Consider the following 72,089-nt stretch of genomic DNA (forward strand, 5'->3'; position numbering starts at 1 on the left):
TACATGTTCGACGCATGAGAAAGAAAAGAGAGACCACCAGAAGTCGTGCAAAGGGCTACAACCATTAAAGGTTCTACATTAAAGGTAAAAGAGAATAGCCATCGATTTCATAGTAGGTTGCTGAGGACTAGGACAAAAGGTGATACTGTTAGGGAATCGTGGGCCAAGTGACCAAGTCCACTTTGCTTATCGGAGCAAACTACTTATTGGGGATATCAACGAGACTATACATCAAGGAGAAGGTGAGACTCCACAATACGCTAAACACCTCTGAATTAATTGGAAATTGGAACAACGAACGTCTTAATTCTTGAGTTTGATAGCCGAGACAACAAAGAAAAAGTTACACAAATTTGAGTTAAGATTCTCATTATGGAAGCCGACAAAGGAGGTAGGCAGATCGAAGAAGAAGACTTCTCAAGTTGGAAGGTAGAAGATACCTATTTCTGAATATTACTTCAACGAGCTAGAATCGGATGAGCAATCAAGAACTAAGAAGTTGAACCCCGCTAAGTTGGTCTATTTCAATTTTGGGAGAATATTGATGATCAGTGGCACACCAAATAGTTTTTCTTCCGTACCTTTCGAACTTATTCAACGTACACTCCACACTTCGTAACTTCTGAAACACACTTCTAGAACAAATTCATGTCTTACCACCGAAGCCAGTTTAAAAGAAAGAAGATGGACGTTGCGAGTAACATGGTCAGCTTCAAGAAACCCTGAATATGCCGAAGGACTACCCACACCTCTTTTCAGATATCTGAATATGAATTTTGAGGGCAAAATTCCTAATTAGGTGGGTAGAATGTAAACCCCGTAAAATTAGTAAATAATTAGTCAATAAATTGAATTTTAATTAGGAAAATTAAAAATGAAAAACTAATATCAAAATAGGATAGAGTTCGTCAAAACGAGAATTTTGATACCAATTTCAAAGAATTTGGCCCAAGATTGGGCCAAACTGGACGAACCGGGCCCAAAACGGGCCCAAGGCCCAATTCAGCCCAATAGCTTTTAAGGGACACAGCTTCCCTTCCTTTCTCATTTTCATTTCACGTTATAGAATTTGGGGAAAAGGAAGAACAATTCATACTTCCAAACCCTTGGTCAAAAATTCAATCCACCATAACTTCTTGCTCCGAACTCTGATCGTCGCACCGTTTGTGGCCACGCGATCACCGCGTCGAGCTCTACATTTCTATCGGATCAATTTCATCGGTAAATTATATTTTCGTTCCATAATCTCTATTCCCTTTCTATTCTTGGATTTGAAATCCTATGGTGAGATTCTTCCCAATTTGGTGTTCTAGGTTCGATCTAGCTTGCGGGAGTTGTTGGGTTTGAGTTGCTACACGTATGGGTGAGGTAAGAATGCCCTAAACCTTAACTCAATTTTAATTTCATTAGGTAAAATCTGAATTTGGAGTATATATGTGTATTAGGTGTGAATTAAGTCCATATACATGCTTTGGAATTGAAAAGTGAACATTTGGAGGCTTAGTGGTGATTGAAGCTTGGTTTGTGGCTGGTTTCGTTGAGCGTTGGGGGCTGTATTCTAGCTTGTGAGGCTGCCTTGGATTGAATAAAGTGATCGGCCAAGGTATGGTTTAGGTTTCGCGCGTTTAACATTTAAGGTGTTGTGAAAACTTAGGCTAGAAGAACCATATGATAAGTTGAATTGATTATGTGCATTAAATGATTAGCCTTGTGAAGTTGTTGGATAAAGTTATGGTTGAACTTGTATTGGAATTGAATGAGTAATAAAGGGTTGATTTATGTGTTGGAAGGATAACAAATGTGAAGTATTGATATATAATAATGAAAGGTTGTTTATATAAGTGATATATATTGATGTGTGTTTGTGAGTTGTTGAAGTAAAGAGTATGTATTCTTGTGATTGAGCTAGTATTGGGAGGTATGAGCAAGAGTTGTTACTATTGAACATGTGTGTTTGAGATTATTAGTGAAGGATTGATATGTTAATAAAAGGCAGATTTTATGGGTAGGAAATGTTAGTTTGGCAAAAATAAGGTTTGGGGTATTTTTGGTAAAATGTGAATTTTGACAAACTTTAGCAGTCCATATCTTGCTCTACAAATTTTGAATAAAGATGAGATTTGTTTTAAATTAACGAGGGTTTAACAGGCTTGAAATCGATATAAAGTTTGTGGAAAACTAAATTTTGTAGAGGAAGTTATGGACGACGAAAAATTGGTGCAAAAAACTGAATTTTTGTAACTTGCAGCAGAACCAGGTTTTCTGGTGTATGCCCACGCACAGGTATGTGCGCACGCACCCAAAAAAGGCAAAATTCAACTTGTGTGTACGCACGCCTCTGTGCGCACGCACACCTAGCATTTTTCATAAAGTATGCGTACGCACACTTCTCTGCGCACGCACACGCTAGGATGAGCCTTCTGTTGGTGGCGCTAGCACAGCTGAGGCACAGGCACACTAAGGGATGTGTGCGCGCGCACGTATTCGTGCGTACGCAAACACTGCTTTCTTGTTGAGCTGTGCGCACGCACAGGTGTGTGCATACGCACACGCCCTATTTTCCAGCACTTATGTTTTTCTATTTTAAACATGATTATGGACCCTAAACCTCCTATTTTTGTCTTGTTAATCTTAGATCCTACTAATAAGTTTGGTAGATAGCAGAAGTTAGGAATTTAAGTTAACTTGGAAGTGAAGAAAGAGGTAAATATGATGAAAAGTGTGAAAAGGGAAGTGGTTAATGAATGAAGTTAATATGCCATGGTTTTGATGAATGGTTATATAATGATTATAAATATGAAATGGCTTATGAATGATATCTGAGATACGAGTTTCCCTGGGTAACAGAACCGTGGCTCACCACCACGTGTTCCAGGTTGAATCTCGATACTCTATTGACCCTACGTCGTAAGGGTGACCGGGCACGTATAAATTTCCGGGTATGGATAGCCCCCAGTGAGTGATTTGAATGTTATATGAATGTGAAATCTATGCATAGACTCATGGGGATGCGCGACGGGGGACAGTCTAAGGTTTTCGGACTTGTCGGGTTGGCTGGATAACCGACAGATGAGCCTCATCAGCCATAGGACAGGCATGCATCATGTGCATTTGTTTGTGTGATTGCTATGCGTTATTTGGGATTGCCTAATTGAACATATATGTCCTGTTACCTGCTATTCTTGCTTTTTGCACTATCTGCTTATTACTTGTGCGTGAATTTCTTTGGTTGCTTGTCTCTGGTGAATTTATGGAAGACGGAGGGACGGAGGAATGGTGAATTGGTTGAGTGTTAGGTGTTAGGTTTAAGGTAAGTGATTATAGTGTACTTAGAACACCTACCCTTATTTATGGCTTTTACTTAGAAATTAAGTTCTGTAATTGTGATAACGGAGTTCTAGGATTGCCTCTGGCATTCCCAGGACCTTATTTATTATATGTGTGGCATCTTTACCATGCTAAGAACCTCCGGTTCTCATCCCATACTGTGTTGTTGTTTTCAGATGCAGGTCGAGAGGCTCCTCGCTAGGCGTCTGGATTTTTTGAAGCGGAGTAGTCTGGGATATTTTGGGTTTTCTGTTTATTTATATATGTATATATGTACTTAGCTTGCTCTCCAAGAAAGTTGTCTATTTTGTTCCTCTTAGAGGTTATAGGAGAGTTAGGATTTTGTTTCTGTATTTTTGGGTATTTTGGGATATATTCTCCGGCCAACCTTGGCTTCGCAGGTTGAGTCAGGAGCTAATTTCACTGTATTCTTGGTACTCTTGTTACTCTTTCGTCTACTCTTATCTTGAACCTTTAGCTTTCTTAGCACGCCAATAATTCATTTCCTCGAGCGATGCCCTTTTTATTTTTCGAAATTTGTTTACCCATTTTCCAAGACTCCTAGTATATTTTATCATTTGTTATATAATATTATATATTTTATTTTAGAGGTCGTAGCGCCTTGCTGCCTCTGTGTTACATCCTAGATGTAAGGCTCTGTGTGGTAGGGTGTTACACGAAACAAATGGGTCAAGCCATTATGCTTTTTGTTTAACCTTATTTATTCAAGTTTCTATTTCATCAATTAATAATTCTGAATATATCTCAATTACATCTCCTATTGATTCATTCTACAAATAAAATTCTTATTTGATTTTCTTTTTCATTGCCAAGTTGATTCTTTTTATAAATTAAGAAAAAGTATGAAAAGATAATGATATTAGTGTACAATGTGTATAATAGAGATAAAAAAGAAATTTGATTCAAATGATAATTAAGTTAATTAATTTTTAATAATTTTTAATTTTAAATTAAGAAAAATAAGGATTTGCAACCGCGATAGTTACATATACTCCAAACCCTCCTTTCCGCATGTGACGTGACTTCTTCAGGTACCTTCTTCTCCTACAGTCTTTTCCCTTCTCACCAGTGAAAGCTCTGCCAGCAACATTAACCGTCGCCATCCAGAGGACCGATCAACGCCGTACTACGCCCTGCGAACATACAAGTCGCACACTTACGAGTCGCGCACTGTGTGTCATTTGGGCAGCTTCCCAACATGCGGCCGTGCGGCCCCCTCCCGCAGCCAGGGATTCGTTTTCATCAGCCAGAGAGTTCACTGTGATTCAACGTGCGGTCGTGCGGCCCCCTTCGCAGATCCATCTGCAGCCGCACCCATGATTTCCAAATAAGGAAAGCCAACGTAGAATCCAAATCATTATTGGTAGTATATCTACAAAGTGTCAAGTGTTAAAAATTATACCAAGAGTAAGCTTAAAACTTCATCTTCCATGGTCAATTAACTAACTCATCTTCAAATTTTTAACCCAAGTTCAAAAAAAAAAAAAAAGAAACTATTCACTATTCTTTTTTTTTCTTTTCTACTTCTTTTCCTTAGTTGTTTCATGCCTTGACTTCACTTCACTTCTTCTCAAGTTTCTACCATCCCAACAATAATTTTGACATTTTAATTCCAAAAAATATCAAATATGTTGGATGGTCAATTTACTGTGTATGCAGATGGTTATTTTAATTCTTAATTGGATGATTATTTTATTCGACTCGATTTAACTATATACAATTAACAAATGCTGGATAGTCATTTCACTAGATAGTCATATGATTATTTTAATAACTACATGGATGGTTGTTTGATGGCCGGTGAGAGAGCTTCTAACGCCGGAGAGGTGGGATGATTGATGAGAGTAGGATAGCTGACGGTTGGAGGGGAACGAAGTGGGTGTTTTAGTAATTTTTTTTGGTAAATTAGGGTTGAGACTTGAGATGGTTAATTTTTAGGATAAGTACGATTTTGGTCCCCAACGTAGAGGCTGGAAATTTATTTCGTCCCCGGCCTTTTTTTTGCTACAAAATGGTCCCTAAGGTTTCAGTTTGTTTTAAAATCGTCCTTCGGACGAAAATACCCTCCCCTCCCATCTTCTTCTTCAACACCCCTCTTCTTCCTCAACATTAACGGAAGCAGAAGCAGATGCACAAACGCATAAAAAAAAGGCAACAATGATCAGCAGAACAACAACAACAATTATCATCATGGTCATCATCATCATCATCATCATCATCAGAACCATCAACAAAATTGAAAATCAAAAGAACCATCAACCAAAAACAGAACATCAAGTAGAAGCTGAAGAACAGCAGAAGTAATTTTCAGCAATTCAATAACAGAAGCTCAATAACAACAACAATTCAGCAGCAATTTTCAGCAATTCAATACCCTAAAATCAACTAACAGAAAATTAAAATCCAGCTAAACTAATCCAGAATCAAATCAAGCATCTAACACTAACCAAAAACAGAAATTGAAAGCAAAATGATAACTGGATTATGAAAATAGAAAACAGAAAAGAGGGGACAGGGAAGGCAGTGGTGGAGCGCCGGTGGTCTGGGCATGACAGGAAGGGGCTGGAGGGAGGGTAACGGGCGGCGGTGAGCTCTGATTCCTTCTGTGACAGGGATTGAGGGAGGGGAAGCAGGGAGGCTCGCTGGTGGCGGTGAAGCAGGGGAGGCTCGCCGGCGGTGAGGCAGCGGGAAGAAGAAGAAGAAAAAGCAGCGGGCGGCGGGCGGCGGTGCGGCGGCATGGCGTCCCTCTTCTCTCCCCCCTCCACCCTCCCCCCTTTCTCGGCCCCCCTTTCTTTCTTTCTCTCCCCACCCACCCCGCTTCTCTGTATCCCCATTTCTTTCTTTTTTTTATTTTATATTTATTTTATTTTAAAATTTTTTTAATGAGGGGTAATTTGTAATAAAAAAATAAAGAAGGGCGGCGGTGCGGCGGCGGGAAGAAGAAGAAGAAGCAGCGGGCGGCAGGCAGCGGTGCGGCGGCATGGCATCGAAGAAGAAGAAGAAGCAGCGGGCGACGGGCGGCGGTGCGGCGGCGGGAAGAAGAAGCGGGCGGCGGGCGGCGGTGCGGCGGCGTGGCATCCCTCTTCTCTGCCCCCTCCACCCTCCCCCTTTTCTCGCCCCCTTTCTTTCTTTCTCTCCCCACCCACCCCGCTTCTCTGTATCCCCCTTTCTTTCTTTTTTTATTTTATATTTATTTTATTTTAAAATTTTTTTAATGAGGGGGTAATTTGGTAATAAAAAAAATAAAATTAGTAAAAAGGACAATTTTAAAACAAACTGAAATCTTGGGGACCATTTTGTAGCGAAAAAAAGGCCGAGGACGAAACAAATTTTCGACCTCTACGTTAGGGACCAAAATCGTACATATCCCTTAGTTTTTTGAAATAAATGTTTAGATTTCTTTTTTTTCTTGTATTGGACCAAATTTAAAGTCCATTATACACATTATCAAGATTTTTCATTGTCTCCCTAACAGAATTCATTAAATAAACTTCTAATGAATTCTATTATCTTTTTTCAAATAATCTTGTATATGGATAATTCATTCTTTAAATGAATACATATGCAGTCATTGTCAATATAGAAAAGAATCATCATTACATAAGATATGTATGTATGTGTGTATCACAAACTTTATATTAGTATCTCAATTGGAATAGCTGTATTTGAAAATAATCAATTAAATATCTTTAATTGAATAACTATTTTCTTATCATTGGGTATTTCCATTATTTATTGTATTGGTTGTCCACAATGGAGTTTTTGTATTCATTTCCACAATAAATGAATATATTACTACTTTTGCCATAAACAAAAAATTATTTAGGTGTGTTTAAGGTTCAAGATTAAGATTTAAGATGTAAGATTTAAGATAAATTATCGCTGAATTCATTATCCTGAGACTTATTGAATGATTTGAGAGTAATTTTTTTTGTGTTATTTTTTAAATAAGTGATTTCAAAAGCAAGTAATTTGCCTCTAAATTCATTATAAGTCATTTGACAGTGCCACTGCTTTTATCTATGACTATGGCTTTTGTTTTCTACTCTTTCGTGAGACTTCTCAGTATTTTCCTCACTAGCACAGGTTCAGGTTGGGTAATCTCCATAGCATCTAAGTCATTGATGATGACAGTGAATCTTTCGAACATTTCGTCAATAGATTCTCCTTCTTTCATAGAGAACATTTCGTACTCTTTGCACAGTATGTCTATTCTGGTTTGTTTTACTTGAGCAGTGCCTTTGTGTGTGACTTGGAGTTTGTCCCATATTTCCTTTGCCATTTTGCATCTTGATACTTTTTAGTATTCTTTGAAACTGATTACACAGTTGAGCATGTTGATAGTTTTGGCTTTGAGCTCTATCTTCCTCATCATTCCATTCGACCTCAGCCTTGGGAACAACTACACTATCAGCTCCTGTATTGGTTGGAACTTGGGGACCGTTCAATATGATCTTCCATATGTTGTAATCTACTGATTGAACAAAGATCTTCATTCTCTCCTTCTAATAGCTGTAATTCTTTCCATTGAAGAACGGAGGTCTGTTGTTGGATTGTCCTTCTGTCAAAGTATAGACCACCACATTGGAATCATTGTTGTTTGCCATCATAATCTTTCCTCCAAGCTGCAAAGCTTGATCTCTTTGAGACCAAGCTCAGATATCAATTGATGGTTATCAGTGATTAAGAGAGGGGGGTTGAATCTTAGCCTCCTTTTCTTCAGAATATTACTTTTGCCTTTTCAATGGAACTTAGGAGATATTTTTGTTTTTGTCTCGTATTGAGTTGAGAAACACTTTCTTTTTGTCTTCTAAATAACAGAAACAAAAAAAGAGTAGAGAAGAAGGAGTGATACCCAGATGTATCCTAGTTCAGCTACCTAGTGCAATGTAGCCTACATCTAGTCTCCATCACAATTATGATGGAATTTCACTAACTTTTTCACAAGATTACAAACACCAATTTTTTCCTAGGATCTACCCAATCCTATCTGGGACAAATCCAGATTCTAACTCAATCTGAATTTGACTAGGACTCAACTTAGCTTTCAACAGCCAAGTGCTAACCCAACTTGCAAGGAAATTCCCACAGGATCATGAAACAAAACATAAAGATGTACAAATCTGAAACATCTTATAGCTTTTTCTCCAAGTTTAACTCACTATCTTTTACCTCTCATTGACTTTTTCTTACAAATCTCACCATGTTTATCTTTTTCAATGAGACTCAGACAGACAAAATTGAGAAAAAGAAATACAACGTGAACACCATGAAGGAGAAGAACTCAACCAGTTTAGGTAGCTATGAGAACTGAATTCTGTGCTTTGTTCTTACTCTCTTACCTTCGACCCTTGGCCGTTCACCCTTATTATAGAAGAGTGAAGCTTCCAAGGTTGAAGCAAGCTTCAAGACCCATATTGTCTTCTTCTCCTTCATCAGAGCTTGCAGCGACTTTGTCAATGATGAGAGAGAGATCCGAATTTGTTGCATGCAACTTACCCCTTCTCTCTCATCCTTTTTCTTCAAATTTATTCAATCTTGACCATAGAGCTTTGTTTGGCCCCAAGTTTATATTTAGACCGTGGATCTTCTACTGTCTGGATTTGACTTTGATTTCTCCATGGTTGCTTGATTTGTGCTTGAGACTTTGTGATTTTCTTCTTGATTCTTTGGTGTAGCACAAATGAGGGAAGATATCTTTTGATGTGCTCTGACCAAAATGAGACTGGCTTCTTAGTTGTAGCCCAACTTCTTGCTTGGATTAGGAAACAAGCTTTTTGTCTTTCACCATTACCTAGCTTCAATGCTTTCCATTTCCTTCTTTCTTCTTTGTTGAGTGAGTGACGTGATCGAAGAGAAGGAGAGAGGAGAGAGAAGAGAGAATTTGGTTTTCGGTGGAAACTAAGTAGAATTAAAGTGAATTGAACTTGGATTTCAAGTTTCTTAGAATGTGGGTGTTGGTGACTTGATTAAAGTGTAATGAATTCTGAATGTGATCACCAAATGGACTTGTATTGGGCCAACACATTCTTGTTTCATTTTCTTAATTCATGTCGGCTTGTTTATTTGTTTCATGGGTCCTAGATGATTAATTATTTTTGGTTCAATTACTCTGCAGGTCCTTATAGTTTCACCAAAATTTCAATTAGGTCCCTATACTTTTTTTCTTTTCAATTGGGTCCCTTTACATTTTTTTTCAATTTAGTCCCTATTTACGTTAAACGTAAAAAAAATATTAGTAAATTGTAAAATTACTTGTATACCCTTAGGGACCCAATTGAAAAGAAAAAAAAATTATAGAGACCTAATTAAAAATTCGGTGAAACTATAAATATTCAATGAAAACTATTCATATAATCTTTTTTATTTTGTTACTGTTATTTTTTTTGCTTATTTATATACAAATTGTATAAAAAATCCCTTTTATCTGTTTGTAGCTTCTTTTTATATCATACGACAGTAGCAGCCAAAATTTTAATCTCAGTATTGAACATAACGGCATAACTTTATTAGCCATATTAGGAATTTATAGGATCACTTCTCAAATCTCAACACAGTTCAATAACTACAACATTTAATCAATGGATCGGTTTTCACCCACAATAGTTCAAATTTTTGTTAAACAAATAGATATAACATACTCAATCAACTAAAAAAGAAGAAATTATCTCTATATATTTGAATAATAAGTATAATCTACTACACTACAACAAATTTAAACAATAATGATTTAAAAAACCAAACATGATTTACTTATACAATTCGAACAATTTCAAAACAGAACACTTATACTGATTATCTAGGTAGAATATTTGATGTTGGCTCTTCTTTGATCTTTCTTCCAACTGAAAATGCAGGATGATTAGGAATAGAAAGTGTCATTGTCTCACATGCTAGCATAACAACTACTGTGTCTATCTTCTTGTACACACAATAAACTAGTATGTAACCTTAGATTTTCAAAGCCAACTAAGCTCTCAATTCACATCTATAATCTGATTATACTACAAACTCTACAAGAACATAAAATTCTCCTTCTTTTCCTCCTAAATCCATCTGAACTCTGAAGCATTCATCTTTCATATTCATATTCAAATAATAAAATCTGACCATTCAGAGATGAAGGAAGCATGGTCCATTGACTCCCCGAGGACATCGTCATGCTTAGAATGCTTCTCTTTCCCACCCACCAAACTCCCTGAGTTCCCAACTGCGGTAGTCCGTAGTGGCACGTCAATTAAAACAACGCTCTCGACACCAATCTTATCACCTTCACCAATTCTTACATTGCCGAGAATTGTGACACCGGCACCAATCAGCACACCATCACCAATCTTGGGGTTCCTGTCCCCACCAATCTTACCAGTACCATCGAGGGTCACATGGTGCAGAATGGAGACATTGTTGCCAATCACTGCAGTCTCTCCAACCACCAAATTTAAACACAAGCAGAAAACTGGAATATAAATATATATACCAAATTTGAACAATTGGTGATAAAAATGAAAAACTCTGAAAGTAAAGTAGAAATGAAGAACAAATTCACAATTTGAGAAACAAACAAAAGTTACAAACAATTAAGTAAAACTGAAACTGAATTACAAATTCACACAACTTAAAAATTCACAGCTTGAGAGACAGGATTTGAAAACAACTAGAAAAAACTGAAATTGAAGCACAAATTCACGCAATTTGAGAACATAATAATAATAGTAATCAATTTTAATGTCACTTGTTTTGGCAGATCGAGTACAGGCGGATTGAGGAGAGGCACAGTGCGGCAAGGCGCGGTAAGGGCTGCGACGAGCAAACAGTGCTCCGCAGAGCAGCACAGAGAGAAGGAGGCGACAGACGGACGACCACCAAGCGTCCGCCACGGACGACGATGGATATGGATGAAGACAACGGACCGACGGAGGAGAAACGAGAGCACACGATCTTCAGATAGCAACTGGCTAGGGTTTTTTTTTCTTTTGGGGCAAAATGTTAAGGGTGTTTTTGGTATTTTGAAAAAATAGATGTATGTTTAACTAGTTATTTTAATCCAATTATGAGAATATTTGTTTTTTAAACAGAATATTCTGTTATCGTAAATGTTATTCTTATGGCAGAGACTTAATTGAAAAAATTTAACGTACAGGAACCCAATTGAAAAGAAAAAAGGTACAGGAACTTAATTAAAAATTCGGTAAAACTATAAGGACTTGCGAAATAATTAAACCATTATTTTTCTGCACACCAAACCAAACTCAATAACAAATAATTTGATAAATACATAATAATGTTTGTTCTTCACTTGCATTAATTTTCCAAATTCAACAATAATAATTATTTTTTAAAATTTAATTAATGTTAGTGTATCAATATTCGTTAACATGCTTATTGATTAAATACTTTTATATAAATTAAATTTAATAAAAATCAATATATTGGTACAATAGTATAAATTAGATTTAAAATAAAAAATATTAATGAATAATTATTTTATTCTACTCTTTACAAATAAAAGTTAATATTTTTTATAGTAAATATTTACAAATTTAATAAATATACACGTCAATATATATTGGTACACTAGTATTAATTAATTTTAAAATAAATAATATTCGTTAGAACATAAAGATATTAATAAATACAATTAAAAATATTAATGAGTACTATAAAAAATATAAAAGAGTAGTTATTTTATTATGCTCATTAATATTTTTTATAGTATAATAAATATTTAAATATGGTATAAAATAAAAGAATAAAATAAATATAATAAAAAAACAGGAATAAAAAATAGTTAAGAGTATAATGTAAAAAAATTATATTTGAAAATAAAGATTTTTTTTTATTTTGTAATGAAAAAATTCCTGAAATGTTAACGTTGATAACTTTGAGAATTTAATTGTGATGGCAAGAGTGTAACTTTAAAACCAAAAAAACGTTTTTAATGTGTGGGTCTTATTGGTACCTTCAAAAAATAAAAAAAAATTACATTGAAAAAAATAAAACAATCTAGTATTTGGAAATGAAATAATTAAAAAAAAATAAATTCCTAACTTTTTAATTTAAGATACATGAGTTCTTGACTAATTAAAAATATAAAAACGTCTCTAACTTTTTAAAATACAAGATATTTAAGTTTTTCTGTCTAAAATATATAAAGATAAATTAATCTCTTAGAAAAATTTAAATGTCTCGTATTTTAGAAGGTTAGAAATATTTTAGTATTTTTAATTAGTCAAAGACTTATGTATCTTCGAGATAAAAATCAAGACCTATTTATCATTTACTCTAATTTTAAATGTTCCATGTCAAAAGAAAAAATTAAATGTTACGAATTTTGAACAAAATTATTAACATTATTTAGATTAATATATATATACTATTGTATAGAGTAAAATTTAATAGTGCAGTGATAGTAAAAAGAGTTACTATTCTTTATGTATTAAGGTTTACATTTCTCTACATATATTTATATTATTTATATTTTTTATTTAATTTAGAGTTTTTTTTACATTTTTTAAAGATTAATTTTAACATTTATAATCATATAAAAAATACTTTAATATTATTTATGATAATATTATTTTTTTCTAATTTTATTTAGTTGTTTTTCAATTATTTTTTAATTAATTTTTATCTCTATTATTATATAAAAATATTTTAATATATTTTAAATTCACATAACAAAATTGTTAGTGAAATTAACTTATATTATTTTATGTTATATTTTTTAATGATATAAAATATAAAAATATAACTTTATAAGACCTAAATTTTCGAAAATTAATTTAATAAAATAAATTTTATTATTATTATTATTATTATTATTATTATTATTATTATTATCACTCATCTTGTTATTACAATTATATAAATTTGTTTAGTTACATTAAGTAAAGTTTCTTAGCTATATATATATACATAACCATTCATTGTAATAATTGGCCATTTATAAATCATTTATCATCACCAGCGAATCATACACAAAAGGAAAAGAAGATTAGGAAACGTGGCTTAGTGCATATATATGTATGTGTATAAACATGACACATACTTGCTTTCATTAATTGAGTATGCCACCTAATAAAATTTATACCACAAACTCCCATTAATCATAACACTCATCTTTTTCATTCATTCATACTTGTTACAGGAAAGAAAAAGAAAGAAAGCACCGAGAGAGAAAGAAAACCGTGAGAGAGAATGAGAGAAACTATGGCACCGTGAAATTCATGGTTTTAATTTCTTGAGATTCGTAACTCTAATTAAAAATCTAATTCGGTAAAAGTGTTCATATCTTCCTCCTTTATGTGTTGGCGTTATTTTTGTCCGGTGGAAGTCGACAGTGACGTAGCTTTCCTACCCCTTGAGCTTGGCCAACTGGAGTTCTACGAGGCATGGAGGTTCCGGACGTTTTTCCTTTCAGCAGCTCGGTCAAAAAGTTTCTCTAAAGTTTTCGTTGATTTTGATTTCGTATGAAGGTAGGGGATTTATTTTTAAAGATAAACGTTTTTAATTTAGAATGCCTACAAAATAAATTGAATAATTGCAAATATATCTATATATATATATATATATATATTAATAATAGTAATGTTATTGAGTATGGATTATTGCTGTGAATGCGACTGTTTTCTAATTATTAAGAATTTCGCTGATTTGAGAATTGTTGAGAAAAAGGCTGGTGAATTGTTGAGGAATAGGGAATCCGTAAGGGTGGTTTAGACCGAATTTTAGAGAAAATGCCGCCGAAATTTTATAAAATCTGAGGTTTTATTTGAAAAGTTATTTTAAAAGATTTGGTTTTAGAAAATTAAATTATTTAAAATATATTTAGTTAAGAAAAGATTTACTCTATTTTAAGGTTTGATTTATTAAGAAAAATATAATGTTTTAAACCCAATCTTTTAAGGAGAGATTTTGTTTTAAGTAAAGATTTGAGCTCGGTTTATTAAGAAAAAGAATCTCTGCCACAGGAGAGCAGAGAACAAGGATTTAAAGAATATATTAATTAATGAAGTGTCTACCACAGGAGAGCAAATGTGACATTGTTTGGGCCTTAGTGCCAAATGTAAAGTGGGGACGCCCACACATACACTGAGAACTGTTTTCCAGATGTACGCTTATTGATTTGGAAAGTCACACTGATGCGGCCTAGCCGTACGACTTATAAGCACACTGATGCATCTGGAAAGCCATACCTGGGACTTGTGCCTGGGTAACCGACACATGAGCTCATGGCCTGCGTTAGGGATAGACATGCATCATGTTGTTTGCACATTTGTATTTGATTGCGCTTGCTTGTCTTATTACTTTGTGATTGTATTGTTTGTCTTGTTGTGACTTGCTTGTACTTTGAATTGAATCTCTTGCTTGCACTACTTGTTTGTGAGAGTATTTAAGTGATTACGAGTTGACATTTGACTGAGGATTAATATGTGGTTGAGAGACAGAAAGTGTGACTAATTTTATATTTAAGTTTTGTTTTGAGTTAAGAGATTTTAAAAGGAGGTAATTAATTATCTAAAGTAGAACCAAGAGTATTTTCAAAGGGTTTGATAAAAATATATTTTTATTGAGTAAAGTTAATTATTTGCATTTTATTCCATTACTTTTACGGCATTCCCATTCCCTATTGAGAACGTGTGGTTTGTTCTCACTCCAAATCTTCCACCCTTTCAGTGACAGGTTTGAAGATTCAATAAGAAGCTGCAGACGATTAGTAGATTTACTTGTGATTCCTGTTGTTTTTATAGAGTTCCCTCGTTCTTGTTGCTTTAGCTTTTATTTTATCCAGAGGGATATGTATTGTATTTGAGTTTTACATTGAATCTAATTGTATAGCATCTATTATTATTAATAATTAAGTGATTATTATTATTTGAAGATCTTTTGTTATGTGAATTTAATTACTAAAATCTTTTTCTGAAATTTTCTTAAAAACTGAAACACGACATCGACGTAAAGGTTCAATAGTAAATTTATAATAAAGGAAATCAGGTCCGTAATGCCTTACTTTTGGTACGATCATGACGTGCTAAAAGTTAGGGTGTTACAAACTTACTGTCACATAAATACTTAATAAAATAAATTAATTAACAAAATATTTAAAAATGTATAATTTTATATTTTATTAGATATAAAACTATAAAAAAATTATAAAAATTAAGATAATTCTTTTATTTGACAAGTATTTATTAATTTTTTTAATAAAAAAATTAATTATAATTATATCTATTATTAAATATATAGCATTATATTTGATTACACAAGATTTTAATTTTTGGCCCCTCCACTCTTAGATTCTTGGATCCGTTTCTGTAACATATACATAATGTATCTTCTATATTTTAATTGAATTAAGTTGATAGTGACAAAAAATTTGAATTAAGTTGATTATTAAATAATGATAAAAAATAATAAATTATGATGACTACATATTAATACATTATAAGAAAGTTTTAAAATAGCAACCGATTTTAGCGAACAACAAAATTGGTCACTATTAGTGACCGATTTTGTGACCAACTAAACTTTTCAAGGATTTAAAAAAAATCGGTTGCTAAATTGGTCGCTAAATTTCAATTAGCGATTGATTTAGTGACCATCCATTCTTACTTGCTAATTAGTCGCTAAAATAAAAATTAGTGACTGATTTAGCTACCGAGGACAAAGCCAATCTAGTTGGTTGCTAAAATCGGTCACTATTTTTTTAACTTAGCGACCGAACTAGCAACCAACAAAAAAAAAAAACTTTTAGGGTATGTTGGTGGCTAAATCGGTTGCTATTTTTAATTTAGCAACCGATTTTGCAAACAATATAAAAATAAGCTTAATGGTGGTTGGTCATTAAATCGGTCGCTAAGAAGTTGGTCACTAAATCGGTTGCCAAGTGTTTAAGATAGCGACCGATTGAGCGACCAACTGTAAAATGTTGGTTTTAAAGTATTCGGTCGCTAAATTGGTTGCTATTTTATATTTTAGTGACCAAATTAGCAACCAACTTTAAAATATGTTGATAAAATAGTTGGTCGCTAATTCGATTCCTAAGATAATAGTCACTAAATCGGTTGCTAAGGATTAATATAGCGACCAATTTTAGTGACCAACTATAAAATCTTAGCATTAGAGCAGTTGGTCACCGAATTTGCGACCAACTAAAAAATAAAAGTTACAAATTAATTAGTTGCTAAATTGGTCACTAATTTAAATAATAGAAAGTAACCCTAACCCTAAGCTCTCTCCTCACCCAGCGTCCCTCTCGCGCCTCCCTCACTCTTTGGCGGAGTGGAGAGAGAAGGCATTTTCCGTTGAGTACTGGTCGGCGCCGTTCTCGTCAGAGACATTCTCGTCGGTATCATCTCTCCTCCTCGAGTCTTTATCGCCGTCTACCCCTCGCCGCGTACTTCTTTTGCTCGTTCCGCCATTGTTGCAGATCGTCGCATCGTTGCTCATAGATCGTCCCGTCCAGATCTACCGTAGCTCGCACCGCGTCGTTGTTTTCTCAACGTCACTTTCTGTGGTAATTTCTTCTCCGGTAACAACAACAATAATCTTCCGGTAAAACTGATTTTCTCCTTCAATAAAAGTACTTTAACTTGAAGGTAGAAGCTACGCTGAGGTGAAACGTGAGTGTTTTCACGGCTTGGCTCTTTTTTTTCTCAGGGAAGACTCCTTACATCTCTCACTTCACTTCAATTGCATTGTCTTCTATCAGGTTTGTTCCTCTGAGTTATTAATGTGCTTTTTTTTTTTAACACTGGAGAAGTTGGGCCTCTGTCATGCATAAAAAATGATGTTCCATTCTCAGGGTTTTTCAGGGCATTCTAGTCTTCTTGCTGTCCTGAATGGTGGTAAATCATGTGAGGATAAGCAAAAAAAAAAAGCAAGAGGAAGCTTCTGCTTCTGAGAATCAATCACAATACCCGTTTCCGGAGCTTTCTTCTTCTGGTCGTCTTGAGGTGACCACTGAGTTCGTTCCTTTTGTTTTAATTTTTGTTTTGTTTTGTTTGATTTGCATTTAGAAGAATTCTGATGGAGTAGCATGTTGAACTTGTATGAGAATTCTTTAGGTGACGGTATTAACTAAACCTACTGTGGATGAACTCGGTCGAGTAATTGAGCAACTGCAGCCAGATTTTGTTTACCTACAAGGTAGACAGCTGGAAGAAAGCGGTGAAATTGGGTCTCTTATATGGGAAGAATTTGACCTGTCTAGTCCAGAAGCATTATGTGCATTGTTTTCTTCAAAATTACCTAATACTGTGAGTGTCATATGAATAGTAATTTTCTTTTATGATTGTTTGACATGGATGGTGTAATGTTTCGTTTCCAACCTATTTTGCGGTGATTTTGTAGGTTTATTTGGAAACTCCTAAGGGAGAAAACTTGGCAGAGGCACTCCACTCTAAGGTCACATTGATAGCAGGCAATCTATAGTAATTTTTTGGTGAGGAGTTTGGTGGCTTTGTTCAAAAATCGGTCGCTAACTGTTAGCAATCGAAGCTACGGTTTTAACGACCACCAAAATCGGTCGCTAACTGTTATTTTAACAAATTAGTGAACTAATCATTAGATTAATTCAACTTAGTTATTTCAATTATATAATCTAACTAATTCTTTTTTTTATATACAAAAAATTTATTTGATTATTTTTTTATTTTTTAATTATGTCTTATGCTTGTGTTTTCCTTTATAAGGATACTCGGAAAAATTATTCGAAAAATTGTGTCAAAATGCCTCATGTTGTTAAGTTTTTACTTATTCAAATGTTTATAAAATATATAATGATAAACTATATTTATACGATATATAATTTAAAAAATAATTAAAATATTACATCAATTAAATTATTATTTAATTTGTAAAATTAAATATAAAATTTAATGTTTTGATGATGTTATTTTTAACTTAAATTTGAATTTTTAGAACATAAAATCATCAACGCATAAGTTTTTCACTTGATTTCACAAATTAAATGATAATTTAATTGATATAATATTTTAATTATTTCTCAAATTATATATTATATAAATATAATTTGTCATTATATATTTTATAATTATCTATTATTTCAGATTCTAAAAAATTCTCTAACATCAAAAGTCTCAATAATAACTTTTTAGATACTAATCAGTCAAATAATGATTTTTAATGAATTTTTAAAAATTGTTTAATATTCCGTTTTACATTCATAAGTTTATAAAAGTAAATTTTCTAGAATTTGAACGAAAACATAAAAGTTATATTTATATTTTTATTTGTTTTTATTTTTTTATATTTTATTTGAATTTAAATTGGGATATTTTTTATTGATATTTATATTTTAAAGTTAATATAGAATAAATAAATATTAACTTAATATATTTACTTTATTAGTATTAAATCGAATCAACTAAATTCGATTTACATGTATATCTGCAAAAGTAGTAAATCGAATTAATTATATTCGATTTACTATTGATATATCATATATAGTAAATCGAGTCAAGTTATTGATATAGCATTACATTAAAAAAATGATTCAATTTATATATATTTACTTTAAGATATACATGTTAGCTAATTCACTTTAAAATATTTGTGTAATATTGATTCTCATTTCATTTATTCACTTAAAATATTTGTGTAATATTAATTCTCATTTCATTTATTTATGTAATTTATCCTTATTTGAATCAAAATGAATATAAATATTAGATAAAATTAAATAAAAATCCACACAAGAATCCAAAAAACCAAGAGAAGTGAATATACTTAAAAATTAAAATTAAAATATATATAACGAACATAATATATATAGTAGCACTGCCTCTTCCCCATAACACATGCAAATCCAAGAACAATAGAAGAACCAACCAAATCCCCAACAAATTGGGTAACACCACTAGAATCTAGGGATGACAACACAATGAATTTAGGTAAATTTTCGCACTATATACCCTATCATACTTTATTCTGTATTAACTTTTATATATACTAAGAGCAGATACATCAAGATCCTAACGAAAACTTGCCGCAGTCAAGCACGAACAGTGACTGCAAGTTTCATGGAGCGAGAGCAGTGATTACCGATTGGGCAGAAGAAGAAGAAGCGCCCTGCCTTCGAAAGTGTGATCTTGGTGTTGCCATCTCTGTGATTTCTTATTGGTTTGCTTGGATTGCAGCCATTGAAGTCGCTTTCGCTCACTTCGTCCAGTTGGTGGAAGCTTGGGGAATACTTGAATGCTTAATTAGTTATTTGCAAACAACAAATTTGGTCATTTTTGTTCCAAGAGTTAGAAAGAAATCGTAATATTTTGGTATATAGGTGGTTATGTCTAACTCTAAGTATGTATCATAAATTTATAATATGAGCTAATCATGTTATATAATATATATTAAAATATAAATATTATCGAACGAATTAGTCTAATTCCTTTAAATTCAATTGATTTAAGTTCGTAGATTATACGTGTGAATTTGTTTATTTTTTGTTTGTTTACGAGTTTTATTTTTAAGTTTTGATCGTTTATGACCATTCCTACCAACTAAACAGGTTGATTCGTTTATTTTTTTATTTTTTTAAATATAAAAACAAAAATCTAATTTTAGACAAAAAAAAAATTTTGACAAAAAATGCTATTTTTTTTTAGTCAAAAACCTTATAAAAAACAAAGTTGTTTTAGTGGTTCAGGTCGTATTTTTGGATTAGATTAAGGGAAATATTGAAAAAAAATACTAAATTATTTCTTAAAAATACAAAAGAATATAAATGAATTGTCTATTTAATCTGTTATTTTTTTGGGTTAATCAAATTTAATTGATTTAGCTCAAATTTTAAAGACAAAAATGCACTCATTTAAATAGATAAATAGACTAATCTTACAACTCTAAATTATTTTGAGAGTCCTAATAAATATATATATATACACCAAAAATTTATAAAATATATATTAAAATATAATACATCTTAAAAATATATGAATAATACACGTGTATGTGAAATATTTTTTGTTAAATATTACAGGCATTTATACATAATAATTTTGCCTTTTAAAAATAATAGTTCTTTAATTATCTGTTTGCAAGAGAAAAATAAAGTTAAGCAAACATTTAATTTACAGACGTTAAACTTAATCTAACAGTGAAAAATGAAAACTTGGAGATCAAAATAAGAATCATAATGCAAACTTATTTGGACGTCATTCAATTGTTAAAAAAATATTTTTTAATAAAAATGATATATTTTATTTTTTGGTATGTTTGACAAAATTTTAGTAATAAAGATAAAAATATCAGATTTTTTTTAAGTTATAATATATATATTTTTTAAAAGATTTTTTTACTTAAAAAATGTCTTTAACATAATAAATAAACAAAAAATACTTTATATTGTTATACCTAAATATAATTATTAGATAAAAATATTTTTTTATATTAGATATTTAATTATAAATTATTTTTATTCTTTTAAACAATCTTTTAAAAAAATCACTTGAAAAAAAAATCTTATCATAAAAATTTATCCAAACAAATCCTAAAATCAAATTAAAGAACTATAAAATGCAGAAGAAAAGAGACTCACTTAGAGTATCACCAACTTTGAAATCTTTCCCTGCAACCCATTTGGTGTAATCAACTTCAAGGGTCCATCCAGAGGCATCTCCAACAGTGTAATCTGTTGCAAAAACTGTTGGAGAAGCCAACAACAAAATCAAGAATGAAGAAGCAACTAATGCTATAGCTTTATTCATGTTTTTTTGAAGAAATTTTGTAATAATCAAGAAAATTCTTCAAAGGAATATATAGCAATGAGAAGCTTTGCAAGCTATGCTACTATTAAAGAATAATTATTAAAAAGAGATAAGTGTAAATCTATAATAGTGATTTGATTCTCATAATATCTTGACTAAATTCTTTAATTGGTTTGTTGATAAATAAAATATTTAATTGACTACATTTTCATTTATATATATATGATTGATTCTATCCTTAAATACAAAATAGTAGGAAATCAAATTGAATATTCAAAACAAAACGGGTCAAGCATTATGCTTTTTGTTTAATCTTATTTATTCAAGTTTCTATATACATCTCCTATTGATTCATTCTACAAATAAAATTCTTATTTGATTTTTTTTTCCATTGCCAAGTTGATTCTTTTTTATAAATTAAATTAAACTTCTAATGAGTTCTATTATCTTTTTTCAAATAATCTTGTATGTGGATAAGTCATTCTTTAAATGAATATACATATGCAGTCATTGTAAATATAGAAAAGAATCATCATTACATAAGATATGTATGTATGTATGTATCACAAACTTTATTATATTAGTATCTTAATTTCATTTATACTGTCATTACTTAGTAAAAATAGTTTTTCAATTAAAATAATATTCAAGTTGGTGTTAGAAAGAATACACATAACTATTTGAACCAATTTAGTCTTCAAATTATTCAATGTTTTAATTGGTTCACGAAAAATATACTAATTAAATCAATTTGATCTTCTAGTTAATTTTTTGGTGATATGTTATTGTTAAGTGCTACATGGCATATTAAGAATATGACACGTGACAAAATTTGTCTATATTACATGTCAACTGTCATTTGTAAAATATCAACTACTAAAAATTAACACCAAAACATGTTTTATTTAATAGGATGTAGAATTAGATTATTAAGCTGGGTGTTATCAGAGCAAGAACAGGAGCTCATTCTAAGATTCTTAGCTAATCTGACTACAAAGTCAGTTGGTCTAGATTACATTAAAATGTGTTACATCCTCTACTTCTTAATCTGTCTTTAGTTGGTAGCACATTTTTTTTTTGTGTGTGTCAAACTCTATAAGAAAATCCTTGTTTTAGGTTGAATTTGAAGGCTTCAAAGTTCTTTTCCATTATAATATTTTTGGTTTAAGGTAACTCTTACTTGAAACAATGTTTAACAAAAATTGTCTTAAATAGACAAAGATAATATTTTTGGCCAATTATATTTAAACAAGACAAAAATAACTAAATTTTTTGTAACTCACAAAAATAATTATCTTTGATATTTAAAAATACATTTATAAAACATGTAATATAAAAATATAAGACGATCTTTTTAAATAAAAAATACAACCGACAACTTGTTTAGGCCTTATAGATGTTCAAATTGTTGATATCTTGCTACTCCATGACCTAATTCACTCCGGATTGCAACCTCCACATTAATATAAGTACATGGTCTGATTCTACACTTGTTTTAAGAGGTATAGCTTTCAATTCAAACATGTCTCAGAAGTAAAAACAAATTGAAATCGAGAGGGAAAAAGAGAGGATAGGTTATATCGAACCACTGAATTCTTAGTCCAACATGTCAAAAATTAATCGGCTGCAAAACTGAGTTTTATTTAAAAGTCTATTAATCAATACATACACAAAGTGATATTCGAATTCTTAATCAGACGAGTCACCCAACAAAAATTGGTTTCACGCACGCTGAGTTTAGTTACATAATGTCAATGTTACAGGCCCAATACAAGTAGGAAACTTATTAAATTGCAAGGTCAAATTAGATTCTGAAACTAGTGGATAATCTGTAAGCTTCATAAGCCACATATCTGGGTTTAAGTTTAATGGAGACAATAGTGAAGAATCCTTTAGTAGAATATATTAGGGGGTGTGCGTGTGATTACATGTGTGTGAGTTGTATGTCCAAAAAATTTTTTTTCTTTTTTTTGGGACTACTTCTTTTTTCATTTTAGGGTCAGATTTTCTAAAACAAAGCCCAACGCCCCAACCCAAGAATGCTTCTAGTTTATAGATGTGGGCCTTTCTCATTTCTTGTAAGCCCAAATAGGCCTTTTTATCATTCCTTGTAGGCCCAAAAGAAATATTTTGATTCACCGTGTTCTCAATTCAGGGTTGAGAGCGGAGAACGACGAAGAGAAGTTGTGTTTCGGTGGCGATGCCGGCGGGGGAACAATCGGAGCGCATCGGTAACAGAATAACGAACCCTAAAATGACGTCAAAAACCACCGCCAACCATAATGAGAATGAGAAGAAGAAGAAGAAAAACGAGTTCGAATTCTGCAAAGTATGCAAGCTGAACCACAACCAAGGTCTCGGCCACAAGTACTTTCCCAACCACAACAAATCGCTCTCCAATTTCCTCTCCAGGTTTCGCAATAAGCTCACCGACGTTCGATTCTTCCTCCAAAACCCTAAATTTCTCTATCCTGAGTTCGCTTCTCAGAACCGATTCTGGTGCGTCTTCTGCAACGTTGATATCGTTGAGCTCCGTAGTTCCTTTGCCTGGTAACCGCCGATTTCTCAATTTCGAGCTTCAGATTTTTGTCTATTCTTGGTTTGCATTTTGAAATTCGTAGCTGTAGGATTGTTGCTCGAGTTTTTGTTTTTAAATAATTCAATTGTGCGTGTCGCGCGTGGATGTTGTGGTAGTGCTAATGGAATTCGTCACCTTGCGAGTGCTGAGCATGTGAAGAATTTGAAGCACTTCTTCTGGAAAAATGGTGGCTCAGTGGATCAGTTGGAGGCGTTTATGGTCTCTGATGATGATGTTGCCAAGGTGATTGATAAATTTGTATTTACACCAAATTGGTCCCGTTATGAATTGGCATGAACTACAAATTACTAACAGATTTAAAATGTAATGAATGTGTAGATTTTGGAATGTGATTTCTCATTGGTAGTTATTGTTTGTTTCTTTGCAACTGCAGTGGGAGAGGAAGTGTGCGGCTCTGCAAAATGAAGCTGTGTCGGGGAGTGGTGGATGCCGTGGAGCCGTGATTGGTCCTTCAAGTGATATCCATAATCAACCCAACAGTGGAAATATTACTAGTTTCGAAAATGTTTATTCTGATTCTGTGAAATCATATCCTTCTTCAAATGATGTTTTGCCTTTACAATACTATACAAATGAGAATCAGATATCGGGACTCTCTAGAGTTCACAATGCTGGTGTTTTAGGTTACAATACGTCTGTGGTACCTTTGGAAGCATCGTGTGATGAAAATTCTTTTGCCTTGCAGGATTTTGCAGGTATGGATGTCCTGTGCGTTAGAAATTTCTTTTTGTATCCCTTACAACTATTATCCACATGGGATTTTTTAGAACTGGATCTTATCTTCTGCCTGCTTATTTTATGTTTCAGTTGACAAGAAAAGCCATCTCTCCAGTAATAAAGGGGTAAGTTCTTGTCTTCTTCCTCTACTACTGTAACTTTTAAGGCCTTAACTGTTTCTCATCTGGATCTAGCTATTTGTGTCTCAGAAATTGCGAAGCCAATGGTTGGTAACTTGATTAGTTTGCAAGATCAATAATTTTTTAGTTTTGCAGAAAAAATTGTCTTGTCTTGACAATCCATGAGTATATTTATTTTGAATATTCTTGTCTTGATTCCTCCATTTGTTGGTCTCTTACTATTGTGTCTATAAATATAATTTCTTGTTTCAACACTTATAAAAGGATTTGGTTATGTATGATTGTACCAGGTGTTAGACAATGGTAGAATGTTAATCAGAGAGAGCAGTCATCATGGTATTCATCTACAATTGTATCAAAGCTATTTTTCTTCCATTCTTATAATATACAATAGCCAGTAAACTGCAGAGCACATGGCAAATTGAATATGTTAACTTGGTGACAATATGTATGGCATATATTTAAGATTATACTGTGCGCCAAAAAGTTATGAACTTACTATGGCATTATAACTTGCTTATGAATCGTTCGCATAGAGGAGGTTGTATGTGTAGTTAACTTGCTTGAGTGATGTATTTTCTGCTTATGGTCCTGCATTTTCAGGTCTGCAGATGCTCACCCAAATCTCTTCTGTGCCTGCCGAAAATGCTGGTGGAAATATTCATTCTGGAGCACCCCCACCATGGTTTGAAGCAACTGAGGGAATTCAGATACATTCTATACCTGTTTTAGGAGGTGTAGCTTCCCATTCAAACATGTCTGGGAAGTCCAAAAAGTTGAATCCAAAACGGGTGGGAGCTGCTTGGGCAGAAAGGAGAAAGATTGAGATGGAGAGGGAAAAGAGAGGAGAGGCTGTGCGAAATGAATGTGATCCCACATGGCTTCCTAATTTTGGCAGAGTCTGGCAATCTGGTAGCAGAAGAGAATCCCGAAAAGAATTTGAGAAGGAGAAACGGAAATTATTCAATGCTGAAACTCAATCTGAGATTCCACTCAAGATACAACCTTATGTTAGTAAAAGAATGGTGAGTCATTTTCCTAATTCTTGTATCGCTAACTCACCAGAATTAAGTTATTCCAACCATCAATTTGTAAATCTTTCAATGGGCTTCCTTTGCTTATTCTTTGCAGCGGATGGAAGGTGGTGGTGATCAAGTAAATGGGTGACATTTCAGGTTACAGGCTAGTTCAAGGAGTCATCTTCGTGGTATGCACATGTCATAATCTTTTACAGTGAGCAGAGGTTGAGTTCAATTAACAGATAAAACATGGGATTCAAATCAAATCCTGGATATAAGATATAGTGAAATCGTTGTTTCATATTGTCCTGCAACAATAATAGTTTAGTAAAATAGGTGTATATAATATATTAGTATATGCATTGAGCACGGAGTGAGGCAGTAATTCTGCACCCATGTTGATCTGTCCAATTTTGTGTAGCTTCTTGGTTTATTGTTGCCAACCAGCTAGATTTTGAATATAGGGGTGACTCAGTGATTGCTATTAACATTTAGATAGCGTTCAAAATGTTGCTCTTTTCCACGTTAAACGGACAACTTATCCATACTAGTGTACAGAATTGAGAATATTTAGATTATTCCTGTCAATTTAATAGACTTGTGTTCATTTTGCTTGTGGTGCTTAGTAGTGCAGTTTTGTGAGCTGACACAACTCTCAACCCAAGGTATTTGGAATCATTCTGCGAGTCAAATTTCTCTTAATTTTCCTATGATGATATGGTCAATTTATGCAAAAATGACTAAGGTTTGAACTAAAGGATAGTGTTTGGTTATTATGCTGTGATAGACTGATAGAGGAGATTGACATGTTGAGGATAGAAACATATTCGAACTTTGGAGAAAATAGACAGACAAAAAGGTTCTTATTTTGGGATAATTTCCTTACTTCCAAAATAAATTAATACAAGTATGCGAGAGATGCGCATTTCTATCCCACTGGCTCTGTTCTTGCTGATCAGAGGAACTAGCTGCATTGCAGAGACATGATTTTGCTATCTAACATGATTCATGGTGAAAATTGATACTTGATTGGTGATTGATAACACTGTTGCTTTATAGATTATTAGATTGTATCCATTCTAGGCAGAATCCTGCGGAATGGAAAGTGACCTCTGATCTTGAAGTTCCACAACTAGTTTCGAGGATTTATTGGGGAAAAAAATAGGTTATTACTATTTTTTCTTGCATTTGACTTGGAGTTAAGCTAATATTAACTAAATTTTTATTTATTTATTTTTACAAGTAAATCCACAACTTTTTTTTTTTTTTTTGTAAAATCACCTAATATGGTCAATAAATTATTGCCTTAGTGTCTCTACTCTCTTGGTTGTGATGGATGATTGATGAATTCTGTTTTTAATTTTTTTCACCCTCTTAATGATTATATTTGAGGAAATGTAATTAATAAACTAATACATAGGCAATTAACTTTCAACATAATGATGAGCACATCTTTCTCTTGAAGATATTGATTGAACTTAAGCTAACAAATTAAAGTTGGGCGAAGGAGTTGTAATTCGAGTCATTATCTAAATAAGTCTCCAATACAACTAAACACGACGTAACTACTACTATATAAATAATAAAAAAAAAATGGAATCAAAATTCTTTCTACCAACCACTAATTAATACTGTAGTGTTAGGTGCTAGAAAATATTCTTGTTTATGAAGTCACGATGCTGTTGCACTAGAACCGGCACCATGACACCAACCTGGTGCAAGACTTTTAAATTTAAAAGTATAATTTCTAATATTTTAAAGATGCAAATTTTTGAACAAACTTGAGTTGGTCGAGTAGTCTTGTCCGCTTAAATAAGTGTTAGGAATTTGAATCCCGCCTAGTGTATGCAGCAACCTATTGACCAGCCATAGATCTTTACTAGAGTCTCGATCCGTCCTTGGCCTAAAAAATTATATAAAAAAATTGATTGATTTTGCAGTGCCATGTGCTGAAAATGCACCAATTCTAGTGCCCCAACAACATGAATATTGCATCATGATTGGTATTTTGGTTGAAAAAAAGGTATGTTTCATAGTATATACCACAAAAGAACTTTTATTTAGCTCATATCCGTCAATTTTAAGATTTAAATTTATAATTTAAAATAAATAAAATAATTTTTAAAAAATTAATTAATATTAATTAAAAAAATTAATTTTCTAATTTTATTTATCACGAAAATTTTTCAATCCGGGACATACTCTTATTCAATTGTCCATTATTGCCGATTATATGTACCCTTTTAATATTTAATTTGTATCAATAATTAAAGTCTATCATGATTTTATTAGAGAGAAAGATGTATATCCCATGATCAAGATCAAATAAATATACATCTAAGATCAAATTTAATAAAAATCCACACAATAATCCAACAAACCAAGAAGAAGTGATGATTACATATACTTAAAAATGAAAACTCAAATACATAAAGAAAATAATCCAAGTAGCACTGCCTCTTCCCTAGAACATAAATCCCAAAACAAGGGCAGAAGCAAGCAAAGCCCCAATGAATTGGGTAACGCCACTAGAAACACCAACTGCAGCGTTATCCTTGGGTGCAGGTGAAGAAGGAGTAGCTGGTGTAGTTGAGGGAGGTGAAGGGGACCCACTTGGGGACTTGGGTGAGGACCCACTTGATGGAGGGGACCCACCAGAAGAACCAGAAACAGTTACTTGAAGTTTCATGCCACTAGAGCAGTGACCAGTTATTGGGCACAAGAAGTAGTAGCTGCCTGCCTTGGAAAGTGTGATCTTCGTTTTGCCATCTTTGTAGGTTTGGATTGCGTTGCTTGAACTGCAGCTACCGTAGTCGCTTTGGCTCACTTCGGCCACTTGGTGGGTGCTTGAGTCATAGTTGAAAGCTGAATTCATTTTTAAACAAACCAACAAATTTGCTCAGTTTCGTTAATTTGTTCAAGACTAGTTTGAAACAAATTAGAATATTTTGTATAGGTTGCCATGTCAAGTTGTAATTGTGTATATAATATGATGAATAAGTTATAGATGGTTATGCGAGAATAATGTTACCATCTATTAGATATTTCAGTCAAATATATTAAGGAAAAGTATAGGATACCAACATATTATCTGCCAACTTCTGTCAACTCTTATTTATAATTGTATTTTATGGAAGTGTGTTCGTAGATGTGTTTAATAATTAATATATTTTAAATACATATATAAAGAGACACATCTAGAAAATATATCTATAAAGACATTTCTATTAAACACAGTTATAAAAAAGACATTTTTATTAGACACATCCACGAACACACTTCCATGAAACATAATTATAAATAAAAGTTGGCAGAAGTTGGCAAATATGCTATTGGTAACGTAGCGGAACCGATATATTAAACTCTCTAATAATGCGTTCGTTTATAAGCACTGGATATTATATATTAAAGACACAAAATTGTGAAAAGTTAGACACAAAAATATTAATAAAAGATACAATTTATTTTTTTATTTTTTTATTATTTTTATTAATTTTTTATAATTATATTTTTTTAATTTTTTAAATAAAAAAATAAGAATAAATTAAATTTTTATAATTTATTTTAATTTATCACCTAATAATACAAAAATATTAATTTTTATGTCTCTGTTATTTATATCATATTCTTAAAATCAAATGTAATCTAATATGATAATTGATTTGATATATAAGGCAAAATTTAAATTTTATATTTATTTAAATAGACAAATAAATTAATTACTCAATAAATTTAAATTAATTATATAAAGAAACAATATGGCTTGTGATTAATAAAATAATACAAATGAATTATGCCTTTGTATTTATTCTTATTTTATTCACAGAATTAACTTGTTAAAAAATAGGGGAGTTACCAGTTATTTTATTTTGTTTTATGTTTTATTCTATAATTAAAAGAATGTAACTCAATTTAATAACATCAAACATTTTTTAATAGAAATACAACTAATACTACAACATATTTGTTTATGCGTGTTAGTACATAATAATTTGAGTGGTTAATAATTAATAAATGGTACGACAGGCTGTAGTATGTACCTACTAAAGAATATTGGATTAATTTATAAAACCACACTTTGTATAGAGATCATATAAGATATTCTTTCCTATTGCTTCTGTAGTAACCAATTTATAGAAAACATTATTTTTGTTTTTTGTTTTTTTTTTTGTTTTATATATATATATATATACAATATGCTAAAGTAGACAAAAGCCAACAACTACGAGGCACAATGAGATAATGATATGAGAGGAAGAGAAGGCATATATATAAAACTGGTAACTTTGAAATGAAAAAGTATGATAGTCAAACTGGTGACTAAAAAGATTCCAACAGTTATATTTTCAATTATGATGATGTTAAATACGCATGGAATAAAGTATATTTTTTGTTTTTTAAATTTATTAAAATTTTAAAAAATATTTATAAATTTTATTTTATTTTAATTTTATTTTTTAAAATTATTGATTTACATTAAATATATTTTTTATAGTTAAATTTTCAGTAAGTTTAGAACAAATTCAGTAATAATACATAATATTTATGTCTTACCTATATTAAAGGTTGTTCTTATGAAATTGTTACTAAATTCATCCTAAATTTTGAAAAATTAGTCGATAAGAGTATATTTGATGTAAATCGAAAATTTTTAAAATAAAATTAAAACAAAATAAAATTTAGAAATATTTTTAAAATTTTTAACAAATTTGAAAAATAAAAAACGTACTTTATCCGTATACATGTTATATGAGTAAGAAATTTGTTTCTAAATTATATTGATGCATAAAAGATAACCTTAATTTAAAAAAAAAAAAAGAAATAGCTCTATAGTATTGTAATAGTTAAGGGCACTTTAGTCATTTGACAAAAAAAGTGTACCCAAGCCCCCAACTACTTGTGATGTATATTTAGCTTCATCCTTTCAATTATTATTCATTTGGCCTCTATAAAAATATGATAAGAATCATACATTTCTTGTTTTTAAACTCTTTATTAAATGAGGAGTATTTTATTTTAATATTTTTTTTGTAAGATTATATAAAAAAAAAACATAATCTAAAACTTATCAACTTATTTGTTATCCCTAATAACAAATTATCTTTTTAGAAGTGTTGCATTTATTTTTTACTTTTTTTGAAACACATTATTTTCTGATTATATGATTAATTAATTATAAAAATACTCTTTACATACAAAAGGCATGCACATCAAAATCAAAATAATAATATTAATAGTGTATACCTATAATTGATTTCAGAGTAGCTCATTAAAATTTATCTAAGGAGGAAGGTTATATTTTATACAGATGGGTGGTACAAACTTTACATCAATTAAGGGTAAATTTTGCTTTTTAAAGTTATAGTTCTTTAATTATTATTTGTAAGATAAAATTAAAGTCAAGCAAAGCATTGGAATGTTTTTAATTTACACATATCAACTTAGAGTTGTAAAGTATTTTATACCGTCGTTCAATTATATATGTTTTTTTAGATGATTATTTACGCAGTTAATGTAAAAGATAATTATTATTCAAATGTGATATTTCATAACTAGATACACGTATAAAATTATTTTACACTTAGAGTACATTCAAATTAAATTTATCAAATTTAGGGTCTATTTGAAAAGTTTTAAAAGTAACTTTTTAAAACTTTTGACTTATAAAAAATAGTAGTATTAATGTCTGGTGTAATTTTTAAAACAAAATTGCGGCTTTTTAAGAAGTTATTTAGGAGTTTATATATAGAAGTTTAAAAAAAATGACTTCTCTCATAATACTATTATTTTTTATCACATTTTTATAAAATAAGTACTTTTAAAGCTAAAAACTCAAACACAAAATAATTTATTTATAAGTTATTTTTAATATAATTATTTATTGTTTAAATTATTTTTTTTAAATTTAATTAAACTATTTATTTAAACTGGACTTTAATCTAACAGAAAAAAAAAAACTTTTAGATCAAAATAACAATTAAGAAGCACACTACTAAAATCAAATGAAAGAACAATGAAATGTAGAAGAGAAGAGACTCACTTAGAGTATCACCAACTTTGAATGATTTTCCACTGGCCCAGGTTTTGTAATCAACACCAAAGTTAGTCCATCCAGAAGCATCTCCAACAGTGTAATCCGTTGCCAAAACAGTTTGAGAAGCCAACAACAAAATCAAGAATGAAGAACCAACCAATGCTATAGCTTTAGCCATGTATGTAAAAAAAAAAAATTGTTCTCTCACAAAAATAACCAAGAAAATTAAATTCTACAAAGGAATATGTATGTAGCAATTAGAAACTTTGCAAGCTATGCTAGTATTAAATATGAGAGACCTTTGAGGCAATGGTGATAGCAAAATGTGGTGTAGCATGGGATATATATAATATATAGATTGGAAGATTGGGATAATCATGTATTTCTAATGATGAATTATTATAATATATTGTTACCAACTACTACTACTACTCCGAATGGATAAAATATTTGAGTTGTTATTGACAAAGTCTCTTTTTCTTTTTATTTTATTTTTTATTTCAAATTATCACTCTAATAATAGTTGAGCCTGTCTTAGCTTTTACCTAATGCACTGAGATTCTTTTCCCCTAGATATGAGTTCTAAACTTGGAAGCTAGCTAGCTATACTCATACCATTACCGCGTATTTTCCACAATTTGACAAATGGCATTTTTCCCTTTTAAATTTTGGATGCGACCTTCTCCATTGTTGAATATAATTCACAATCATTGTGGAAGTAATTAATTGATTAAGATCTATAGAGTACATATACTTTGTTGAGTTGTTGTATTTAGGTATTAGACACATTTTAGATACGACACTTATTGACATTTATTCGATATGTGTATCTGTTGTGTCAAATCGTATTTTAATAAAAAATAAAAAGTTCTTTTCGAGACACGTTTAGACACATCTAAATATCATTACGTATCAACATGTCCAATCTTATTCCTAACATGTATTCTTAAAATAAATTTAGAAATAGTATATATTATTATTTATTAAACAAAAAATATTTTAAATACTTTATATAATTAAAACAAGACATTGAAAATAATTAAAAATTTAATTTGTTTTAATATCAATAAAATATCAAAATACTATTATGATTTATCTAAAAAATACTTTATATTTTATATATATATATATGCATGTCTTTATGTCTTATAAAATTTTAAAATTCGTGTGTCGGTATACCTTGTATCGTATTCTGTCCCGTATCCGTGTCAGACTGTCACTACATCATAGATTAGTACATCATAGATTAAGATATTAATTTTGAGGAAGAAGAAAAAAGGGTAATAAAGAATAGTGATAAATATAGATAAATTATATTTTTTGTTCATAATGTGTGATTTTTTTTAAATATCACTAATAATTAATTTCATTTAATTTTATCTCTGATATTTTCTATTTAATTTTATCCATAACTATTTTTATTTATGTCAAAAGTATTTTTAAAATATTTTTATTTTATTCCTAATATTTTATATAAAATTAACATTTAAGAATAATTTTGACATAAATAAAAAATTATGAACTCATCTATTATTTCTTTAGTGACATATGGATGAAACTAAAAATTTTGCTTTCTTTGTGAAAATATTTAGTTTCAACACAATGTCTTATTTGTTTTGACTAGGCCAGAGCAGGCCATTCGAACTTTTGGAGCTGCTATGTGCTAATGAATATCAATTAAAATTTTTGTTAATTTCTAATAATTAGTCCAGCTCTAAGTCTTTAACTAAATGGATTCACCATAATAAAGTTCATTATATCTATCACAAGCTATTTGTTTCTTTTCATACAAGAAAGTCAGAGACAGTTATGTAAGAACAAATCCTTTGTTGTTTTTATAAATTTGTCTCTTTGTGTTTCTTAAATCTAATTACTTTTGCCACCTTCTAATAATGTATGAGAGATGTTGTCAATCAATTTTAATTAAACAAATTACCGATCCAGAATTCAAATTCTATTTTTATATGTAACAATTTATTAATAAAATTTTTAAATAGAATTTAAACAAATTATCCATCACATCTTAATTTTTGTATATATTTATGCAATATTCAAAATTTTTTATTTATTGTATTTATTTTATTTGTATAATTACTTAATATATATTATGTCAGCTATAAACATATTCTTGAATAATTATTTAAAAAAGATAAATGTATATGATATATCATCAATTTTTCAACACAATTTTACTTATTCAAATTAAATATTTATAATAGTGATTTGATTTTCTTAATATCTCAATTAAATTCTTTAATTAGTTTGTTCATAAATAAAAAGGCAAGTTACCAAAATAAATTGTTTGAAAACTAATATTATTGAAATACAACTTTTAAATATTGTATACGCAAATATAATTTTTATATTACTATAGAAACCGCGATAGGGGTATGGTGGATTAAGGTTTGAATGTAAACCGCAGTAGAGGTACAGTGGTATACGTTAGATTGCGTAAAAGTAGAAACTGCTATACCCCTCTAGCGGTTTTTTCATGAATGGTTAATGTGCATAAACTGCAGTATCCCTATAGCGTTTTATACTTGCAAAGAAACGCCTATAAATACTAAGCAGGAGGAAGTGGTGTGATAGTAGATTGTCATTTTTACAAGTTTACAAATGGATAGTGAGGAGAGTTTTTTTGTTCTAGTCCATTGCTCCAGAAAAATTCAAAAAAGTAAAAGACATGGTGTCAAGTTCACTGATAGAGAACCGGTGAGTGTTTTTGTCCGACCAACAAATACGTTGTCAAAGTTAAAATCAAGTATATTGTAAAAGGCGGGGTTATGTGGGACAAAGTGGGTGAAGAAGTTGTTCTACAAGATTTTGATTGCGGTTGTGTCAACTAGTGTGAAGTATGAAACATTTGTGATAGGGTCGAATGAAGACATGTAGGTTTTGTTTCATTGTCGACGAAGTTTTTTAGAAGTGAGAATACATAAAGTGTATGCCAAGTTGGAAGATGGCGTCGACAGTTCTGAGACATCAGCGCCGAAGCCTCAGTCGACTACGTTGGGGGTACTTCTACCTCGATGCCTGTTGTTGCACCCGGTTGTCTGTTGGCTGATCGTCCATCTGTTGCAGTTGGGATAGCTAGGTCACCTCATATGATTCCAAGTATTTTAGGTGACGGTGAACCGGATCGGGTTGAAAATGTGATGTGAGAGAATGATTCAAATGAAAAGCCTGCTCACATCGTGGAGGACAGTGACGAGGATACTCCGAGGAACCCATCTACACATTAGGGGCCATCTAGTTTCGGGACACAGCAACATCCTCTACGTTTCTCAACGCTGAATTTGAAAGCCATCGGTCAGCAACCGGACATAGATCCTACCTTTCGAAGTCAAGGATTACACGAGGGATATCCTCATGTAGAATTTCAGATTGGCCAATCTTTTTAAACTAAGGAGGAAGCTGTGTTGAGTGTAAATGATTATAGCGTCCATCATGGAGTTGAGTACCGGGTGATAGAGTCAGATCATCTCAAGTATCATGGGAGATGCAAGGAGTTCGAAAAAAGATTGCACATGGTTGATTCGCATCACACTTCGGCAATGAAAGAGTACTTAAGAGGTTAAAAGGTATAACGGACCTCACACTCCTATCGTCCTTGCCATATCTGAAAATAACTCAGAAACCACCTATCTCCACACCTACCGTCCTTCTCATGAAGCCAGTCTATGTTCAGGGTTGGTTCAGGCACATGCTGAATGCCACCGAGCTGTGGAAACACCCTGTCCACTTGATCCCACTCAATCATGGCGAAGTATATCAGGCTAGTGACCGCCCGCCATAACCGACTGTGCTCCTCAGCTAGAATCTCCGGATGAACAACGGCAAGCACGTCCAATGCAGCATAAGGCTCCCACACAATCTGCAAATCACAACAAAATCTACCATTAGTACACTATATACTAAACATGACGGCAAACGAGTAATGTAACTTTGAAACAGACACAAATAACTTACATCTCGACCACCCAACCGGTCTAATGCAAGGCAAAACTGGATAATTCTTTGCTCCTTCTGGTCGGATGTCGGTAAATATGTGGCCCACTTGGACGATGACAATGTCATATGAATAAATAATCCGGGGTCTCAATAGATAATAACTGAAAATAAATAATGAAAGGCTAAGTGCATCTATCGATACTTGGATGCCAATGGAAAAGAAAAGTGGTCAAATCCATATAGCCTGAGAGTAGGGAACCGTCAAAATATCCAAGACTATAGTAGCTAGAGGAGGCCTGCCAAGTTTGTGGCATTTTTGTTGGCCACCCGACACATGCATCGATATAGCCATGCCAACGCAGCCGAACCCCAACTATAAGTGCCCATCTCGTCAAGCCTCGCCATAAACGACAACCACCGTATATGTACCCGATTTGCACTCTTGTCACCAAACAACTGAGTGGATAGCAGCATCATAATGTACACACGTGCATATATGCATATGGTATCCTCAGTCGCATCTGCCGGTAGCACCCTGAATCTCTCATGGAACCATGTGAACTGGACTGTGAACTGCTTTACCTTATCTGGCGGCGAAAGCTCACCAAATAACTCCTGAAACTACTCCTAAGCCGGTCTGCCATCATCCATCAACTTCTCAAAATCTGTGAGGCACCCAGATATAGCCTTTCCATCGATGGGCAACCCCAGTTGGTATGCCACATCATGCAGCGTGATGGTGCACTCTTCGAACGGCATATGAATCATGTGCGTCTTAGGACGCCACCTCTCAAAGAATGCGCTGACCAAGGGCTCATCCAACCAGAACTAACGCGTGTTCAGCCTAGCCAGGTGGTACAAACCAGTCCTCTCCAAATAGGGTATGATCTTATCATGCAAAGGCATATTTTGTTGCCTCCAAACACTGTAAATACACATACTTGACTGTCATGCGAGAAAAATAACCACACCAAATGAAATTTCAATACTTATAAGCTTAAACCATAAATTATAGTCGGACACAAAAGCTACAAGTGTCCTGTTTATCCAATCTTAACTAAAATTTCATATATAGTTCACTTAACATTATTTTTCAAGCTAATTTTATTAAAATAGTGAAACAAAACTTATGAACTTTTACATAAGATTTTGAAACATATCAAAATATATTTTAAAACAAGTGAAAAATCTCCAACTTTTAAATTTATAAATCCTATATTATAAAATCTAACGTTTAAATTTTACAGTTTAAGACTTAAATCTTAAATTTAAAATAATAACATACGAACCTCAGGTTCTATTTCTAAAATTTAGTCTTTAAACCCTAAACTAATCTACAAAACTTCTAATTTTAAAATTTAAAATTTTAAGTTTAAAATATTAAATTTTAGTTTTCAAATACGATATTTAAAAATTATCCCTACAAGCCTTAAACACTATATTCAAAATTAGAACCCTAAATCTCAATTACCAGAAGATAAACATTCTACTTAGACACTATATCCTTAATTTTAAATTTTAATTTTCAACTACAACTCATAAATTCTTTATTCTAACTACTGCACCCTAATATTACATATTATGTTATATAAAATTTAATAACTAAAAGTAAACAAATTTACTTCTTCATTGATGCCGCCGGCAACGTGCACAACGCTGTTGAGTCAGTACAAATGGTCCCGTGCTCTAGAAATTTCAAATGTCCAAATTCTCTCTAAATCTTATGCAACTTTTTCTTTCCATCCACAACTCTCTCTCTCTCTCTCAAACAAACAACTTCTCTCTCTAAAGTTTTTGCTACTCATGCGAACTGAATAATCTGCGATTGGGTGCGGCGTATTTATACTCAAGCATAAATCGTTATAGGGGTACCATGATTTATGCACATTAACCATTCATGAAGAAACCGCTAAAAGAGTATAGCAATTTCTGCTTTCACGCAATTTAACGTAAATCGCTGTACTCCTACCATAATTTACGTTCAAACTCTAATCCACTATATTCCTATCACAGTTTCTATAGTAATATAAAAGTTGCATTTCGATAATATTAATTTTCAAACAATTTATTTTAATAACTTGCCTAAATAAAATCTTTAATTGGCTATATATTGCAACTGATTCTACTCTTAAATGCAAAGTGAAAAAATAATTCAAAGAATAAATTACCATTTGTACCCATGAAAGATACAGACACTGACAAATGTATCTATATAAGAATAAAAGGACAATTATAACCACGGAAGATGGCTTTCGTGTGCCAAAAGTACCCTAACGGACTAATTATGTAACCAACGTCTTGGTACTCTTGGCACACGGAGACTATCTTCCATGGTTATAATTGTCGTTTTATTCTTATATGAGTACATTTGTCAGCGTCTTTATTTTGTATGGATACAAATAGTAATTTATTCATAATTCAAATATTCGAAACAAAACATGTCATGTCATTATTATCTTTTTCGTCTACTCCTATTTATTATTTTTTTTTTGTTGACTAATGATAAATAAAAAAAAAAATCAAAAAGAGAACAAAAAAAGGGCCCAAACTAGTTAGTTGGATTTATGTCCAAGTCAATAAGATGATTAAAGGTCACTCGCTCAAACGAATTTGGGTTGGACGAGTGATCAGTTTATTTGTCTATTTAAATATGTGTCGAAAATTTAAATCACATTTTATATATGCAGTAATTTATTAATTAGCAACAGATTTTTAAATAAAATTTAGGTGTATAACAAATTAATTCTTATCTTGCCAAAAATTCATAAAAAATATTCAAATTAACATCACAGTTAACTTTATCAAATCTACAGTAAAAAAACCAACAGAAACAAAGAGTTATCTATCTAGCGAAACAAGTGTGTGTATACATACACATACATACATAAGTAATTAATTTTTATTATATCTCAATTGCATTTTTTTAATTGATTCTTTTTATAAATAAAAATGTTATTTTATTATTTTTTTTATTTTTTTTTCCGTTGAAAAGATGCCTACTAGGAAAAATTATTCCAAAAATTGTTTCAAAATGCATCATGTTATTAAGTCTTTTACCTAACCTTTTATACTAATGATTTATTTTCATTATATAGTTAATACTTCACTTAGATTGTTTCTTTCTTTCTATATATGTAAAAAGAAATTTGAAAAAGTTACATGAATAAAATAAACCACAAGTTATATTACCCACATGCCCTTAACCAACTTTTTTTTAATATATAGTCCTTTTTTTTAATGTAAATAGTGGGAGATGCATGAATATTACATTTTAATATAAAATCAAGAGAGCTCCCCTGATTTAGTAGAAAAAATATGTATATACTAAAATCTATATGTGTCCTGCGATTTAAAAATGAGCATAATTGAAAATAAAAATATTGGAGTATTAATAATTTAACATATTTAAATTATAGTATCGAACTAAATGTTAGAAATAATTTTAAAATTTTTTAAAAATAATAAAAGATAAAATATACTTTATCTAAATATTTATTTTATTGTGAATTAAAAGTTACTGATAAGTAATAACTATCTTATGACCTATTAAAATGCTCTAAATCCAATATATATGCCTCTTTTTTTCCCCTCTTTGTTATATGCATGACAACAATATTTTAATTTAAAATTTCTAGTATACTATATCACATCACTTGGTCCATCACTGTTAGATTACTTCTAATGATTTAATAAATTAAAGTATGATATTAACTAAAGTCAAAGTTAGGAATTTGTTGATTATTAAATCAAATTAAAGAGGTGGAAACTCCTGTACTGGGTTGAGTACTGGGAGAGGATTATTGGAAGTCACCATCAAACAAACTTCACAGAGGTCAACAAATTTAGATTTTATTTGAATTCTAGCCATCATCATTTCTGGAATCATGCTTTCTTTTTTATCCTTTAAGTTCCAAATAATAAACGTTTCACAAAAAAATACAAACACACTACTCTTGTTTTCTTGAAAGGAAAAAACTCCACAAATATAACAAAAAAAGCAATGCTAGGAACCAAAAGGGTATTAGCCAAAAACCAGCCAAATATCTTTGGGTGAATCCAAAATATCTACGAGTTAATATATATAGATGTTTCTTTTGCTAAGTATAAGAATATTTCTTTTTCATACTTGATACGTTACATGTATCCTCGGTCGCCCAGAATACTCGGCACACTAATATCCGAGGCCGATGCCGCACTAAACAAACTCGGAACAAAAGCAGATAAGCTCGGCCTCACTCATTCGAATAAAAAGACACGTGCATCATAAAGCTCGGTCCCGTATCAACTGCCAGAAAATCTCGGCACGTGATCAGGACCGAAGCAGCATCACCTAAATTGAAAATGAGAAACGTGCTCAGCAGATTTATAGCACCATAACAGAATATCTTAACTAATCTATAAACTAGGACTCACCCACTAACGGGTAGAAACCAACTTCTATAAAACCTAGCTAATACACTCGGCTAGGCCTCAGGTTCCACTACCAGTTTCCATATTCATTTATTCACTCTCACTTAATCACCCTCTCTTTCTCTCTCTTCTGAGACTATTACTAACTTGAGCGTCGGAGTATCTTTTGCAGGTATTCCCGCCGCGGTGTTTGTCCATCGGCCGACGTGAAGCTCTTCCTCTCCGTTGACGACTCACTCGGAAGTACTTAAGCTCGGCCTACCCAGTGTTCGGACGAATCACTTGGCGCCCACCGTGGGGCCGGAGTACATCTAACCTCACTGTTTCCTTCGTTTGGTCTCTTACTTTATTTTGCAGGATTCCCGATCCTCGGACATGGCTGACAAGGAAAATCCACAACTCTCACAGGATGACCTCCTGGCTCAGATCACTGAGCTTCAGGCGGAGGTACGGAGGATAGCCGAGCTCTCAACACAAAATAATGGAGAGAATTCCAAGGGCTCGGCTCAAAGCGCGGCGGACCCTTTAAACATCGTCCCGCCAAAGGAAAAGCTCACACTCGACAACCCCTTTTCCGAGGAGATCACGAATTACCAGATGCCAAAAAACTTTACGCTGCCCTCCGCGCTGGAGCCGTACAAGGGGTTCGGCGACCCCCGAGCCCATGTGAAGAAGTTCCAATCGATGATGTTCTTCAACGGCCCGAACAATGAGCCCGTCCTCTGTCGAGCATTTCCCACTTACCTAGATGGTGCGGCGTTACTCTGGTTTTCTAAACTTTCTGCAGGTTCGATCTCCTCCTTTGAAGACCTCGCCAGATCATTTATTGATTACTTCGCTGCGTCAAGAATATATGTACATGGCTCGGACTTTCTCGGCACCATCAAACAAGGTCAGCACGAGAGTCTGAAAGACTACATGACCAGATTCGCGGACGCCACTATGGAGATCCAAGACTTGGACCCGGCCGTTCACCTGCACGCTCTCAAGGCCGGCCTCAGACCTGGCAAATTTCGGGAGACCATTGCCATAACAAAGCCAAAGACGCTAGAGGAATTCCGAGAAAGGGCGGCTGGGCAAATGGAGATCGAAGAACTCTGAGAAGCCCAGAAATCAGACAAACAGCCACATTGGAGAGATGAGGAAAGGACTTTCAGATCACCAGGCAACAGGGACACAAAGAAACCTCCTAAGCCCGCGTCAAAGTACAACACATACACCAGATTTAACACCAGAAGAGAGAACATCATCAGAGAGATCCTCAACGCCAGAATCATAAAACCACCAGCCCGAGCAGGGAACTACCAGGATCAACGATTCGTGGACAAGACAAAACATTGTGCCTTCCACCGAAAGTTCGGTCATACCACAGATGACTGCATCGTTGCGAAGGACCTCCTGGAAAGACTAGCATGCCGAGGTCTCCTGGACAAATACATTGAAACCCGGAAGGGCAGAGGAGGAAACTCGGACAGGGCAGAGCATAAGCAAGCAACGGCTGACGACAAAAAAGAGAGGACGACTCCTGATCCGCCAAGAGGAGTCATCAACCACATATCGGGAGGATTTGCAGGCGGAGGAGAAACAAGCTCGGCCAGGAAGCGGAGCTATAGAGCAATGCTGGCAATCGAAGGAACCATACAACCAAAGAAGGACAAAGAACCAGACGTCACAATATCCTTCAGCCAAACAGACTTCAAATCAGCAAGCCCTAACCTCGACGACCCCGTGGTAATTTCCATCCAGGTCGGAGAGCTGTTGGTAAGAAAAACATTGTTAGATCCAGGTAGTAGTGCTGACGTTTTATTTTACTCTACTTTTACTAAAATGAAATTATCAGAAAAACTGATACAACCCTCCTCTGGAGAGCTAATTGGGTTCTCCGGAGAGAGAGTCCCAATCATGGGACACATATGGCTAAAGACCACAATGGGAGAGATCCTTATGACAAAATCAATTGATATTCAATATTTAATAGTAAACTGTTACAGCCCTTATAATATTATACTTGGGAGACCCGCACTGAACATATTCAGGGCAGTGGTGTCCACATTACATCTGTGTGTCAAGTTTCCAGTGCAGGAAAACAAGATCGCCACGGTATATGCAGACCATCAGGAAGCTCGGCAATGCTATCACGCGGGCCTAAAACCAGTCCAAACAAAACAAGAAGCTCGGCCCCAGATCCAAGCCATCCAAACTTCTGCCAACACAGCGACACTGGCCGATCTTGACCCAAGAGAAGACCTCGGCGAAAGACCTCGGCCAATGGACAATCTTCAACAAGTAACACTGACATCAGATGACAAACAATGCACATATGTTGGAGAAGCATTAGAAGGGGCAGACCGAGCAAAACTCATTCACATACTGCGTCAGAACGCCGACCTCTTCGCATGGACGCCAGATGACATGCCAGGAATCAACCCAGAGGTCATCTGCCACAAGCTAGCAATCGACAAAACAGTCCGACCAGTTGCACAGAAGAAAAGAAATCTCGGAGAAGAGAAAAAGCAAGCAGCACTCGAAGAAACCCAGAAGCTCCTCAATGCAGGTTTCATCAAAGAGATTCGCTTCACCACATGGTTGTCCAACGTGGTAATGGTAAGGACAAGCTCAGGTAAATGGCGCATGTGCGTCGACTTTACAAACTTAAATAAAGCCTGCCCTAAAGATGCATACCCACTGCCTTGCATTGATAAATTAGTTGATAACGCCTCTGGTTTCAAAGCTTTGAGTTTTATGGATGCATACTCTGGCTATAACCAGATTCTAATGCACCCAGAAGACCAAAGCAAAACAGCTTTTATAACAGAACATGGGAATTTTTGTTACAAGGTAATGCCATTTGGCCTAAAGAATGCAGGTGCGACATATCAAAGGCTAATGGACAAGGTGTTCCAATAGCAGATAGGCCGCAATATGGAGGTCTATGTAGATGACATGGTCGCAAAAACACCTATGCAGAGGTCCCACTGTGACGACTTAGTAGAAATCTTCAGACAACTCCGAGCATATAACATGAGACTTAATCCAGACAAATGCGCGTTCGGAGTGCAAGGAGGGAAGTTCCTGGGATTCATGTTAACATCTCGAGGCATCGAGGCCAACCCGGAAAAGTGCAAGGCCGTGCTGAACATGACAAGCCCAAAAACGGTAAAGGAGGTTCAGCAACTTGCAGGACGAATAGCTGCCCTGTCACGTTTCCTACTTGCAGTGGCAAACCGATCTTATCACTTTTTCCAGACATTCTCTAAAGGAAGGAAGTTCAACTGGACAGACGAATGCGAAAATGCTTTTACCGAACTTAAACTACACTTAACATCACCACCAATCCTCCAAAGACCAGAGACAGGTAAGCCGCTGTATTTATACCTATCCGTATCCAACCATGCTGTAAGCTCGGTTTTAGTAACAGAAACAGGAAGAAAGCAAAACCCAGTATACTTCATCAGTAGGGTACTACAACCAACAGAAACAAGGTACCCGAAGATAGAACAACTGGCGCTGGCACTAATCACCACAGCAAGAAGACTACGGCACTACTTTCAAAGCCACACAATCGTGGTACGAACAAACCAACCGCTAAGACAGATATTAACCAAACCCGAGCTCGCCGGCAGATTAATAAAATGGTCGGTCGACCTCTCCGAGTTCGACATTCAGTACGAATCAAGGAAAACGCTGAAGTCACAGGTGCTAGCCGACTTTATATCAGAGATGACCAATGACACACATAATACAGAAGTCAGTTGGAGCATACATGTGGATGGAGCGTCCAACAAAGAAGGCAGTGGAGCTGGGATACTACTCAAGGAAGGAAACAAAGTGGTGGCTGAGCAATCACTGCAGTTCTGCTTCAACGCAAGCAATAATCAAGCGGAATACGAAGCCCTACTCGCTGGACTAAAGCTCGCCCTACAACTACAGATACCTCGGATAACAGCGTACTGCGACTCTTCATTAGTGGTACATCAAGTAAAGGGCGAATTCCAGGTAAAAGATCCTTTGTTAGAGAAATACTGGCTCATAACAAAGGGTCTAATTTCAAAATTTAAAGAATTTGATATTATCCATGTAAACCGAGAACAAAACACCAGGGCCGATGTGTTATCTAAGTTAGCCACAACTCGGCAAGCCGAAAACACATCGGCACTGTCCCAGCTAACACTTAACAAACCAAGTTTTGAGCAGGATACGATTCTAAGTATTACACAGGTCCCAGATTGGCGAACACCTTTTCTCGATTACATCAATACAGGCACCATTCCAAAAGGTGAGCCAAACTTGCCGCTCTTCAGAAGAAGAGCAAGCTTCTATACAACGCTCGGAAACACCTTATATAGGCGAGGACATTCACAACCACTGCTCAAGTGCATCAGCAAAGAGGAAGCCGAGGAGGTTATGGCTGAAACGCATGAAGGAGTCTGTGGCAACCATATCGGCGGCCGAGCATTAGCAGCAAAGATCTTGCGAACAGGATACTATTGGCCGACGATAAAACTGGACTGCATCACAAAAGTCAAAGCATGTGATAATTGTCAAAAGCATGCCACCCTCTCAGAGACCCCAGCCGAAGAGCTCCATACCATAGAGGTAAGCTGGCCTTTCGATAGGTGGGGATTGGATATCCTCGGACCCTTTCCGAAAGCGCCAGGCCAGGTAAAGTTCCTCTTAGTGTCAATTGATTATTTCTCCAAGTGGATAGAAGCACAACCACTAGCACACATAACATCAGAAAAAGTGCGATCTTTTCTATGGAAAAATATCATATGCAGATTCGGTATCCCAAGAGAAATAATCTCAGATAACGGAAGACAATTTACAGACCATAAGCTCGCCACCTTTCTGACAAACTTTAACATCAAACATCACTTCAGCTCAGTAGAGCACCCGCAGACTAACGGACAAGTTGAATCAGCTAACAGAATTATATTGCAGGGATTAAAGAAAAAGCTCGGCGAAGCTAAAGGAGAGTGGGCCGACCTCATCCCAGAAATCCTATGGGGTTACAACACCACCATCCAATCTGCCACAGGGGAAACTCCCTTCAAGTTGGTATATGGTGCAGAAGCTCTCATTCCAATAGAGGTCAGCGTCCCAACATTAAGGGCGGAGCTCTATAATCAAGCAAACAATCAACAAGCTCGGATGGCCGAATTGGACCTTGTAGAAGAAGACAGAGACATCTCTGCCATAAAGCAGCGAGCCAGAAAGCGCTACCTAGAGCAGAGACACCATAAAAGAGTAGTTCACAGATCTTTCAACAATGGAGACCTTGTACTTAGACGAACAGAAGATGCACGGAAACCTTCCTCACATGGCAAATTAGCAGCAAATTGGGAAGGACCTTTCCGAGTCCTTCAAAACCTCGGAAAGGGGGCTTACAAATTAGAAACCCTTAGAGGAGAGCAACTTCCGGGAACATGGAACGTCTCCTCTCTAAGGGAATATCAATCGTGACATGGCCTGTGTAATAAGCGAATGATGGTACTCTTTTTCCCTCCGACGGTTTTTTCCCAAAACACAAGGGTTTTACTCGGAAAGGGTTTTAATGAGGCCAGACGCAACAAATCATTGTACCCATACAACTTAATGTGCAACCAAAACAGTTCTCATTTTGACAGTTAGCATACATTCCAGTTAGTAAACACTTCAAATTATCCGAGCATAATCCTCGGAACCCTACCATCACGAGCCGAGCTTATTCCACGGAAAACCTCCACCACAAAAACAAGTTAACGATTTTTCCCAATGAACAAACTAATCCGAGCTTCATACTCGGAAGTCTACAAACGCATACCGAGCATAAATACTCGGACAAAGTGCAAACTAACATTTTTTACGATGGTTTCTACCATACATTCCAACAAATAAACATTTAAAATAAATCCGAGCTTCATACTCGGAAAACAACATGCACATGCCAAGCATACTGCTCAGAAGAAGTACAAACAAACAATATCATCAAATCGCTTAAACAAATCCTAACGTGCTTCTATTCAGAAATACAAGTTCTACACTAGAACATCTACTCTCATTTCCAAACAAGTTCACTTAAACAGAATGGCTTCGGCCATCTTCGATTTATATATACACGACTACTTCTAACACACAATCATAAGTTTATCCAAAATATCAAATTTTATAAGTCATCATCAAGCCGAGCTGTATCCTCGGAAAACAAAAAGTGTCACAACCAAGATTATATACTTGGCACCCAAAACATTTCCACCAAATATTCATAAAGTTCAAGACAGACAGCCACAAAGTTCAAAAGAGGCTACACATATGCAAAATAAACAAATACTAAAGGCCTAGTCTGCCTTATCGCCAATACTAGACTCCCCACTACCATCTGAAGCAGCAGCACCATCACCCACAAGCTGCCCGTTCACAACCACTTTAGTTGCATCAAGCATATCCGCATCTGATCCAGGAAACAGCACCCGCACTTGAGAAACAGCGCACTCGAAGCCTTGTGCATATGACTCATAAACCTCAGTCTGCAACTCCTTCACCCTTGACCCCAAGCAATCATTGTCAGCCTTAACAGCCTTCACCTCCTCTGCACAAGAAAGATGAAGACGTTTTTCATCAGCAAGCTCGGACTCTTTCAACTTCAGCGAGGAGGACAATTCCATAATAGTCTTATCCTTTTTTTTCCAAAGCCGAAGGCAGCTCGGCAACATCCACAGCAGACTTGTGCTCTCTCTCAAAAACTAGCTCTTGAGCACGACCAACAGCTACCATACGTGCACCAATGACCTAACACCAAAACAAAGAACATCAACAAAATATAACAAATGCACACTAAGACAAAATACAACCCTCACCTGCATCAAACGGCTCACTCCTACATGACCAACATCCTCGATCATCTTCATATCATCTGGGAAGCAACACAGCTCATCAGCCATGACAGAAAAAGGGTACAGTTTTCCCCACAACGAGCGACAATGAACATCTTCCGAATAGCCATGCAGTCTTTTTTGAGACTCATAGGCAGACTCCACTCGCTAAAGCTCCACAGAAGACTCCCCTTCCTTCAGGAAAGTCTCGGCAATCTTTTCTTTCGCGAAACCCCTCTTTCGTTTAGACTTAAGAGCAGCCTCGGACTGAATCACAAGGTCTCTATCAGCATTGGTAGCCGAGCTCCCCTTCTCAGCCTTCTTCCGCTGATTGAAGAATGACTTCAAACCAGCAGTAGTAATCGTAGGCACCTTTTCACCTGCACCAAAAAGCCAACAAGGTAAGAACAGACAAGGACAAAAACGACAAACTAATCAAAAAACAACTAATTTACCTAGATATCTCAGAACCGCCTCTCTATCAGAATCCCATTTTAACAATTCGGACATAGATAGCAAACCCTTCGGACCCAACTCTTCAAACAGAAACTCCATCACAAGTTGATCATCAACCGACCTATCATCCACGTCTAACGCTTGCACAGGCTCGGAACACCAAGATAAAGGGAACTTCTCAACAAGAAACTCATTTAGATAAAAAGGAAACTCCTCAGGTACACTCCTCACTTTAACATACATAGTTTTAAAGTCCTTAAAAGAAGACTTATAAAGGCCAAAAATAGCGCGACGGGGGTAACTACTTAGATTAATCCAGAGACCTCGGCTAACCCCTTTAGCTTGAAACAAGGAGAAAAACAACCGAAGAGAGGGCGGCTGCTCAAGAAATTCCATCAACACCTCAAAAGCCCTAACAAACCCCCAGGAGTTTGGGTGAAGTTGACTCGGAGCACAATTCAACCAATAAAGAACACCACATTCAAAGTCAGTAAAAGGGACCCTAACCCCCAATTCAGTAAAAAGGCAGCTGTACATATAAAAGTAAGCCCAATCATCACGAGAATGAAAAACCCGGTCATCAACACCACAGGGAAGTATCTCTATCATTATATCACTACCACTCCTAACCCAAACATTCGAACCCAGCATATCAACAGACTCTTTATCGCTAAACTGAGACACATACTCCTTAACCCTAGAATCAACCCAACCATATAAACCCCCCCCCCACCTTCATTAGACACTGTACCTTCCATAAGAACAGGGAGCAGAAAATCAAAACTAAGAGAAGTAGGGAGAAGCAGCAAGAAAATGAATCAACACTCACCTTTTTTACTCATCTTCTCCGAAAAACGCAGAAGCACCAAACACAAAGGAAAAATATTAGGGAAGGGGAGCACGTTTATTACATAGTGGAAAGGCAGTTACATATGAAACGTCTCCCTATGATCTACACCCTTAGAAAGCCCACGATCAACACTCAGCAAATCAAACGGTCAGGGGCTCCTCGAAACTTACAAATGCAATCAAATCAATCATTCATTACCGCACGAAGAACAACGCAGGCAATAAATGCTACAAACCATTTCAAAACACCAATGCGCCAAAACTAAGACAAGCTCGGGGGCTGTGAGGAGCACACATAAAAGCGACCGAGGATTTGGCCATCCGAAGTATACAAAGCTCGCCTTAGTCTTATCCAAACCAAGGCAAGCTTGGGGGCTATGATACGTTACCTGTATCCTCGGTCGCCCAGAATACTCGGCACACTAATATCCGAGGCCGACGCCGCACTAAACAAACTCGGAACAAAAGCAGATAAGCTCGGCCTCACTCATTCGAATAAAAAGACACGTGCATCATAAAGCTCGGTCCCGTAACAACTGCCCGAAAATCTCGGCACGTGATCAGGACCGAAGCAGCATCACCTAAATTGAAAATGAGAAACGTGCTCAGCAGATTTATAGCACCATAACAGAATATCTTAACTAATCTATAAACTAGGACTCACCCACTAACGGGTAGAAACCAACTTCTATAAAACCTAGCTAATACACTCGGCTAGGCCTCAGGTTCCACTACCAGTTTCCATATTCATTTATTCACTCTCACTTAATCACCCTCTCTTTCTCTCTCTTCTGAGACTATTACTAACTTGAGCGTCGGAGTATCTTTTGCAGGTATTCCCGCCGCGGTGTTTGTCCATCGGCCGACGTGAAGCTCTTCCTCTCCGTTGACGACTCACTCGGAAGTACTTAAGCTCGGCCTACCCAGTGTTCGGACGAATCAATACTAAATGGATGTTCTTTTATATATTTTTCGAATTTTTTTGTATTGCAAATATGAATGTCTCTATTTCTTTAAGAATTTCATATTTTTTTTAAATTTTATAAATTTTTAATTATTTTTTGCTAAAATATAATTGGATGTTTCTTTTGTTAAGTATTAGGATTTTTTTTTATATTAAATGAATGTTTTTTTTTATAATTCATGACATTCACATCAACAAACAGGATCATCAATGGAGAGTTAAGAAGTGTGAACCCCCTATCAAATCCTAAATATTTTGATCCGGTTCGCATATCATCACAATTGGGAAAGTCAGCGAAATACAAATTTGCCACCCCACATGTCCTGTCCAAAGCATGCAGTCCATAGCCTTATAAAGATAACACAACAACCGAAAGCATTGGTGTTTATCAAGGGGAAAGATTCTGTGAAATCCTTGAAGAAATTACCAGAGACAGCCTCTAAATGTCGTGCCGAACTAGAGATGCAACGGCACTGATGCTTTCTGCAGTAAGTTAGATTCCTTTTTATCTGATAAGGCAATCAAAACAATAGATGGAGAGTTTCAAGATGTTAAACTTTATATGCGCTTGTTGAGGGCGTCGCGGAGAGCATGGAAGTCGCCGGCGTTTCCAGCAGCATTGCTGAAAGAGAGAGGTCTGTGTGTGATTGTTAGAGGTGGGTAGATTAATACGAGAGAGAAGAGGAATGTTTTTATAGGTTTTAATTAGGTTTACTTAATCAATTTTAAATTTTTTAAATTTTGAATTTAAAAAATTTAAAATTAATAATTAATATAAATTAATGTGGTTTTGTTTAGTTTTTGGCTGGTAACCTTTTGGTTCCATATACTTTTCCTAACAAAAATGGTCACTATATAGTATATACACAAAAGTTATTTCACATATTTTTTTAATAAAATAATTAGCTATTAGAATAATTATTATTAAACCTATCATATATAGCATAATAATCAATTTTTTATAGAGAAAATTACACTTTTCTTTTTTGAAAGATACTAAAATAATATTCTCATTCTTTCTATTTATAAAATATATACTCATCTTATAATTTTTAAAAAATCTCATATTTAGTCAATTTTAAATTTTTTGTGTTGATTAACGTTAACTTTACACATTTTTTTTTTAAAAAAATATCTTTTACCAAATTTTTATTTTCTTTTGTGATTAAATTTTGTTTATCAAAATACTTTTTAACAAATTATTTTTTTATTGATTAAATTATATTTTTAATAAATCTTTTTTTAAAAAAAATTTAATGATCAAATTATTTTTTTTATAAGTTAACAAATTATTTTTTTAATGATCAAATTATTTTTTACAAAAACACAAATGACAGTCACCCTTGTTTCTGAAGGTTGTCTTAGTGCTTGTTTGGACGCTATTATTTTGATAAAATAAAATTTTTTTTAATGAAAAAATATCTTTTTTTATTTTTTAGCGTGTTTGGCAAATTTTTAGTAGTAAAAGTAACAGCACTAGAAAAATAAAAAAAAAATCTTTTTTGAGAAGCTGTAATTTACATCTTTTTTAAAAGATCTTTTTCTCTTAAAAAAAAGATGTTTTTCATCTAATAAATAAATAAAAAAGTACTTTTATATCGTTATACCCAAACATAATTGATAGATAAAAAGATCTTTTTGCATGAGATACCCAAACATAAAATTACTTTTATTTTTTTATAAGATCTTTTAAGAAAAGACAACTAAAAAAAATATTTTCTTAAAAGCTCACCCAAACAAGCTCTTAGGATTCAGGCTTCTCCTTCTTCAGATGGCTTTTTTTTTAGATTTTCTTAAAATTTTTTAAAAAATATTTTGGTATAAATACAATTTAATTAATAGAAAAATAATTTATTAAAGGATATTTTTAAAAACAAAATTTATTCACAAAAAAAAATTGTTAAAGGATATTTTTATAAAAAAATAATTTATTTTTTTTGAAAAATAGATAAAATTAATGTTAGTTAACACAAAAAATTTAAAATTGATTAAAAATGAGGTTTTTTAAAAATTATAAAGGAGAAGAATATATATTTGATAAATAGAGGAGGAAGTGAGTGTCATTTTAACATTTATCTAAAAAAAAAAGACTGAAATTTTCTCTTTTTTATAATAACATAATCAAACTTTCTATATATAAATATTATTAAATGTGTATTTTCATATTGTAACTGGTTTTTTGTGTTTATATAGTTTTGCTCATTTTTTTTACCAATTAAAAAAAAAAAAAAATTAGTTGAATGTTAATGGAAAACTCCAATAGTTTATGTTTTAACTTGAGGTTTTTTCTGAGGAAAATTTATCCAGTCATTCTTATTCTATTACCAATTTTTTTTTTTAGTCACCAAAAACAAATTCTTTTTTTTTTATTGTGTAATTATATATAATAATGACATAACAGTCTTCTTAGGATTTCATTTTGATTCAAATTCATTTTAAATAAAATTTGATTAAAACTTAAATAACTTTACGTTTGAATTATAAAATTAGCTTGAAATTATTCATGTAACTAAAATTTTCATTGTGAAGAAAATTTAATAAATTTCACTTTTTTAATATGGAAAGTTAATTACCCTTCTTAAAATAAATTTGTATGTCTCTCTCTTTTAGTAAATATTCCCACATTTTATTTTTTTAATTAAAATAATAATAATGTTCCCTCTCGTCGTTTTATTCCCACATGGCGAATCAGTTTTAATTGTTTTAAATACGCCCTCTCATATGAGCAAACAAAAGGAAAAAATAAAAATAAATCAAATAGTTATTCACATGAAAATATATATATAAATATATATTATATTAAATAATTTAATTAAATATATCAAATTATTTAATACTTTGTAACTATTTTTTTACATAAAAATATCTTTAAAAAAATTAATTTCAAATCAAACTCTAAATTTTTACTCTTCATCATCCTGTTTCATAACATATTCATATAAAAGTACGTGACCAACAACTTTTTATAGTTATTAACATATAATAAAAAAGATTATAATAATTAATCAACCATAAAGTCAATCAACTACAATTAAAGCTGGCAATGGTAAGGTAAGGTAGGATAGGGTCTGGACCTAACCCTATTTACGAGTTGAAAATTTTATTAAAACTCTATCCTACTCTATTCGTAAGTTGAGAATCCTGCGCCCTAAAATTTTAAACACTATCCTATCCTACTCTATCCGCAGAAATATCAAAATTTTCCAAAGTAAATATAAAATTCAATCATTTTGAATTTTATACATATTAATAACATAAAAAATAAAAAACTAATGCTTTAAATTTCTAAATTAACTAACTGGTTGAGTAGTTGTTCATTTATTGTAAGTCATTACATAAGGGAAGTTGTGGGTTCAACTCTCACTTCCTTCACTATATACCTAACTTTTGTAAAATATGTGTTATATATGAGGTGCGGATAGGATAGGGTAGGGTACACCCTAAACTCGTACCCTACCCTACCCGCAGGCATATTTAGACTGTACCCTACCCATAGGTATACTCGGACCGTACCCTACCCTATCCAAAACGGATTGGACCGGATTAGATACCTGCGAGTAGAGTATGAATTGCTAGCCCTAACTACAACCTATAAAATTACGTATTATATATAAAAAAATTATTATATTACTATAAATAAGTTTAATTATTATTCATCAATAGCATACATAGTTATTCTAGTAGCTGATTAATTAGTTAAAAATTAAATATATGAACTAATATATATAAAAATATCCAACAATTATATACATAATGATTAATTTAATAACGATTTATAGTGTGCACAATATTTTAGTAATACTTAATAGATTCAAAACAACATAAATGGATGGAATAAATTATTTAAATTTTATTTATGTTATTCATCAATAAATAAATAGCAAAGTCATTCTATATTAAATATATAATAAACTATTATTGATGGAATACATTTTTATAATATAAAAATAAAAACATCATCATTTGACACTAACTCTACTTCTTCCCTTTCAACTTTTCACTTTAAAAAATAGGTTTTTTTTTCTCTTCTTTTTATTTTTCTTTCATTCAAATATATCTTGAGAAATAAAAAACCCTTTTGACTTTATTTTTTTTCCCTTCCCGATCCTTCTTTCTTCTGCATTTCCTTCTTCTCATACGTACAAAACCTTAACTAGTGAATATTTAGGAAACTACTTTTTTATTCTCATAATTTTATAGTCTTCCAATACTTTTTGATAAATAACTCCACTCAAACCTATAATTAATAATGGGGGTGTATAGAAAGTATTAATTTCATTATTTTAAGTGAATGTCTCTGGAGAAACCAGTAATCAGAAAGAATTGTCAAGACGTTCTTTACTTTAGCTTATATAATAATATTTTACAACTTTTCTTTTTTTTGTCTTATATATTTTTCCTTTTTAAAATAAGCTTCCATATTTTAAATTCTTATACTACTTTTTATTTTGTAATTAATTTTTTAATATAAAAAATATTAAAATTAATCAAATATTTTTTTTATAAATTAAAAATATTCACAATTAAAAATTTAATTATATCTTTAATTATATATTTTTAAAAAAATATTTTATTAATTTTAATATTTTTGATATAAAAATAACTTAATTACAAAATTTAAAATAATATAAAAATTTCATTAAAAATATATAATTTAATTAATATTTAATTATATAATGTCATAAATACATACTATAGTAAAAGAAAATAATATACGTAGGACTTGTTTAAATGCTATTTTTAGAAAAGATTTGTTTTAATGATTTTTTTTTAAAAGATTTTTTACAAAAATAAAAATAATTTTATATTTAGATATCTCATGTAAACAATTTTTTTTATTTATTAATTATGTTTAGATAAAATAAGATAAAAATATTTTTTGTTTATTTATTAGATAAAAAAAATCTTTTTTTAAAAAAAACTTTTAAAAAATATAAATTGTAATTTTTAAAAAAAAATATTTTTTATTTTTCTAGTACTTCTATTTTTACTATTAAAATTTATCAAACACACTAAAAAATAAAAAAAATATATTTTTATTAATTTAATAACGTCTAAACAAACACTTATTTCATTTATATATATATTATTTTAAAATGTTATAAACATAGATATCAAATTAAAGGAATGATAACTTGAATATATAGCAAGCAATTCACAATGCAGTCAAAGCAATGTTAGCAAAACATCCCTCCCAGAACCAATAAAATAAATAAAATGTGGCGAAAACATGGGAATGGTCAAATGAGGTGTGCTGCAAGTTATCTGCATGTTTTGGTGGCATGTATATGGATTGTGGAAGATTCCTAATAAATTATAATAATTTGCATCATATTTTTCTTGCACATAAAGATAATAATAAATGCCGGCGGCTCAGGTTCAACTAACGAAAATTCTACTATATTGATGAACATCTTTTAGAGCAACTCCAATGCTAAGAAATAGAATTTTTCTTTTGATATATGGAGACTCAATTATTATTGGAGTGAAAAAAAAAAACTTTACGTGGATTAAGGTTGAGAGTTCTTCTAAACAGAGACTTACAACAACCAATAAAATCATGCCATGTGGTAAGTTAATAAAAAAATAAAAATATATTAAATATATATATTAAATACTTATATATCTATTTAATTAATTATTTATATTAATTATTTAATAATTAATTATATTAAATTATAATTAATATAAATAATTATGTTAAATCAATATCAAATATTATTTATATTGTTATATTAAACCATAATTAATTAAATTTATTTTACATAAAAAATAAATTTAATTTTTACATATTATAAAATAATTTTTAGTTGGATTATTTATTTTTATTTATAAAATTTAAAATACTAATCAAATTTAAATTATTTATTTTAATATTTTATCATATTGAATTATTTTGAATTTATAAATTTAAATAATATTATTATAAAAAAATAATAATTATATTAATTTTAATTACTTTAATTAATTAATTAAGTGGGACCACAATAGGGATTAAAGTTAGTTCCTTCTAAGGGAGAAGAGAGAGATTCTTTGAGTTCTTGTTTATTCTTTATGATGCAAAAGCTGATGTGGAGTTACTTTTTATGACAGGTGGGTCATAAATAGGAACTGGAATGAATTCCCTACTGAAGATGGTCTTATGCCCGTAAAAAAATTAAAAATAATATATATATATATATATTTATTACGGCCTGGCCCAAACAGAATGCGGGCCGACCCGACCCGAAAGCCAGCTGACCCGAACGGTCGGGTGCAAGCAGCCCAACTACCGACCCGGACGCGCGTCCTTAACAGCTCTCCACTACAGCTGTATGAGGAAGCTTCGAGGAAGGTTGGTCTGCTCTTGTGGGACCCACTACTGACACAGTATATATGGGGAGGGTCATATCCCTCCCCCAAGGTACGTCACATACCATTCTCTTACCTTTTCGCCTGCACACCTGACTGACTAGAGCGTCAGAGTGTCTTTGCAGGTGACACCCCCTCTCCACGCGAAGAGCTCGGGAGGTCGGCATACCTCCTCCAGCCTAGTGATGAATGGATTTTTGATGGTATAGAATTTCACAAATGAATTCTCGTTGTAAAGTATAGTTTCTAAACCAAGCAATAATCTTTTCATACAAAAAGTTGTTTGTCACTAGTACAAACCCCTAAAATTTATAAACCGAAGTATTGGACCTCGGGTCGTTCTCCCTAGGAATTACAATAAAGTGTCTTGTTATTGGTTATGAGTTATTTTGGGGTTTTGGATAAGAAGCATGAAATGTAAATGGCAATGAAAATAAACTAACAACTATAAAAGGCTCTTGGTAAGGTGTGAGAACTAGAAGTCCTATCCTAGTTATCCTTCTCAATTGTGATGAGAATTGTTCATTGCTACCACTTAGTTAACCCTTACTAATTAAAGGAAAGTCAAGTGGATGAATTGACTTGAGCCACAAGTCCTAGCCAACTCCCAAGGAAAGACTAGCTTTAGTGCACTCCAAACCAATTAGCAATCTCTCCAATTATCAATCAACAAAGGAATTAGATAACTCAAGTGTCACTAATTACTCTACCTAGGCCAAGAGGAACAAAACCTACACTAAAACTAAAAGAGACATTTCAACAAACACATAGAGTGCAGTAGAAGTAAACATTATTAATTGCAAGAATTAAAGGAATCTACAACTACAAAGGCAAGAGATCAACAATAGAAAAGCAAAGAAGAACAATTGTTATGAATTACCTCTTATTGAATTGAAAGAAAATGGAAGGAACAATAGTAGATCTACAACAAAATATAAGAACAACATAAAGGAAATTACAACTAAGGAATGGAAGAAGAATGAATGTAACTACAAGGAATTGAGATGTAGAAGTAGAAGAACATGAATCTAAATCTAGACCTAAGAACTAAACCTAACCCTAATTCTAATTCTAGAGAGAAGTGAGAGCTTCTCTCTCTAAAACTCTAAACTAAAAGTGATTAGTGGTTTGAAGTGATGATGATTAGTCCAAAAGTGATGATCCCCCCTTCCCCTTAATCCTTCATCCTTTTATTCCTTTCCCTTAGCAATTTGGCGCCAAAAATGGGTTCAGAAACCCTCTCAAATCGCCAGGCACGTGTTGCATTTAATGAGGTCATGTGCCATCATCGGCGCGTGTGCGCATGGTGCGCGTGCGCGTCCTTGGCTAATTCTGCGATGTGCGCGCGAGCGCCTTGTGCGCGTGCGCGTGCATGGCTGACTTTGCTTCTTTGACTTTTTATGCTTCTCTCCACTTGTATGCTTCCTTCCTTGCTTCCTTTGATCCATGCCTAGCCTATTTCAATCCTGGAATTACTAGCAAACACATCAAGGCATCTTATGGAATCAAAGAAGAACTAGAATTCATCAAAATAAGGCTTAAAAAGCATGTTTTCACACTTAAGCACAAATATGGGAGAGACAACAAAATCATGCTAATTCCTAGGCTAAATGTGACAAAAGGTTATCGAAATACTCTAAATTCAATGCAAAACAAACCGTCAAATTGGGGTTTGTCACCTAGCAACCCGGAATCAGGCGATTCCCTCTCAACAACCGAAGTACCAACCCGAACCGTCCGGTACCCGACCTACCGAATATTGGCGCCGGCTGTGGGGACGCCTGAATGGAAGTTGTGCTGGGCCCAGGAGGAGCAGGGCGCGAGGTCGGGCACAGAGGGGAAGCCTCCGTGGCATCCTCCCGGGAGCGCACGAAATCCCCTCCTCGACGAACCACACGTTCCCAAGAAAGACGCCCCTTCGGGGGAACTGGCGACAACAGCGCCAGAATAATGCAGGAACTGCGCCACAGGATGCAGAACCTGGAGCGCCAGCTGGCAGATCGGGAGCATCGCCAACCAACTCCCGAATCAAGTTACTCTCGTTCCCCTCCGAGAAGCCACTCCCAACGAACGGCTAGTCCACGATCTGAGCCCGAGAGCGCCAGGGATGAAAGACGCCCAAAAAGACGCCGCGATCCCATCATTTACGACAGACGCGAGAGGAGACGCACTCACGCACCACAGATTGAGACCGGGAAGACGGTCGACGGGAAGGCGGCGAGCGTAGAATAAGGAGAACGCGGGGACCAGTGATAATGGGCGCAACCCCGTTTCATAGTTCCATCCTTGAGATCCGGCTGCCAAAACACTTTGATAAGCCGACGGACATGAGGTATGACGGAACCCAAGACCCGTAGGAGCACCTTACGGCCTTTGAGGCCAGGATGAACCTGGAGGGAGTGGGAGACGAGGTAAGGTGTCGCGCTTTTCCGGTCACCCTAGCGGGACCTGCAATACGGTGGTTTAACAGCCTCACGCAGGGCTCGGTGGCCAGGTTTTCGGACATTAGCTGCGCTTTTCTAGCCCAATTTACTACTAGAATCGCCAAGGCAAAGCACCCGATGAATTTGCTCGGGGTGACTCAGAGGTCCGGTGAGCCGACCAGAAAATACCTAGACCGCTTCAACAATGAATACTTGGAGATCAACGGGCTAACTGATTCTGTAGCTAGCCTGTGCTTGACAAACGGACTCCTCATCGAAGACTTCAGGAAGCATCTTACTACGAAGCCGATGCGGAAGATGCAGGAGATCCAGGTCGTAGCCAGGAAATATATCAATGATGAAGAAGTCAGTCAGGTCGTGGCCGCCAACAAACGGCAACCCTCCTACAGTCAAACCCGGCATCACAGTAGCGGAGAAAGATATAAGGAACACGCCAAAGACAGCGGTCTGAGCAAGACGCCCAGGCCGTTTCCTTGAGTCGGGAAGTTCACCAATTACACCCCCCTCACCGTCCCCATCATAGAAGTTTATCAACAGATAGTCGAGAAGGGGATTTTGTCGAAACCCCGACCTTTGAAGGACTGGACTGGGGGAAACAAAAGCCTTTACTGTGTCTATCACAAAGGCTATGGACACAAGACACAGGATTGCTTCGACCTGAAGGACGCGCTGGAACAAGCGATCCGGGACGGGAAACTAGCCGAATTCTCCCATCTGATCAGGGACACGAGCACGGCCTTACCATAGTGAATGTGGTAACGGCGCGGGACGCACCCCCAAGGTCGAGATCGGCACACAAGAAAGACACCAAGGTCCTGGCGGTTTCCTCATCCTCTGTGCGAAGCTCCAAGAGGCTCCCACCTATCTCATTCGATCTAGAGGACCAATGGTTCGAGGAGGCCGCGGAAAATCCTCCCATGGTTATCATGGCCAGAGTGGGAACCGGCCTCATCAAGTGAATCCTCGTGGACACCGGGGCCGACTCGAATATCATGTTTCGCAACGTGTTCGACGCCTTGGGCCTACGAGATGCCGATCTAAAGACACATCAGCACGGTGTTGTAGGTTTGGGCGACCACTTCATCAAACCAGATGGGATAATCTCCCTACCAATATCTGTAGGATCAGGACAGTGGCGAAGGTCGGTGATGGCCAAGTTCGTGGTTCTACGAGACTCCATAGCCTACAACATCACCCTAGGGAGAAAAACCATCAACGACCTCGGGGCAGTAATCAGCACAAAGATACTGGTAATGAAGTTCGTGGCTGACGACGGATCCGTGGGATCCATAAAAGGAGATTTGGAGAAAGAGTCGAAGACAAACCCAGACCCGAGCCAGAGGGGAACTTGGAGAAATTCAGAGTCGGTGACACAGAGGAGAAGTTCACCTTCGTGAATAGAAACCTACCACACGACTTGAAAGAGCCCCTAATGGAAATTATTAGAGCTAATGGCGACCTATTTGCATGGACGCCAGCCGATATGCCGGGAATAGACCCCCAACTCATGTCACACCACTTGGCCGTGATGGCAGAGTCCAGACCGGTAGCTCAAAGGAGGATGAAGATGTCGCAAGAGCGAGCAGAGGAGGTGGCCAGGCAGACGGCTAGCCTCCTCGAAGCAGGATTTATTCGAGAACTCGACTACTCGACATGGCTGTCGAATGTAGTCCTGGTGAAAAAGCACAATGGGAAATGGAAGATGTGTGTAGATTACTCTGATCTGAACAGAGCATGCCCAAAGGACTGCTACCCTCTGCCCAACATTGATGCACTGGTCGATGCAGCGGCGGGATATCGGTACCTAAGCTTTATGGACGCTTACTCTGGCTATAATCAGATACCGATGCACCGGCCTGACGAAGAGAAAACAACGTTCATAACACCGGGAGGGATATATTGCTACACGGTAATGTCGTTCGGCCTGAAGAACGCCGGGGCAACATACCAAAGGCTAATGAACAAGATATTTAGTGATCTCATAGGCAAAACTGTGGAGGTGTATGTAGATGATATCCTTGCAAAGACCACCCGGCCTGAGGACCTCATGAGCGACCTGAGAAATGTGTTTGCCTCCCTCCGACAACACGGCATGAGGCTCAACCCACTCAAATGCGCCTTTGCCATGGAAGCAGAAAAATTCCTAAGGTTCATGATAACCCAAAGGGGGGTCGAAGCCAACTCGGAAAAGTGCCAAACAATACTCCAAATGAAGAGTCTGGGCTGCGTCAAGGATGTTCAGAGGCTGTCGGGTAAACTCACCGCCTTATCCCGTTTCCTTGGGGCGTCGGCTGCTCAGGCGCTGCCATTTTTCAATCTTATGAAAAAAGGAATAGTGTTTGAATGGACCCCAGCATGTGAGGAAGCATTTAAGCATTTCAAAGAGATCCTCGCAACACCTTCCGTGCTCGGGAAGCCCAAAGTCGGAGAATCGCTCTACCTGTACCTGGCCGTAACGGAGGAGGCGCTGGCGGCAGTTTTGCTACGCGAAGAAGGAAAGGTTCAACAACCAATTTACTTCGTGAGTAGAGCGCTGCAAGGAGCAGAACTGAGATACAACAAACTAGAGAAGCTGGCTCTAGCACTGCTAACCTCTTCCCGAAGATTACGGCAATACTTCCAGGGTCACCAAGTGGCCGTGAGAACGAACCAAGGAATCCACCAAGTGCTCCAAAAACCCAACTTAGCGGAAAGAATGAAGACTTGGGCCATCGAGCTCTCTCAGTATGACTTGCGATATGAGCCTCGACATGCGATTAAGGCACAAGCAATGGCAGACTTCTTGGTAGAAGTAACGGGGGACCCTACCGAGGAGGCGGGCACACGGTGGAGACTCCACGTGGACGGAGCCTCCAACCAAACGTCCGTAGGTGCTGGGATAATCTTGGAAAGCCCTGCCGGGGTCATATACGAACAATCAATCAAGTTCGAGTTTCTCGTATCAAACAACCAAGCAGAGTATGAAGCCCTCCTGGGTGGCTTGATCTTAGCTCGGGAAGTCGGGGCTACGAGGTTTGGAGTATTTAGTGACTCACAGGTCGTCACCTCGCAAGTAAACGGAAGCTACCAAGCCAGAGATTTGCTGCTGTAGAAGTACTTGGAGAAGGTCAAAGAGCTGAGCAAACAGTTCGAGGAGGTCGCGGTCCAACACATTTCGAGGGAAAGGAACACACGGGCAGACCTTCTATCCAAGCTAGCAAGCACAAAATCGGGAGTCGGCAACCGTTCTCTCATTCAAGGCATGATAAAAGAACCAACAGTTTCCCTCCACCTGACAAGGATAGGCCCCTCCTGGATGGACCCATCACTGATTTCCTAGAAAACGGCAAACTCCCCGACGACGAGAAAGCAGCCAAAGTGTTGAGAAGGGACGCGGCCAAATATGCGCTCATACAAGGTCAATTGTTTAAAAAGGGACTCAGTCAGGCCTTACTGAAGTGCCTGCATCCCGACCAGACGGACTACGTACTTAGAGAAGTCCACGAGGGATGCTGTGGTCATCACATCGGGGGCAAAGCCCTAGCAAGAAAGCTTATCCGAACTGGATATTACTGGCCATCGATGATGATGGACTCCAAAGAATTCGTAAGAAAATGCGTCAAGTGCAAAGAAAACGCTAACTTCCACAGAACGCCGGCAACCGAGCTAAGCCTATTGACGTCCTCCCGACCTTTCGCACAATGGGGAGTCGACCTACTGGGACCTTTCCCGGTCGGCCCGGGGCAGGTCAAATACCGCATAGTTGCCATCAACTACTACACCAAGTGGATAGAGGCTGAACCACTGGCTAGCATATCCTCAGCCAACTATCGAAAGTTTATTTGGAGGCAAGTGATAACTCGATTCAGTATCCCGGAAGTCGTCGTCTCTGATAACGGGACACAGTTCACTGATAAGAAGTTCGCGGAGTTCCTCACCGGCCTGGGCATAAAGCAGAAATTCTCCTTTGTAGAACACCCCCAGACGAACGGTCAAGTTGAAGCCGCAAACAAAGTCATCTTGCTGGGCCTCAAGAAGCGGCTGGATAACAAAAAAGGTGAATGGGCCGACGAACTCGCCTCGGTCCTCTGGTCTTACCGAACAACCGAGCAATCGTCCATAGGAAAAACCCCTTTCCACCTGACATACGGGGTAGACGCAATGATACCCGTAGAGATCGGCGAGCCGAGTCCACGACTACTTCTGACGGGAGTAGAGGAAGCGGTGGAAAAGGACCTAGCAGACGAGGCTAGGGAGATAGCCCATTTGTCAGAGATAGCACTAAAGCAGAGAATGACCCTACGCTACAACACCAAAGTACTCAAAAGGGAATTTGAGCAAAATGACCTCGTCCTGCGGCGCAACGATATCGGGCTACCGACTCAGGGAGAAGGTAAACTGGCGGCAAACTGGAAAGGCCCCTACAGAGTCAAAGAGGTGATTGGCAAGGGCGCCTACAAGTTGGATATGCTCAATGGTAAAGAGGTCCCGAGAACTTGAAATGCAGGTAACTTGAGAAGATTCTATTCTTATCTCAAACACGCCGATTAGGCGATCTGACGAGCTCAGTGATTTACCTTCTTGAATACTTGTCATGATAATAGACTTGCTTAGCTACCGATTAATGTTTACTTGTCAAAATTAATGTTTATTCGTCAAAATTACTTTCCCATCTACTTTTTCCCATTTATGCGTCCCACGACAACATGTTCCTTATAATGCATGCTAAACGGGACAACGGCACGGCACCCCGGGACTGATCACCTCGGGAGCCCGACTAAGTTAAAGCCAAACAAACGGCTACAGCAATATCAAAGCCACGACCTGGCTTCAACGAGTTACCAACATAACGGTAAGCGAACACGAGCGACAAGCCTACACCGACAAAACGGTAACAAAACAAAACGAAAATGCTACCAGATAAGCGAAGAAAAATGATAATCACAAGTCGACCAAGCGACTACTAAAGTATAACAAAAGTAAGTTCCACAAAGTTCTACAACACAATCACAAATCCATACAATAAGTACAAAGAGATCACATTTTGGGCATGTCGACAATCTTGCCGTCCTTGATTGTTTTAAAGACCTCAATCGCCGACGTGTCGAAATCAGGAGCCACGATCTTCACCTGGGCCTTGAGAGCCTCCCCGGTCATCAGGATCGCGCTCTTTCCCTGTTTCACGGTCTCTTTGTGTTTCTTCCTAAGCCCTTCGACCTCAGCTTGAGCAGCCTCAGCCGACGAGACGGTCACATCACGTTCCCTCTCCAATGCAACCACCCGACCTTTTGCGGCGTTGAGCTGGCTTTCCAAAGTCATCTCCCGTTCGGTTAGAGGGGACACGGTGGCATCAAAAGTCTTCAGTTTTTCCTCGGCAGACTTGGCCTTCTCCTCAGCAGCTTTAAGCTTCTCCTCCGTCTTGGACAGTTGTTCCCGAAGCGTCTGAACTTGATTCTTGAATTCATTATTGGCCTTGACAGCAGATTCAAGCTTCCTGCGCAGCGACTGCATCCCCGACAACTCGAATTCGGCCTTCTGAGCTATTGCAGCACCACGGAGAAGGGTGCGGTACATCCACCTCGCCTGCCCCGTAAGCTCGGTGCCAAGGAAGTGATCCTCCGTGTCGGGAAGCAACTGCGAGTCTATGAAGCTCCCGGCGTCGAAGTTCCGCTCCATCACGGTGAGAACTCCTTCAGGGCTGGAGGATGCCCTCTGCCTTTTGGGGGTGGGGATAAGCTTCAAATCATCATCCTCTTGTTGAGCGGGGGACGAGTGCCCGGTGCCAGCCGTCTCCTCACGAATAGGAAAAACGCGTATCCCGTCAGAGTTTCTGTCTGACATCTCGGTGTCACAGGGCGACGGCACCGCCTGATCTTTTTTATCCTCAGGATGGTTCTCCGGCTTCCCGTCAACCTTCTCCTCATCGCTGTCCGCCAAGAAAGTCTTGAACAAACCCTCAAGCTCTGTCACTGAAGCAGACATCTCCACTACAGCAAATAAGTAAACAAGTTAGTCGTGAAATCGGCATGACCAATCAAAGCAACAATAATACATGAAACATCAAAACTATTCATAAATATAATTTCTGGCGACCTCCCGGTCACCCATCAAAAGGTGGGGATTCACATGATTCCTCCCAAAAACAGCCAACAACACGTCGGCAACCTTTCTGTCCACAGCGGACATCCCCTTATAAGTCACCTTAATGAAAGTGTTAGATCCCGCCCCGAAGCTCCAGTACGTCGGGATAAGGCGTTCCCCTTCTAACAACAGCCAGAAGGGATGGCGACCTTTGACTGGACGCACCTTAAAATATTTATCCTTGTACACATGATAAGAGTCTTCAAACAAACCAAAAATCCTTCGACCCTGGACAGATCGGAAGGACATGAACCCTTTCCTCGCTTTCCCTTCCTTGGAAGGATTCGTGAGGTTGAAAAAATAAAGAAAAACATCTACGGATACCGGCAGCTCTAGGTATTCGCACACCATCTCGAAACAGTGGATGGAGGCCCAACTGTTCAGATGCAACTGCGACGGCGCCACGGAGATCCGGTTGAGGAGCGCCATTTGAAAGGCAGAAAAAGGAATACGGACCCCGTAAACATGGACTTATAAAACCAAATCCAATCGGGAACCCGGGGGGAGTGGAAGTTGAGCTCGTATAGCCGCTCATTGGGGGCAGGAACAAAAACGTCATAGTTGGCCTCCTCGTCGGTTCTCTCGCACAAGTACTCGGCCTGACGGAACTCGGTAAGCTCCTCCTCGCCCATCTGGTTCGGGGATTCTTTCACATCGGAAGTCACCCAAGCGTACGGGTCGTAACCCGCAGCGGAGGATGAAGCCCGTGAGACGATACAAGGCATACCTACAGTGGGGGTACCACTCGGTTAGTCTATGAGGTCGGGAGCTCGAAAAATTCCAGAAACTACGTTAAGCCTATTCAGTAACTAGAATTAAACATGGCTAAAGCAGAATTCAAGCAAAAGCCTAAAAAGCTAATACCCTGGAATGGTAACCCCCTAACGCACCTATTCAACACTAAGGTCACCTAGCATACAATTCAGACAAGCAGCATACATACAAAGGAACTAATGAAGGTAAAATGAACATGAAAAAGGAAGCAAGGGAATGAATGCTTACCTGGAATAATTGCAAAAATTCGAAAGAAGGGAAAAGAGCGACGGCACTGAGATGCAGAAATGAAGCTCTAGGAAATTCAAGGGAGAAGAAGATGGAGATAGAAGGAGTGAAGAAATGAAATGAAAACCAAAAGCAAAACTGGTTAAAACTGCCAGACTCGAGAAGCGCGAAAGGCCAAGGGGTAAAATGATCTTTACGTGTGGGATTTTGAAATAGCCCATTATGAGCATTCAATGCTCAACACGAGGAACGAGGTGACAAACGGTTATCCCCAGCAACGAACGAACACGCGCCAAGAGGCACGTCCTCTCCACGAGCGGCCGACCTGGCGACAACGCACGAACGAAGAGATAACACGCCACTAACGACCCTCACGATCGTCACTAGCGCGTTGGGGGGCACTGTTACGGCTTGGCCCAAACAGAATGTGAGCCGACCCGACCCGAAAGCAGCCGACCCGAACGGTTGGGTGCAAGCAGCCCAACCACCGACCCGGACACGCGTCCTTGACAGCTCTCCACTACAGCTGTATGAGGAAGCTTCGAGGAAGGTTGGTCTGCTCTTGTGGGACCCACTACTGACACAGTATATATGGGGAGGGTCCTATCCCTCCCCCAAGGTACATCACATACCATTCTCTCACCTTTTCGCCTGCACACCTGACTGACTAGAACGTCGGAGTGTCTTTGCAGGTGACACCCCCTTTCCACGCGAAGAGCTTGGGACGTCGGCATACCTCCTCCAGCCTAGCAACCCGGAACTAGGCGATTCCCTCTCAACAACCGAAGTACCAACCTGAACTGTCCGGTACCCGACCTACCGAACATATATATATATATACTTACATGAGTAGTTAAGTAGATGGATAAATGTTAAATTTGAATTATTTTTGTGTATATATTTTATTTTATATAAATAAAATAAAACGAAGATACAAAATTTATTTATATATATATATATATATATATATATATATATATATATATATATATATATATATATATATATATATATATATATATATATATACTACAAAAGATATACATCACTACTTAGTAATATATCAATGAGAAATAATACAATATATGAGGATAAAAAATCTCCATAAATATAAAAAATAATCATAATGTATTTATATATTTTTGTCAAATTGTAATTATTTTTAAAGAATAAAATATTATTTATCTTCTAAAATTATTTTATCAAAAATTAAATCTGTTAGAGACTAAAATAATAATTTACTCTAATTTTGTGCTTCTAATTAAAACTTTTTTGAGAGGCATGTTTATGACATAGTATCAAAATTTAATATTTTAATTTTTAATTAAAAATTAAATTTTAACACATAGTTGGATGTGCTTTGCATCTATACTTTAAGTCTTATATTCTTGCATAAAATGACATGTTAATTGTTAAGTATAAAACATTAAATTATGAAGGAATCCTGTTTTTAGTTCTTTGACGTGCAAGGAATATTAATTTTTTTTTTTTTAACGGTTCCACTAATTATCTCATATCCTAAACATTTGCTGAACATGTGCACGCACATAATCAAACAAGTCAAACAAAATAAAAAATTAACATATACCTAAAAGCAACCTTTGCTTAATTGCTTCAAACATTGAACATCATGTCACACATTTCCAATAAAATTCTTTGGTAGTTACTGCTATACCTAATCCTCAGATAATGAGACATCATCATGATCTGACAATGATATAAAGAGATTGATTTTTTACAATTATTATTTAAAAAAAAAAAAGACATTGTTTTAGTTAAAATTTGGTGATGCCAACTGAATTTTTTTGTGAATAACCGAAATTTTTTAGAAAAATAAAAAATTCAGGGATCGAATTTTCTTTTGTTTTTTATGTGCACATTCTAAATAGTTAGGCAAATATTTCTACAAAAATTCATATCAAATTTATAAATTGTTTGTTAAATATAAAAGTAATTTATCATTTATAAAAAATAGGGTATATGAATTTTTTTATTATTTTTGTCACGTTGTTAAATCATTCAAAAACTTATTTTTTTAAAAAAAAATTTACTAGCAATATAAACTTTTGAGTGCGATGTAACAGTTTACCCTAAAAAAATAAAAAATTGTATTAAAATGTTCTATTATCATTCCTTTATTTGCTGTAAAGTCATAGGTATTATTTGGACTGTGTATTGGTTCATTTGGTTGTAAATTAATCAAATCATGCACATATATGATATATAGCTAATGTATTTTATTTTATTGGAGGCTATACATATATATGCCCCCTCAAAATAACATTACTTTTGAAATCAAATAAAAATTAGAAGACAAATTAAAGTAGGGATTAGGTTGAGAATTGACAGCACATTGTTGATGATGATGATGATGATCATCCAGCCAAATTTATAGGACCACAAATTATATTATAATTTTGGTTTCTTAATGCATGAATCCAAAATGGAAATGGTGAGGAAAGATATAGCAACCCTTTCAAGACAAAATAATACTGTAGGTGGTAGGTAGGTTACTTAGTCCAGATAAATTATTATTATTATTATTATTATTATTATTATTATTGATGCTCTGTTAGATATAATACGATTATACTCTTCTTATAAATCGGTCATTTTAATAATAAACATATTTGTTATCCTGTTAGCAAAAGATTAGATAAGAACTAAGAAATAAAATCTCACTGAAAGAGGAGACTATTACAAATAATCTCAGCACTATGCTCAGTCATCAAAAAATAAAATTTAAGAGTGATTATCGAAATACCAAGTCTACAAAATAACAGTTCTTTATCACAACAATTTTATAAAAAAAAAAAATCTTAAAAAAAAAAGTATTTTATTCACTTTAAATACATATTATATTCATTTCACATTCTTTCTTATTTGAGTGTTGGAATGTCTTTGTAAGTGTCTACTGCCACTGTTCAAAGACAAAATGAGTTATACATTATCTAAGATTTACTACGCAGGAACAATTATTATTATTATTATTATTATTATGATAAGTAAACTTTCATCATACTCAAATAGACCAATTCTAATAGGAATACAGAAAATGAATTATAGATATTCCTGTGGAAAATTTATAAATCAATAATTTTTCATTTTCTGGGCAGTGTTTTTTATGGGTCCTTAGCTTGGACTGTATAGTGGGCTGGTGCCATCAGAAAAAGACCCATTTGATTTTTGTTAATTTGGAATATACTAGTACTTTGACCAAAACAAAGTTAGATTTTCCTTTTAAAGAAATCATGGATTTGGGACACCAATATGAACTGTCTAAGCCATTCGAATTGCAAACATTTTTGTACAAGTTGGGCAGTTCATCAGCTCTTCGCCCATTTACTTTCTCATAAAAAAAATAATTTAATATATCTTTTAGGTTTGTCAACAAATGATATAATGTATAAACTATTCGAAAGTTTAGTTACTCCTTAATGGTAAGATAATTAATCAGTTTCAGTACATGTGGAACATTTTTTTTTGGGGCATCTATGGTAAATTCACCTAATAGAAATAGATGATAATTACTCTAGTACACACTAACTCTCTAGCTTTCTTATTAATTCACTTTTATTTATCAAATATCTATCAAAATAAAATTACTTAAAAGAGCAAATATTTTATAATTTAATAGAATGACAAAATCACTATATACCATCATTAGGCAAAATCAGAATTTACAAGGTACAAAAAGAGAGAAGGTTTTTACTTTTTAGATATGTGATTCATCATCGTTGGAGCATTTCACCTTTCATATCACAAATTTTTCTCTTAGCTAGCTAGAATGTCTTAGTAAAGTTTTATATTTTTTTTTTGTTTTCTTCTGTAATGGCAAAAGGATAAATCATGGGTTAGTGAGCCATTTAGGAAAAGTTATGAGGAAAAAAAAAAAGGCAAGATACATTAGGTAAAAAAACCATGAAGATGTTTGTTTCGGTTTGTTTCTTGTTTTTGAAACTACCCTCCCTTAAGTTCTTTTGACGTCTGGTTCTGAGAACTTTTTCGTTTATGTTTAGTTCTAAACTGGTTTAATTATAGTAAAAATTGAAAATAGATCTCATTGTATTTAGATGTTAAGCTAAGATATATAGATCTTTGCCTTTGTTCTATATATTTTCTTTTATAGTTGGATTGACGAGATAAAAAACTACAATTAACATTAATGATGTTGAGGTTAAGGTTCCGTTAAGTTTCATGTTGGCTAATGGAAAATAGACAAGAGTCGATTTGTCCCACTTTAAAAAACAAAAACGACATCGTTTAAAATACTGAAACGTTGCAATTCGATTGAATAGGTGAACGTCATATTAAAGTTTCCATATAAGCCCCCTGTGTTGCTCACATAATTTCTAAAAAACTCTAGCAGAGCAAGAGTCATCCCCCTACAGTTCTCGTTGACCTCTCGAAATTGGAATGACGAGTTGACAGTGTTGCTGACAAAATTGTTGATTGAACTCCACACATTGTTGTCGGTGGTTGGATAGTGCGGCTGACGGAGCTTGATGGAAGCTTGGACGGAACTTGCACGACATTTGCGACTTGCCAGGTTAGTGTGGTCCTCCCTTTTCCTTTTTAGAAGTGTGTTATCGTTTTCAATAATCCTGACATGCTTTGCCATGTACATTATGTGTGTGGTACACGAAGAAGAGAAATAAAAAATAATGTGATTTTAGGATAATAAATATCTAAACATCTAAGCATTGTTGTATTTTCTGATGTAATTAGTTATTTAATGTTGGAATGCACATATTGTGAGAAGGAAGACAGATTTCACAATTTTTTACAAATAGAAAAAAATCTAGAGATTTTAATTTGGAATTGATATTGAAATAGAGTCAAATTAAATTGGTATGTAAGTTGTTAATTTAATGTATGTATTATATTATATTGCAGATGTTTGAATATCTTATTGTTCCCATATTTCATCACGGAAAAAAGTTTGTGAGAGACAGTGAGAAACATATGAGTTATGAACATGGTAAAGTGAAGAAGTCCTCACCAATAGATGTGAATTATGTGATTTTTTTTATTTAGTTATTTTATTTAAAGAGTTGGGATATGTTGAGTATAAGAAAATGTATTGGTATGACATATAGGCCCTTGACATGGAGTCTAGGCTTCATCCCATTAAGGATGATCAGAAAATTAATAACATGAGGGAAATCAAGCTCAGGAACAGGAACAGTGAGGAGTTTTACATTTATTTTGAGCATCTTGTAGATATGTCAGTGGTGCTTGATGATGGCTTGGTTGATGAAGCTGTTGTTTTGAGTGATTCCTCACTAAATTTTGATGATGGATACGAGAGTGCGGAGGATGAGGCATGGAAACTACCTCCAGCTGGTTATGAGGAAGATTCTGATAGTAGCTGTGATGAGAGAGTGCTAAAGAATAAGACAGAAAAAAGTCTATTCTAAAGAAGGTTGTGACCCAAAGGAAGAAGAAAGACATTCACAAGGACATCTCCTCTAGGACTGTTAAGAAGTATTTTAGTGTGAAGAAGAATCATGTCTTGAAAGATGGAAAGCCTAATGGTGGGAGTAAGGATAATAATAGGCCTCATTTAATTTATGCAAGCTCAAGTAGGGATCAAACTAGTAGACTTGTAGATGGTGGACATGATGAGAATGGTTCGAAAAATAGTTGGCTATGTTATGGATCCAACATTGACCCAAATAATTTAGAAAATAATAGTGACTATGATAAGCTTTATGAATATAAAAGTGAGGCCTTCAATAGCCCAATTTCCAGTGATGATGGGAGGGAGGACAGCATATAACTCAAATAATGAAGAGAGTAAGTATGGTGAAGTGGAGTTTAAAGTTACAGATGTTCCCTACAATGGAGGTATTCAAGCAAGCTCTAAAAGACTACTTTGTTTATGAGGATACGGATGTTATCTAATTAAGAATGAGAAGCAAAAAGTAAGGGATGCATGTGCAGAGAAAAATTGTTTATGATTAATGCTGACTTTATGGAATAGTGCCAATAGGTGTTATCAGGTGAAAATTCTATTTAATGAGCATAATTGTGGTAGAAACATTGGAAGAAACTTAGCTGACCTGACTTGGGTTACATCTAAGTTGGTGAGAAGACTTTTCACACAATCTGATCTAAAGCCAAAATAGGCTATGAAATACATGATTAAAGAATACAATATCCATTTGATTACAAAGATAATTAGCAGTGTTTTGAAAGCTACACGGGAGGTGGTAATAAATGATGAGAGAGCATAATATGGGAAGATTTGTGATCACCTGATGGAATTACTTAGAAGTAACCCTGAGTCAACAACACTGATGGAGGTGATTCCTTAGCCTGAATCTATCCCTCTTTTTGATAAGATGTACATCAGTATGAAAATATGTAAAAAGGGGTTCAAAGATGGATGCAGGCCTATAATTGGATTAGACAGATGCTTTCTAAAAGGGGATTATGATGGACAGCTATTAAGTGCAGTCCGTCAAGATTCCAATAACCATTTCTATGTGGTTGCGTTTGCAGTGGTTCCCAATGAGTGCAAAGACACGTAGAAGTGATTCTTGACTTTGTTGCAAGAAGACTTGGGAGATGTTAGTCAAGATGGCTAGAACTTTATCTTAGACCAACAAAAGATAATCCTCTAATCTCTTTAGGTTTTGTATGTAATTTTACTCACTATTAGAACCCACCATTTTTGAATATGAATATGTTGGATTATGATGATAATATGGTTTGGAGTTAGCAATAAAAGAGGTAATGTCCAATGCACATCATAGGAATTATGTATTACACATTTGGAAGAATTTTATCAAACACTTTAAGCGTTAGCAGACAAAACAACTTATATGAGAATGTGGTAAACAAACAACTCACCAGAGATAATGTATCAATAGATAAAATGAAAAAAATCAATAAAGAGGCATGGGAATACCTCCAAAGATTTGATCCAGCAGTATGGCCAAAGGCCTATTTCAGCCATGGATCGAAAGTAGACAACTTCACGAATAATATGTGCGAAGTGTGAAATACTAAAATAGTTGAGTATAGAGAAAGACCCATACTAACAATGATAGAGAATTTAAGATAATATGTCATAAGGAAGATAGCGTTACATAGGAAG

General features: G+C 34.9%; 5 protein-coding genes, 1 long non-coding RNA gene and 1 pseudogene across 6 annotated transcripts; 4 read left to right on the plus strand and 3 right to left on the minus strand.

Moving 5' to 3' along the window:
- Nucleotides 1-10,439: 10,439 nt before the first annotated feature.
- Nucleotides 10,440-13,406, minus strand: LOC148543710 (serine acetyltransferase 5-like). The gene is made up of 2 exons (XM_088498672.1): nt 13,397-13,406; nt 10,440-10,804 (listed from the first exon to the last, which is right to left on the minus strand). The coding sequence occupies exons 1-2, from the start codon at nt 13,404-13,406 to the stop codon at nt 10,440-10,442; spliced, it is 375 nt and encodes a 124-aa protein (XP_088354798.1).
- An 81-nt stretch (nt 13,407-13,487) lies between these two features.
- LOC148543711 (uncharacterized) lies at nt 13,488-15,268 on the plus strand. Its single transcript, XR_015899819.1, has 2 exons — nt 13,488-13,823; nt 15,025-15,268. It is a non-coding gene; the product is annotated as an uncharacterized LOC148543711 (long non-coding RNA).
- Nucleotides 15,269-23,209: 7,941 nt separating this feature from the next.
- LOC107619337 (TITAN-like protein) lies at nt 23,210-26,159 on the plus strand. The gene is made up of 7 exons (XM_016321592.3): nt 23,210-23,627; nt 23,772-23,898; nt 24,050-24,371; nt 24,484-24,518; nt 24,824-24,869; nt 25,137-25,558; nt 25,665-26,159. The coding sequence occupies exons 1-7, from the start codon at nt 23,278-23,280 to the stop codon at nt 25,698-25,700; spliced, it is 1,338 nt and encodes a 445-aa protein (XP_016177078.1). The 5' UTR covers nt 23,210-23,277; the 3' UTR covers nt 25,701-26,159.
- A 1,698-nt stretch (nt 26,160-27,857) lies between these two features.
- On the minus strand, nt 27,858-32,003 carry LOC107619617 (mavicyanin). Its single transcript, XM_016321918.3, has 2 exons — nt 31,593-32,003; nt 27,858-28,417 (listed from the first exon to the last, which is right to left on the minus strand). The coding sequence occupies exons 1-2, from the start codon at nt 31,762-31,764 to the stop codon at nt 28,017-28,019; spliced, it is 573 nt and encodes a 190-aa protein (XP_016177404.1). The 5' UTR covers nt 31,765-32,003; the 3' UTR covers nt 27,858-28,016.
- A 9,561-nt stretch (nt 32,004-41,564) lies between these two features.
- Nucleotides 41,565-42,854, plus strand: LOC107614966 (uncharacterized). The gene is made up of 2 exons (XM_088498673.1): nt 41,565-42,551; nt 42,717-42,854. The coding sequence occupies exons 1-2, from the start codon at nt 41,565-41,567 to the stop codon at nt 42,852-42,854; spliced, it is 1,125 nt and encodes a 374-aa protein (XP_088354799.1).
- A 20,024-nt stretch (nt 42,855-62,878) lies between these two features.
- LOC148543712 (uncharacterized) lies at nt 62,879-64,027 on the minus strand. Its single transcript, XM_088498419.1, is given in 2 exon segments — nt 62,879-63,828; nt 63,901-64,027. Coding segments are annotated over 2 exon segments (1,077 nt in total).
- Nucleotides 64,028-69,880: 5,853 nt separating this feature from the next.
- LOC148543713 (uncharacterized) lies at nt 69,881-70,766 on the plus strand (annotated as a pseudogene).
- Nucleotides 70,767-72,089: the final 1,323 nt, after the last annotated feature.

The sequence above is a fragment of the Arachis ipaensis genome, chromosome B9, assembly GCF_059453495.1.
Source record: "Arachis ipaensis isolate K30076 ecotype BB chromosome B9, ASM5945349v1, whole genome shotgun sequence".
NCBI classification, from domain to species: Eukaryota; Viridiplantae; Streptophyta; class Magnoliopsida; order Fabales; family Fabaceae; genus Arachis; species Arachis ipaensis.

What these genes read in the sequence shown, in the direction of transcription:
- LOC107619337 (XM_016321592.3), top strand. Translation starts at nt 23,278, where the DNA reads ATGCCGGCGGGGGAACAATCGGAGCGCATCGGTAACAGAATAACGAAC. An exon ending in CTCCGTAGTTCCTTTGCCTG is followed by an intron (nt 23,628 to 23,771) that starts GTAACCGCCGAT and finishes ATGTTGTGGTAG; the next exon opens with TGCTAATGGAATTCGTCACC. An exon ending in CTGATGATGATGTTGCCAAG is followed by an intron (nt 23,899 to 24,049) that starts GTGATTGATAAA and finishes TTGCAACTGCAG; the next exon opens with TGGGAGAGGAAGTGTGCGGC.
- LOC107619617 (XM_016321918.3), bottom strand. Translation starts at nt 31,764, where the DNA reads ATGGCTAAAGCTATAGCATTGGTTGGTTCTTCATTCTTGATTTTGTTG. An exon ending in CAAAGTTGGTGATACTCTAA is followed by an intron (nt 28,418 to 31,592) that starts GTGAGTCTCTTC and finishes AAATGAATTCAG; the next exon opens with CTTTCAACTATGACTCAAGC.
- LOC107614966 (XM_088498673.1), top strand. Translation starts at nt 41,565, where the DNA reads ATGCTGGCAATCGAAGGAACCATACAACCAAAGAAGGACAAAGAACCA. An exon ending in GGTTGTCCAACGTGGTAATG is followed by an intron (nt 42,552 to 42,716) that starts GTAAGGACAAGC and finishes GGCTATAACCAG; the next exon opens with ATTCTAATGCACCCAGAAGA.